General features: G+C 45.2%; 1 long non-coding RNA gene across 2 annotated transcripts; it reads left to right on the top strand.

Annotated features, from left to right (window-relative positions):
• Window positions 1-29,071: 29,071 nt before the first annotated feature.
• On the top strand, window positions 29,072-51,124 carry LOC128627526 (uncharacterized). Of its 2 annotated transcripts, none has more exons than XR_008391750.1 (8): window positions 29,072-29,174; window positions 34,787-34,938; window positions 35,393-35,559; window positions 39,230-39,381; window positions 39,835-40,001; window positions 43,662-43,813; window positions 44,268-44,434; window positions 50,987-51,124. It is a non-coding gene; the product is annotated as an uncharacterized LOC128627526 (long non-coding RNA). The 2 variants fall into 2 exon arrangements; XR_008391749.1 differs by having other exon boundaries at window positions 39,835-40,048.
• The last annotated feature ends 20,555 nt before the right edge of the window (window positions 51,125-71,679 follow it).

Below are 71,679 nucleotides of genomic sequence, written 5' to 3'. Positions count from 1 at the left end.
TAACCCTAATCCTAGCCCTAGCCTTAGCCCTAATTCTATCCTTGCCCTAGCCCTAATTCTAACCATAACCCTAGCCCTAGCCTCAGCCATAGCCCAAATTCTAACACTAACACTAGGTCTAACCCTACCCTGACCCTAAACCTAATCATAACACTGACCCTAACCCTAGTTCTAACTCTAACCCAAAAACTAACACTAACCCTGGCCATGGCCTTGACCCTGACCCAAAACCTAACCATAACCCTAACTTTTGTCCTAGCCTCAGCCCTAGCCCTAGCCCTAGCCCTAGCACTAAGTCTAGCCCTACCCCTACCCCTAACCCTAAGCATCACCCAAAACCTAACCCTAACTGTAACAATGAATCTAGACCTAACTCTACCCCTAATCCAAACCCTAACCATAGCACAATACCCAACCATAACCCTAACCTTAACACTAGCCCTGGCACTTAACCATGACCATAATCCTAAACCAAACCCTAACCCTAACCCTAGTCCTAACCCTTACCCTGACCGAAACCCTAAGGCAAACCCTAATGCTGACCCTAACCCTTGCCCTAATCCTAGCCCTAGCCCTAGCTATAACCAGAACCATAACTATAACCCTAACCCTAACCATAACCTTAACCCTAGCCCTAGCCTAATCCGAGCCCTAGCCCTAGAAGTAAATCTAGCACTACCCCTAAACCTACCCCAAATTCTAACTCTAACCCTAAATCTAACCTTAACCCTAAGCCTCACCCTAACCCTTACTTTGACTCTACAATGAATCTAGACCTTACTCTAACCATAATCCTAACCATAACTGTAGCCCTAGCTCCAGCTATAACCCTAACCTTAACCCTAGTGCTATCCCTAGTCCTAATCCTAACCCTAGCCAATCCCTGGCCCTAGTCTTAACGATATCTCTAACCCAACCTCTAAACCTAACCCTAACCCAAACCATGACCCTAAATCTTGCCCTAACCCTAAACATAGCCCTAGCGCTAACCCTAATTCTAACCATAACCATAGCCTGCTGCCTGCCCCTTAACTCTAACTCAAAAATAGCCCTAGCACTGACCTTGACCCTAAACCTAACCTTAACCCTAGCCCTAGCTCTAGCCCTAACCCTAATTCTAACCATAACCATGGCCCTAGCTCTCGCCCTAGACCTAACCTTAACTCTAACCCTAAAAATAGCCCTAGCACTGACCCTGACCCTAAATCTAACCCTAACCCTCGCCCTAACATAAGCCCTGGCCATAACCCTAAACCTAAACCTAACCCAAACCCTAAACCTAACTAGCCCTAGCCCTAATGATAACCCTAGCCCTACCCCTACCTCTAAACCTATTCTAACCATTACCCTAGCCCTACCCTTAGCTGTAGCACTAATTTAAAAAGTAACCCCAGCTCTAGCCCTATCTTGACCCTAAACCTAACACTAAATCTAACCCTGTTCCTAGTTCTAACTCTAAACCAAACACTAACACTAACCCTGGCCATGGCCCTGACCCTGACCCTGACCCTAAACCTAACCCTAACCCTAATTCCGACCATAACCCCAGCCCTAGGTCTAACCCTAGCCCTAACTCTAACCCTAACCCTGGCCCTAGCCCTGACCCTGACTCTAAACCTAACCCTAACCCTAGCACTAGCCCTAACCCTAAGCCTATCCCTAGACCTAACCCTAGCCCTAGCCCTAGCCCTAATCCTAACCCTAACCCTAGCCCTAGACCTAACCCTAACCCTAAGCATTACCATAACCCTAACCCTAAACCTTGCCCCAGTCTTAGTCATAGCCATAACCCTAAACTTCAACTTAATACTAACCCTAGCCCTAGCCTGAAACCTAACCCTACTTCTAAGCCACACCCTAACACTACCCCAAATTTTAATTCTAACCCTAATTTTTCCCCTAACCCTAAGCTTCACCCTAACCCTAACCCTAACAATAACCATAACTTTGAATCTAACCCTAACTCTAGACCTAGCCTTGACCCTGACCCTAAACTTAACTTTAACCCTAACCCTAGTCCTAACTCTAACCCTATCACTAACCCTAGCCCTACCCCAAAAACTAACCCTAACCCTAACCATAATCCTAACCCTAGCTCTAACCCTAACCCTAAGCCTAACAGAAGCCAATCCCTAGCCCTAGTCCTAATGATAACCCTAACCCTCTCCCTAACAGTAAACCTAGCCCTAAACCTGACCAGATCACTAGCCTTAACCCTAACCCTAATTCTAACCATAACCCTAGTCGTAGCCCTAGCCCTAGGCCTAACCCTAATTCTAACTTTAACCCTAACCGTACCCGCAACTCTAATTCTAACCAGAACCAGAACCAGAACCCTAACCCTAAGCCTAAGCCTTACCCTAACCATAAGAGTAACAATGAATCTAGACCTAGCTCTAACCGTAACCGTAGCCCTAGTAGCATCCATAACGCTAAATCTAACCCAGTTTGACCCTTACCATGACCCTAACCCTAAACCAAACCCTAACCCTACAAATGACCCTATCCCTAACCCTAGTACTAGATCTAGCCCTTATCCTAACCCTAGCCATAACAGTAAACCTAACCCTAATCCTAACACTAAACATGGCACTGACCCTGACCCTAAACCTAACCATAAACATAACCCTAATTCTAACCCTAACCCTAGTCCTAGAACTAACCCTGACCCTAAGCCTAGCCAAGACCTAGCTCTAGCCCTAATGACAACCCTAGCGCTAGCCCTAAACCTACCCCTAACCCTCACCCTAAATCTAACCCTGGCCTTGGCCCTAAACCTAAAAATTACCATAAACCTAACCCCAATTCTAGCCCTAACCCTAGCCTTAGCTCTAACTGCAAACCTAACCATAGCTTTATTCCTAATTTGAACTATTACGGTAACCCTAATCCGAGCGCTAGCCCTAACACTAACCATAACCACAACCATAACCATAACCATAACCACAACAATAACCATAACCACAACCATAACCATAACACAGCCATAACCTTAACCTTAACTCTAGATGCGGCACTTACCATGACCCTAATCCTAAACAAACCTCTAATCCTAACCCTAACCCTAGCCCTAACCCTTACCCTGACCCAAAACCTAAAGTAAACCCTAACCTTATTTGTCATCCTTACCCTAAATCTAATCTTAACCCTCGCCCAAACCCTAAACCTAGCCCTAGTTCTAGCCCTAACCTTAACCCTAACCCTATACTTAAACCTTGCCCTAATCTAACCCTAACCCTAGCACTAAATCTAACCCTAATTCTAACCCTAACCCTACCCCTAGCCCTTGCCCTAGCCCTAAACCTAACTCTAACCATATCCCTACCCTGACCCTAAACCTAATGCTAACCCTAGACCTCATCATAGCCCTAGCCCTATCCCTAACCCTAACCTGAAAACTAATACTAACCCTAACCCTAGCCCTACCCCTAGCTTGAACCCTAACCCCAACCCTACCCCTAACCCTAACAATAACCCTAGCCCTAGCCCTACCCTGACCCTAAACCTAACCATAACCCTAACCCAAACCCTAGTCATAATTCTAACCCCAACACTAACCCTAACCCTGACCTGGGCCACGGCCCTGAACCTGACCATAAACCTATCCATAACCCTAACCCTAGTTCCAACCATAACCCCGCCCCTATGTCTAGTTCTAGCCCTAACCCTAACCCTAGCCCTAGAAATTACCCTAACCCAAAACCTGACACTAAATGTCACCCTAGCCCTAAACCTAGCCCTGCTCTAGTCTTAGCCCTAGCTCTAGCTCTAGCTCTAGTCCCAACCCTCAACCTAATCCAATAGCACGAAACCTAACCCTAGCCCTAAGCCTCACCCTAACCCTAACACACACCAAATTCTAACCCTAATCCTAGCCATTACCCTAAACTTAACCCTAGCCCCAGCCCTAACCCTAAATTTAATCTAGTCCTAAAACGAACCCTAACCCTAGCCCTAACCCTAGCCATAGCCCTAAAACTAAACATAACCCTAACCCTAGCCCTAGCCCTTGACCTATCCAAACCGTAATCCTAAAACTAACCCTAACCCTAACCCTAATTTTAACCATAACCCTAGCCATAGCGCTAATCCTAGGCTTATCCCTAATGCTAACGCTAACGCTAATGCTAACCCTAGCCCTAACCCTAATTCTAACACTAAACCTAAGCCTAGCCCTAAACTTAATTCTAATGCTAAACATAACCATAACCCTAATCCTAATTCTAAGCCTAACCCTACCCATAGCCTGGGCTCTGACCCTGACCCTAAAGGTTACCCTAATCCTCACCCTCATTCTACACATAATACTAGCCTTAGCCCTAGCCCTAGCCATAACCCTAACCCTAAAACTAACCCTAACCCTACATCTAACTCTAATTCAACCCCTAAAACTAACCCTAATCCTTGCCCTAGCCCTAACCCTAACCAAAACTATAACCCTAAATCTAGCCCTAACCCTAGCCCTAGCCTAATCCTAGCCCCACTCCTAGAACTAAGTCTATCTTTAAACCTAACCCTACCCCAAATTCTAACCCTAAACCTAACCCTAACCCTAGCCCTAACACTACCCTTAATCCTAACTCTAACCATAACCCTAAGCCAAACCCTAAATTTAATCCTAGCCCTAGCTTTAACCCTAGCTCTATCCTAGCCCTAGTCCTAGCCCTAATTTTAACCATAACACTAGCCCTAGCCCTAGTCTTAGCCCTAACCATAACCCTAAACCTAACACTAACACTAACCCTACCTCTAGCCCTACCATTACCCAAAACCTAACCCTAACCCTAAACCTAGTCCTACCTCTAACCTTACCTAAACACTAATCCTAAACCTAACCCTGGCCATTGCGCTGACCCTGACCCTAAAACTAACCACAACTTTAGCTCTAATTCCAACCATAAGCCCAGCCCTAGGAATAGCCATAGCCCTAACACTAACCCTAACCCTAGCCCTAGCCCTGACCCTAACCCTAAACCTAAGCTTAACCGTAACCCTAACCTTAACCCTACCCCTTATCCTGAACCTAAACCTAACCCAAAACGTAACCCTAGCCCTAACCCAAGCCCTAATTTTAACCCTAACCCTAGCCCTAATTCTAATACTATCCTAAACCAAGCCCTAGCCCTAAACCTAGCCCTAACCATTACGATTATCCTAACCCTAATCCTACCACTTTCCCTAGCCTTAGCCCTAGCTCTAGCTATAACTCTAGCCCTAACCATTACCCTAAACCTAATCCTAGCCCTACCCCTAATCCTAACACTAGCCCAACCCCTAACCCTAAAACTAACCATAACCTTACCCTAGCCCTAAAGCTCACCCTAACTTTAACCCTACAACAAACTGCAACACTAACCCTAGTTCTTACCCTAGGCCTAAGCCTAGCCCTAGCCTCAGCCCCGGTTCTAGCCATAGTCCTAGCCCTACACCTAACCCTGACCCTAACCCTAAAACTAACACAAGCCCAAAACCTAAACCTGACACTAACACTAAACAAAACCAACCCTATCTCTAAACCTATTTCTAACCCTAACCCTTGACCTCGCCCTACCCCTGACCCTAACCCTAAAACTAACCCTAGCCCTAATCCTAGCCCTAGCCAAAACCCTAACACTAAAACTAACCCTAAACCTCACCCTAACACTAGTTCTTGCACTAACCCTAACCAAAACACTAACCCTAACCTGAACCCTACTTGTAGCCCTAGCCCAAACCCTAACCATAAACCTAATACCAAACCAACTCCTCAACCTAATCTTAACCCTAGCCCTAGCCCTAACCCTGACCTTAACCCTAACACTAACCCTAAACCTAACCCTAACCCTAGACTAAGCTCTAGCCCTAGCCAAAACCCTAAGCTAAACCTAAACCCAACACTACCCCTTGCCCTTTACCTCATCCTAGCCCTAGACCTAATTTTAACCATAACCCAAGCCCTGGCCCTAGCCTTAGCTGTAACCCTAATACTAACCCTAGCCCCAGCCCTAACCCTAACCCTAACCCTAATTCTAACCATAACCCTAGCCTTAGCCCTAGCCCTAACCCTAACTCTAGCCCTAGCCCTGAACCTGACCCTAAACATAACCCTAGTCCTAATTCTAGCCCTAACCATAACCCTAGCCCTAACCCTAATTCTACCCCTACACCTAACCCTAGCCCTAAACTTAATTCTAATGCTAACCATGACCATAACCCTAACCCTAACACTTACCCTAACACAAAATTGAACCCTGGCCAGGTCCCTGACTCAAAAGCTTACCTTAACCCTCACCCTAATTCTAGCCCTAGAACTAGCTCTACCCCTAACACCAACACTAACACTAATCCTAACCCTAACCTTAGCTCTAACCCTAATTCTAACCTTAACCCTACCCTAATACTACCCCTAGCCCAAAACCTAAACATAAAAATAACCCTAACCCTAAGCTAACCATAACCCTAACCCTAGCCCTAGCCTAATCCTAGCCCTAGCCCTAGAACTAACTCTATCATTAACCCTAACCCTACCCCAAATTCCAACCCTAACCCTAAGCCTAACACTAACCGTAGCCCAAATTCTAACCCTAGCCCTAGTCTTAGCCCTAACCCTAACCCTAATTCTAACCATAACCCTAGCCCTAGCCCTGGCCTTAACCATAACCCTAACCCTGAGCCTAATCCTAATTCTAGCCCTAACTGCAGCCCTAGCCCTAACCATAACCCTAATTCTACCTGTAACCTTACCCTAGCCCTAAACATACCCATAACTCTAACTCTAACCCTAACCCTAAACCTTACTCCAACCCTAAAACAAAGCCTTAACCTAACCCTGTTCTTATCTTAACCCTAGACCTAGCCCTAACCCTAACCCTACGCATAACCCTATCCCTAACACTAACTCTACCCCCAATCCTAACAATAGCTTTAGCCATACCCCTAGCCAAAACCCTTACCCTAACACAAACCCAAAACCAAACCCTACCCCTACCCCTAGCTCTAGCCCAATCCCTGACCCTAACGCTAATTCTAACCCTAAACCTAAGCCTAGGTCTAGCCCTAGCCCTATACCTAAACCTAGCTTTAACCCTAACACAGGCCTAACACTAGCCCTAATCCTAACCCCAGCAAAGCCCTAGACCTAGCTTTACTGATAACCCTAGCCCTAGCCCTAACCCTCATTCTAACCATAACCCTAGCCCTAGACTTAGCTCTAACCCTAAACCTAACCCTACCCTAGCACTGAATGTGACCCTAAATCTAACTCTGAACCTAGTCCTAGCCCAAAGCCTAGCCCTAACCCTAACATTAACACTAACCCAAGCCCTAAACCTAATTCTAACCCTAACCCTAGCCCTAGCACCGACCCTGATCCTAAACCTAACCTAACCTAACCTAACCTAACCTAACCTAACCGTAACTGTAATTCTAGCCCTAACCCTAACCCTACACCAAATTATAAGCCTAACCCTTAATCTAACCCTAACCCTAAGCCTCAACCTAACCCTAACGCTATCTGTAACAATGAATCTAGACCTACCTCTAACCCAAATTCAAACCCTAACCCTAACCCTAAATCTAACCGTAGCCCTAGCCCTAGCCCTGACCCTGACCTTAAACCTGACCCTAAACCTGACCCTAACACTAATTCTAGCCCTAACACTAAACCTAAAACTTAACCTAGTCCTAACCCTAACAATAACCCTAGTTCTAAAAGTAACCGTAACCCTAACCTGAGCCCTGGCTTTAACCTTAAACCAAGCCCTAGCCCTAGCCCAAACCCTAACCCTAACACTAGCCAAGCCATAGACCTAGCCCTAATGATACCCCTAGCCCTAGCCTTAGCCCTAGCCTTGCCCTAGCCCAAACACAACTAACCCTCATTCTAAATCTAACTCTAACTCTGATCCTAGCCCTAGCTCTAACCATAACCGTGACTATAACCCTAACCCTAACTATAATCATAGCCCTAAACCTAGCCCTACCTTAGTCCTAGCCCTAGCCCTAGCACTAACTCTAGCCCTAACCCTAAACCTACCCCAAATTATAACCCGAACCCTAAATCTAACCCTAACGCTAAGCGTGACCCTAACATGTAGTTTGACTCTACAACAAATCTAGATCTAGCTCTAACCCTAATCCTAACCCTAACTGTAGCCCTAGGCCCAGCCATAACCCTAACCCTAACCCTAGTCCTATACCTAGCCCTGACCCTAACCCTAGCCAAGCCATAGCCCTAGTCCGAACGATATCTCTAACCCAAGCCCTAACCCTAACCCTAAACATAACCCAAATCCTCACTCTAACCCTAACCCCAACCCTAGACCGAGCCTGAAATGTAACCCTAGCCCTAAGCCTCACTCTAAACCTATACCTACCCCAAATTCAAACCCTAACCCGAATACTTACCCTAACCCTAAGCCTCACCCTAACCCTAACCCTAGCCCTGACCCTAAACCTTACCATAACTCTCACCTTAATTCTACCCCTAACACTAAACCTAGCCCTAGCCCTAATGATAACCCTTATCCTAGGCCTAACACTAAACCTAATTCTAACCACACACTAACCCTAGCCCTAGCCCTAGCCATACCCTGACCCTAAAACTAACCCTAAACCTAACCCTTGTTGTAACTCTAACCCCTAACCCTGACCCAGAACCTAAACCTAACCATAACCCTAACCCTAATTCCAACCATAACTCAAGCCCTAGGTCTAGCCCTAGCCCTAAGCCTAGCCCCAGCTGTAGCCATTACCCTGACAATGAACCTAACCCTCACAGCAACCCTAGCTTGAAACCTAGCCCTTCCTTTAGACTTAGCCCTAGAGCTCTAGCTCTAACTCTAGTCCTAACCCTCACACTAACCCTAACCTTGAACTAGATAAAAATCTAACCCTAGCCCTAAGCCTCACCCTAACCCTAACCCACCCCAAATTCTAACCCTAACCCTAACCTTACCCTAACTCTAAGCCTCACCCTAACTCCAACCCTAACCATAAGGGTAACTCTGAATCTCGACCTAGTTCTAAACCTAACCCTCAATCTAACCCTAACCCTAATCCTAAACCTAACCCTAATACTATCCCTAGCCATAAGCTTCACCCTAAACCTAAAAATATGCCAAATTGTAACCCTAACCCTAATGCTTACCCTAAACCTAAACCTTGCCCTAGCCTTAGCCCTAGCGGTAGCCATAGACCTAGCCCTACACCTAACCCTGAACCTACACCTAACCCTAGCCCTAAACCTAACCCTGACCCTAAACCTAAACCAAACCCTATCCCTATCTCTAACCCTATACCTTAACCTAGCCCTAACCCTAACCCTAACCATAGCCCTTGCCCTAGGCCTAACCATAACCCTGACCCTAACCCTGGCCCTAGCCCTAGCACTACCAGAAACTCTAATTTGAAACCTAACCCTAACCTAATCTCTAGCCCTAAGCCTAAACCTAGAACTAGCCATAGTCGTAGCCCTACCCCTAGGAAATTGTACATGGAAGTCATTCTACTTTAATGGTGACATAGTCTTATGCATACATTGACACTTTTCAGTAAGAAAATGTGATGTTAGAGGCTCTCACCTGCTCCAACTTCCTAATTAAGTGCCATTTTAGGAATACTTGAGCAGAAGTGATAAATGCACTCTGTATGATCAGAAGCATCATTTTCTTCAGCTTTTCTGAAATGAGTCTATTGTCCTGGACTGATGAAAACTGCCAAAGTTGTTTGCTCAGAGCCAGTTGTTTTGAAACAGTGTCTTTCCAGCGGGATTTTGAAGGGTTCAAACAATTCTTTTCTAATTTCTCCAAGGAAAATGAACTGGATGACAGAAAGTCGACTATTTGTTTCACATTCATTTCAATCTTCGCAATACTGTTTTGTCCAAAGCACGTCGTAGAAAGTACTTGCATGTCCTAATTGAGATATGCTTTTCTCTTGGGAAAAAACACACGAGAAAATTCTACCCTAAAAGCTTCCCATCATTCAAATATCACAGTCCTATGCTAGCATGTTCGAATTGGCTAACAAAGAAGAAATTCTGTATCAGATTCTTTCTCACACACTCCACAAAGCTGATTAGGAAGACTCTTAAACTGAGTGCTGAAAAGAGATGGCACTATCTCAGACACTTCTCATTCCATCTTCTACTCAAATGAGAACAATAATACGATGATGAACAGTGTGGATGGCATTTGTGGAAGACCCGCTTCATACAAAATATTGTTCCTCCTTGCGATTTGGAGGACTGAAAGCTCAGCACTACTGTGTAATCAGATGGAATTCCCATGGAGCCCCCAACGTGTACCTTAAGTTTTACATTCACTTAACAGTCACAAAGTTGTGGAGGCCAATTTATGTAGAACAGGAAACTAACATTTCTAAGGGTACGATTTGGTCCTAGAGAAAGTACATTAGAGGATTCTATGTGTGAGAAGATTCCTATCTTTCACCGATTTCATAGACCTCTGCAAGCATTGATATGTTGAAACACAAGTGATTCGGTGGATCTTTTGGTGTCATATTTACCAGGAGAGTGACACTGCAGAAAAACAGTTCAACAGAAGCGCTAGGAAAGTCTATATTATGGTAACAGCGTTGTGTGCCTGTACTGCTGAAATGAGTTCTGTGCCTTACTTTTGGAAACAATTCAAAGAAGTTTGCCTAAAACAGGCATGCTAAGGGACTTGCTCAATCTCAAGTGATTTCGAAGGTTGCCAACAATTTATAATGGTTCCAACAGACAGAAAATCACTTGCTTAAAGAGAGTAGATCTTTTGTCTCCCTTTCATTTTCACATTCACACACTGTTTTGTACAAGTCAGGTATATCACAGTACATGCATGTCTTTGCTTCCTCATTATTTTCTACAAGAAACAATGCTTTGGAGGAAAGTGTACATGGAAGCCATTCTACTTTAAAGGTGGTATAATCTTATGCATCCCTTGACACTTTTCTGAAAGAAAACTAGCCCTACAAATGTAAGTGTCCTGTACTACATAAATTGGACTCTACAGGTTTGTGAGGGTTAAGTGAGGGTAAAACTTAAGGTACAAGTCAGGGGCTCCATAGGCATAGCATCTGATTACACACTAGTGTTGAGTTTTCAGTCCTCCAAATTACAAGGTGGAACAATATTTTGTATGAAGTGGGTTTTCCACAAATGCCATCTACACTGTTCATCATCATATTATTGTTCTTATTTGAGCAGAAGATGAAATGAGAGGTGACTCAGATAATGCCATCTCTTTTCAGCACTCAGTTAGAGAATTTTCCTAAAATATGAGCTTTGTGGAGTGTGTGAGAAAGAATCTGATACAGAATTTCTTCTTTGTTAGCCGATTGGAACATGCTAGCATAGGACTATGTGATATTTGAATGAGAAATATCTTTTAGTGTAAAGTTTTCTTGTGCGTTTTTTTTCCCCAAAAGAAAAGCATACCCCAATTAGGACATGCAAGTACTGTCTACGACATGCTTTGGACAAAACAATATTGTGAAGGTTGAAAAGAATGTGAAAGGAATGGTCAACTTTCTGTCATCCATTTAATTTTTTTTGGAGGAATGAAAATGAATTGTTTGAACCCTTCAAAATCACGCTGGAAAGACACTGTTTCAAAACAACTGGCTCTGAGCAAGCAACTTTGGCCGTGTTTATCAGTCCAGGACAATAGCCTTATGTCAGAAATGCTGAAGAAAATGCTGTTTCTGATCATACAGAGTGCATTTATCTCTTCTGCTCAAGTATTCCTGAAATGGCACTTGATTAGGAAGTTGGAGCATGAAAGAGCAGCTAACAGCACGTTTTCTTACTGAAAAGTGTCAATGTATGCATAAGACTATGTCACCATTAAAGTAGAATGACTTCCATGTACAGTTTCCTAGGGCTAGGGCTAGGGCTAGGGCTAGGGCTAGGGCTAGGGCTAGGGCTAGGGCTAATTCTAAATTTAGGGTTAGGGCTAGAGATTAGGTTAGGGTTAGGTTTCAAATTAGAGTTTCCGCTAGTGCCAGTGCTAGTGCTAGGGCCAGGGTCAGGGTCAGGGTTAAGGTTAGGTGTCGGGCTAAGGTTAGGTTTAGATTTAGGCTTAGAATTTGGGGTAGGCGTAAGGCTAGGGGTACGATTAGGTTTAGGGTTAGTGTTATGGCTAGGGTTAGATCTAGGGTTAAGGTTTGGTGAGGGGAAGGTTTGGTAGTAGGTTTAGGGTTAGGGTTTGGGCTAGGGCTAGGGATAGGGATAGGGTTTGGGTTAGGGTTAGGGTTAGGGTTAGGGTTAGTGTTAAGGTTAGGTTTAGGGTTAGGGCCAGGACTAGGGTTAGGGCTAGGATTAAGTTTAGTTTTAGAGTTAGTGTTTGGTCTAGGACTAGGGTTAGGGTAGTGTGAGGGTTAGGATTATGGTTAGGGCTTGGTTAAGGTTTAGGTTTAGGAATAGGGTTAGAGATAGGGTTAGGGGTTTGTTTAGGGTTTGGGTCAGGGTAAGGTTTAAGGCTAGGGTTAGGTGTAGGTTCAGGGTTAGGTGTAGGGCTAGGTCTATGGCTACAGCTAGGGCTAGGTTTTGGTTTATGGTAAGGATTAGGATTAGGGTTACAATTTGGCATAGTTTATAGGTTCAGGGTGAGGCTTAGGGCCAGGGATAGTATTAGGGTTAGTTATAGGGTTAGGGTTTGGGTAGGGTTAAGGTTAGGTTGAGGGTTAGGTTTAGGGCTAGGTCTAGATTCAGTTACCCTTATGGTTAGGGTTGGAGTTAGGGTGAGGCTTAGGGTTAGAATAAGGATTCAGGTTAGGGTTAGAATTTGGGGTAAGTATAGGTTTAGGGTGAGGCTTAGGGCTAGGGTTACATTTTGAGCTCGGACTAGGGTTGGGGTTAGGGTTAGGGTTAAAGTCTAGGGTTAGGGTTAGGGCTTGGGTTAGAGATATTGTTTGGACTAGGGCTATGGCTTGGCTAGGGTTAGGGTCAGGGCTAGTGATAGGGTTAGGGTTAGGGTTAGGGTTAGGATTGTGGCTGGGCCTAGGGCTACAGTTAGGGTTAGGATCAGGGTTAGAGCTAGGTCTACATTCATTGTAGAGTCAAACTAAGTGTTAGTGTCAGGCTTAGTGTTAGGGTTAGATTTAGGGTTAGTGTTAGAATTTGGGTAGGTTTAGGGTTAGGGCTAGAGTTAGTTGTAGGGCTAGGGCTAGGATTAGGGTAGTGGTAGGTTTAGGGTTATGATTATAGTTAGGGTTAGGGTTATAGTTATGGTTATGATTAGGGCTAGGGCTAGAAAATCGATTAGAGTAAGGGTTAGAATTAGTGTTAGACCAGGGTTAGTGTTATGGTTAGGGTTAGGGCTAGGACAAAAATAGAGCTAGGGCTAAGGCTAGGGCTAGGTCTCAGGTTAGGGTTAGGTTTAGGATTAGGGTTAGGGTTAGGGTGAGGTTTAGGGTTATTGTTAGGGTTAGGGCTCAGCTTAGGTTTATGGCCAGGGCTAGGACTAGGGTTATGGTTAGAATTAGGGTTAGGGTTAGGGCTAGGGATATCATTAGGTCTAGGTCTATAGCTTGGCTAGTGTTAGGGTTAGGGTTTGGGCTAGAGCTAGGGCTAGGTTTAGCGTTAAGGCTAGGGCTCAAGTTAGGGTTACGGTTAGTTTTAGAAGTAGGGTCATTGTTAGGGTTAGGACTAGGGTTAGGTTTAGGGTTAGGGTTAGGGATAGAATTAGTCTTAGTGTCAGGTTTAGGGTTAGGTTTTAGGTCAGGTTCAGGGCTAGGGCTATGGCTACGGTTAGGATTAGGGTGAGTATTTGGGTTAGAGCTAGGTCTAGGTTCATTGTCACAGATAGGGTTAGGGTTAGGTTGAGGCTTAGGGTTAGGGTTAGATTTAGGGTTAGGGTTAAAATTTGGTGTAGGGGTAGGGTTAGGGCTAGAGTTAGGGCTAGAATTACAGTTAGGGTTAGGTTAGGTTTAGGGTCAGGGTTAGTGCTAGGGCTAGTGTTAGGGCTAGGGTTAGGCCTAGTGTTATGGTTAGGGTTCAGGCTAGGGTTAGGATTGGGGTGAGGGTTAAGGATAGTGTTACGGTCTATTAAAGCTAGGTCTAGGGCTTTGCTGGGTTTAGGGTTAGTTCGTGCTAGGGCTAGGGTTATGGTTAGGGCTAGGGTCAGTGTTAGCGTTAGAGTTAGTGCTAGAGGTAGGGTTAGGGTTGGAGCTATGACTAGGTTTAGGGTCACGTTTAGTGCCAGTTTAGGGTTAGGGCTAGGTCTAGGGTTATCATTAAAGCTAGGTCTAGGGCTTCGCTGGGGTTAGTGCTAGTGTTAGGGTTAAGCCTAGGGTTAGGTATAGGGATAGGGCTAGGGCTAGGTTTAGGTTTAGGGTTAGGGGTAGGGTTAGAGTGAGGGTCATGGATTGGGCTAGAGCTAGGGTCAGGGCTAGGGTAAGGTTTTGGGAGTTTTTTAGGGTTAGGGTTTTGGCTAGGGGCATTGCTAAAGGTATTGTTCGGGTTAGGGGTAGAGTTATTGTTAGGGTTAGGGTTATGTGTAGGGTTAGGTTTAGGGCTGGGTCTAGGGTTAAGATAAGATTAGGGTTAGGCTAAGGGTTTGTTTTAGGGTTAGGGTAAGGCTTAGGGTTAGTGTTAGGGTTAGAGTTATGCTTATGGTTATGGTTAGGGCTAGGGCTAGGGCTAGGGTTAGGGTTAGGGTTAGAATTAGTGTTAGGGCTAGGGTTAGGTTTAGGGTTAGGGTCAGGGTTAAAGCTAGGGCTAGGGCTAGGGTTATGGTTAGAATTAGGGTTAGGTTTAGTGATAGGGTTAGGGTTAGGGCTAGGCCTAGTTTTATCCTTAGGTTTAGGGCAAGTGTTAGGGTTAGGGTTAAATTGTGCTTTAGGGTTTGGTTCCAGGTATGGGTTCCGGCTAGGGCTAGGGTTGTTTAGAATTAGGGTTTAGTTTAGGGTTAAATTTATGGTAAGTGTTAGGGCTAGGGCTAGTGTTAGGGCTAAAATTAGGGTGAGAGTTAGGGTAAGGTTTAGGATCAGGGTCAGGGCCAGGGCTAGGGTTAGGGTTCAGTTTATGGTTAGGTTAGCATTAGAATTAGGTTTACGTATAGAGTTAGGTTTAGGGCTAGGGTTAGGTTTAGGTTTAGGGTTAGGTTTAGGGTCAGGGTCAGGGTCAGGGCTAAGGATAGAGATAGGTTTATGGTTAGGATTAGGTATAGGGTTAGGGCTATGGCTAGGGTTATCATTAGTGGTAGGTCTGTGAATTGGCTAGGGTTAGGGTTAGGTTAGTGCTAGGCCTAGGGTTAGGGCTAGGGTTTGTTTTTGAGTTAGGGGTAGTGTTAGGGCTAGGGCTAGTGCTAGGGTTAGGTTTAGGGCTAGGGTTACAGTTTTGTTTGGATTTATAGTTAGAGTTTGGGCTGGGGGTAGGGCTAGGGTTTCATTTAGAATTAGGGCTTGGGCTAGCATAGAGCTAGGGCTAAAGCTAGGGCTAGGGTTAGAATTAGGGCTAGGGTTAGGCTTAGGGTTAGGGTTATCCTTAGGGTTAGGGTTAGAGTTTGGGGTAGGGTTAGGGTTAAAGATAGATTTAGTTCTAGGGCTAGGGCTAGGATTTGGGCTAGGGCTAGGGTTAGTGTTATGGTTAACATTAGGGTTAGGGTTTAGTTATATTTAGGGTAGGGCTAGGGATAGTATTAGGGTAGGGTTAAGGTTAGAATTAGGGTTAGAGCTAGGGTTAGGGTTAGGGGTAGAGCTAGTTTTAGGACTAGAATTAGGGTGAAGGTTAAGGTAAACTTTAGGGCCAGGGACCCAGCCAGGGCTTAAGTTAGAGTTAGGGTAAGTGTCAGGTTTAGGGTTATGGTTATGGTTAGCGTTAGAATTAAGGTTAGGGCTAGGGTTAGGTTTAGGATTAGAATTAGGGTTAGGGCTAGGGTTAGCATTAGGGTTAGGGTTAGGGCTATGGCTAGTTTTATGGTTAGAGTTAAGGTTGGGGTTAGTTTTAGGATTAGGGTTTTGTCTAGGTCAAGGGCTAGTGGTAGGGTTAGGGTTAGGATTATGGGTATGGCTAGAGCTAGGTCTAGGGTTAGGTTTAGGAATAGGGTTAGCGTTATGGTTAGGTTTTCCTTTAGGGTCAGGTTTAGGGTTAGGGTTATGGTTAGAATTAGTGTTAGGGTTAGGAGGAGGGCTAGGGCTAGGTTTGTCATTAGCACTAGGGTCACCGGCTTGGCTAGGGTTAGAGTTAGGGTTAGGGTTAGGGTTAGAGCTGGGGCTAGGGTTAGTGTTAGGGTTACAGCTAAGGCTAGGGCCAGGGCTTGCATTACGGTTAAAATTAGGTCTAGGGGTAGGGTTAGGTAAAGGGCGGGGGATAGGGTTGGGGTTTCGTTTTGCTTAGGGTTTTGGCTAGGGCTAGAGCTAAGTCTAGGGTTAGGGGTAGGGATAGGGTTAGGATTAGGGTTTAGGTCAGGGTTAAGGCTAAGGTGAGGGTTAAGATTAGGTTGAGGGGTTGGTTTGGTGTTAGGTTTATGGTTAGGGTTTGGGCTAGGGCTATGGGTAGGGTTCGGGTTAGGGTTACTGTTTTGGTTAGGGTTAGTGCACGGACTAGTGTTAGGGCAAGGTTTAGGGGTAGTTTTAGTGTTAGGGTTTTGGCTAGGTCTAGGGTTAGGGCTAGGGTTAGTTTTAGGGTTAGGGTTATGGGTAGGGCTAGGTCAAGGGTTAGGTTTAGAAATAGGTTTAGAGATAGGGTTGGTTCAGTTTAGTGTTAGTTTCAGGTTTAGGTTTAGGGCTAGGGTCAGTTTTAGGGTTAGGGTCAGGGTTAGGTCTAGGGCTAGGACTATGGCTAGACCAAGGGCTAAGGCCAGGGCTAGGGTTAGGGTTGGTGTTATGGTTTCTTGTAGGGTTAAAGTTAGGGTTAGGTTTATGGCTAGGGTAGGGTTATGGTTAGTTTTAGGGTTAGGGGTTGGGCTAGTGTTAGGATTAGGGATAGGGCTAGGATTAGGATTAGGTTTAGGGTAATGGTTAGGGCTAGAGTTATAGCTAGAACTAGGGCTAAGGCTAGGGGAAGGGGTAGGATTAGGGTTAGGGTAATTGTAATGGTTAGGGCTAGGGCTAGGTTTAGGATAGTATTAGGATTAGGGCTAGGGCTAGGGTTAGGGTTAGGGCTAGGGTTAAGGTTTGGGTTAGGTTTAGGGTCAGGATAAGGGCTAGGACTAAGGTCAGGGTTAGGTTAAGGGGTAGGGCTAGATCTAGGGCTGGGGTTAGGGATGGAATTAGCGTTATGATTATGGTTAGTTTCAGGGTCAGGTTCAGGACCCTGGCAAGGATAAGCAATGCGGTTAGGGTTGGTATAGAGTTAGGACTAGGGTTAGGGTTAGGTTTAGGGTGAGGGTGGGCTAGGAAAAGTGTTACTGTTAGGGTTAGGGCTACATCTAGGGCTAGGGATGGGGTTCTGTTTAGAATTAGGTTTAGGGTTAGGGCTAGGGCTGGGGTTAGGTCTAGGTTTAGTGTTACGATTATGGTTAGGGTTAGTTTTAGGGCTAGGGTTACTGTTAGGCTTACGGCTAAGGCTAGGGCTAGGTGTAGGGTTATGGTTAGAATTAGGTCTTTGCCTAGGCTAGAGCTAGGGCTAAGGCTAGGGCTAGGGTTAGGGTTAGGGTTAGAATTTGGGTAGGGTAAAGGTTAAGTGTGTGGCTTAAGTTTGTTCTAGGGCTAGGGCTAGGATTAGGCTAGGGATCAGCTTAGGGTTAGTGTTAGGGTTGGGGCTATACTTATGGTTAGGGTTAGTGCTAGGGCTAGGATTAGCGTTAGGGTTAGGTTTAGAATGAATGTTAGAGCTAGGGTTAGGGTTAGAGTAAAGGCTAGGTCTAGTGACAGGGCAAGAATTAGGGTGAGGGTTAGGGTAACCTTTAGGGTCAGGGTCAGGGCTAGGGCAAGAGTAGGGGTTATGCTTATGGCTAGTGTTAGAATTAAGGTTAGCACTAGGGTTAGGTTTAGTGTTAGAATTAGGGTTAGGGCTAGGGTTAGAGGTAGGGTTAGGGTTAGGGCTAGTGCTATGGCTTGGATTATGGTTAGAAGTAGGGTTAGGGTTAGTTTTAGGGTTAGGGTTTTGGCTAGGTCAAGGGGTAGAGTTAGGTTTAGGGCGAGGAATAGGGTTGGGGTTAGATTTAGCTTAGGGTTTGGGCTAGGGCTAGAGCTAAGTCTATTGTTTGGGGTGGGATAAGTGTTAGGGGTAGGGTTAGGCTGAGGGTCAGGGTTAGGGCTGGGGCTAGTATTATGTGTAGAATTAGAGTGAGGGTTAGGGTAAGCTTTAGGGTCAGGGTCAAAGCCAAGGCTATGGGTAAGGTTAGGGTTAGAATTAGGGTTAGGGTTATGGTTATGGTTATGTTTAGCATTAGAATTAAGTTTAGGGCTAGGGTTAGGTTTAGTGTTAGAGTTAGGATTAGGGCGAAGGTTAGCATTAGAGTTAGCGTTAGGGATAAGGCTAGGGCTAGGGCTATGGCTAGGGTTATGGTTAGAATTAGGGTTATGGGTAGGCTTAGTTTTAGGATTATGGTTTGGGTAGGTCAAGGGCTAGGGCTAGGGTTAGGGTTAAGGTTAGTGTTAGGGCTAGGGCTAGAGTTAGGGTTAGAATTTGTTTTAGGACTAAATTAAAGTTAGGGTTAGGTCTAGGGCTAGGGTTAAATTTAGGGTAACGACTAGGGTTAGGGTTAGAATTTGGTGTGTGTTAGGGTTAGGGTGAGGCTTAGGGCTAGGGTTAGGTTTTGTGCTATGGCTAGGGTTTGGGTTAGGTTGAGGGTTTGGAGTAGAGCTAGAGCTAGGGCTAAGGCTAGGGCGAGGGCTAGATTTAGGGCTAGGGTTACTTTTAGTGTTAGGTTTAGGGTCAGGGTAATTGCTAGGGCTAGGGTTATGGTTATGGTTAGGGCTAGGACTAGACATAGGGGTGGGGTTATTGTTGGAACTAGGGTTAGGGTTATGGTTAGGTTTAGGGTCAGGGTCAGGGCCATGGCCCGGGTTAGGGTTTGGGTTGGGGTTAGAGTTATGACTAGGGTTAGGGTTATTGTTAGCTTTAGGGTCAGGGTAGGGCTAGGGTTATTGTTAGAGTTAGGGGTAGGGTTGGAGTTAGGTTTAGGGTTAGGGTTCAGGCTAGGGGTAAGGCTAGGGTTAGAGTTAGTATTAGTTTTAGGGTAAGGGTTAGGGTTAAGGTCAGGGATAGGGCTAGGGCTATGATGAGGTCTAGGGTTAGGATTAGGTTTAGGGTCAGGGTAGGGTTATAGTTAGCGTTAGGTTTAGTGCTAGGGCTAGGGTTAGATTAGGGCAAGGTTTAAGTTTAGGGTTAGGGTTAAGGTTAGGGCTAGGACTAGGGGTAGATTTAGGGTTTGGGCTAGTGTTAAGATTGGATTTAGGGTAAGGATTACAAATAGGGTTAGGTTTTACTTTAGGTTTTGGGTCAGGGTAAGGGTTAGGGCTAGGGTTAAGGTTAGGGTCAGGGTTTTGTTTAAGATTAGGGTCATGGTAGGTGCTGAATCTTGGGTTAAGGTTAGGGCTATGGCTGTGTTGGGATTATGGTTATGGTTATGCTTATGCTTCTGCTTCTGCTTATGCTTATGGTTAAAGCTAGCGCTCTGATTAGGGTTACCATAATGGTTCGAATTAGGGATAGGGCAGTGGTTAGGGTTGGTGTTAGAGCCAGGGTGACGGTTAGGGCTAGAATTAGGGTTATGCTTGTGGTTAGATTTAGTGTCAGGGTCAGGGTCAGAGTCAGTGCCATGGTTAGTGTGAGGGTTAGGGTTAGGTTTATTGTTATGGTTAGGGTTAGAATTAAGGCTAGAGCTAGGGCTACAGTTAGGGTTAGGGTTATGGATGGGGCTAGGGTTAGGGTTAGGGTTAGGGTTATGGTTAGTGTCAGGTTTATGGCTAGGGCTAGAACTAGGGTTAGGTTTAAGTCTTGGGTTAGTGTTAGGGTTCCTTTTAGGGTTAGGATTTGGGATAGGGCTAGGGTTAGGGTAAGTGTCGGGGTTAGGGTTATGGGTAGGGCTAGGTCTAGTACTAGGGTTAGGTTTAGGGATAGGGTTATTTGTAGGGTTGTAGTTTGGTTTAGGGTTAGGGTTATGGTAATGGTTAAACTATGGTTAGGTTTAGGGTTGTGGATGCTACTAGGGCTACGGTTAGGGTTAGAGCTAGTTCTAGATTCATTGTTACACTTATGGTTAGGGTCAGGGTCAGGGCCAGGGCTAGGGTTAGGGTTCTGCTTATGGTTAGGGTTAGAATTAGAGTTACGGGTACGGTTAGGGTTAAAGTTAGAATTAGGGTTAGGCCTAGGGCTAGGGCTATGACTAGGGTTATGGTTAGAATTAGGGTTAGGGTTAAGGCTAGTGTTCTGGTCAGGTTTAGGGCTAGGTTTACTGTTAGGGCTAGGGCTAGCGTTAGGGTTAGGGCTTGGGCTTGGGTTAGGAGTATGGTTAGGGTTAGTGTTTGAGGTAGGGCTAGGATTAGTGTTAGGGTAGGAGTTAGGACTGGGGTTAGGGTTAAAGTTAAGTTTAGGGTCAGGGGCAGGGCTAGGTCTAGGGTTCTGGTTAGGGCTAGGGCTAGGGTTATCACTAGGGCTAGGTCTGTGGCTTGGCTAGGGTTAGTGTTAGAATTAGGGCTAGGGCTAGGGCTATGGTTAGGGTTAGGGCTAGGACTAGGGTTAGGGTCATGTTTAGTTTTAGGGCTAGTGTTAAAGTTGGGGTTAGGCCTAGGCCTCAGTTTAGGGTTAGACTTATTGTTATGGTTAGTCTCAGTGTTAGGATAGGGCTAGGTCTAGGGCTAGGGTTATGGTTAGTTCTAGGGTTAGGGTTATTGTTTGGGTTAGTGTTAGTGTTTGAGTTAGTGTTAGGGTTAGGGTTATATGTAGGGCTAGGGGTAAGTATAGGGTTAGGGGTAGGTATAGGGTTAGGGTTAGAATTAGGATTAGGGTTATAATCAAGGTTTTGGCTGGGGCTAGGGTCAGGGCTAGGGTTAGGGTTATTTTTAGGGTTAGGTCTAGTACTAGGGTTATGGTTAGTGTTAGAGTTATTGTTATTGTTATGGTTTGGTTTAGGGCTAGGTTCATGGTAAGGGTTAGGGCTAGGGTTTGGGATAGGGTTTTGGCTAGAGTTAGGGTTGGGGTTAGGTTTAGGGTCAGGGCTAGGGTTGGTGTTAAAGATAGAGCTAGGGCTAGAGCTAGGGCTAGGGCTTAGGTTAGAATTAGGGTTAGGGTTAGGGCTAGGGATAGGGTAATTACTAGGGCTAGGTCTGTGGCTTGGCTAGGGTTAGTGTTAGGGTTAGGGTTAGGGTTAGGGCTAGGGCTTGGGCTAGCTAGGGTTAGGGTGATTTGTAGGTTTAGGGTAAGGGCTAGGGTAGGGTTAGGGTTATGTTTAGGTTTAGGACTACAGTTAGGGTTTGAGCTAGACCTAGGATTAGATTTAGGGTTAGGGCTAAGGTTAGCATTCGGGTCAGGGTTAGGGCTAGGGCTAGGGTTAACATTAAGGCTACAGTTAGGTTTAGGGTTAGTTTAAGTGCTAGGGTTTGGGCTAGGGCTAGGTTTAAGGTCAGGGGTAGGGTTAGTGTTAGGTTAGGGTTATGGTTAGGGCTAGGTCCAGGTCTAGGGTTAGGGTTAGAAATAGGGTTAGGGTTGGGTTTAGGGTAAGGGTTAGTTTTAGGGTTAGTGTTTGGGCTAGGACTAGAGCTAAAACTAGGGTATGTTTAAGTTTAATGTTAGGTTCAGGGTTAGGGTTAGAATTTGGCCTAGGGCTAGCGCTAGCGTTAGGGTTAAGGTTAGGGTTAGGGTTAGCATTATGGGTAGGGCTTGGGCTAAATCTAGGCTTAGGATTAGGAGTAGGGTTTGAGGTAGGGTTAGGATATGGTGTAGGATTAGGGTCAGGGTAAGGGTTAGGGCTAGGGTTAGGCTTAGGGATAAGTCTAGATTAAGGGTTAGGGTTAGGTTTAGGGTTATGGTTATGGTTAGGGCTAGGGCTAGGGTTAGGGTTAGGGTTAGGTTTGGGGTCTGGGTCAGGGCTAGTGCTAGGGTTAGGGCTAGGGCAAGGGCAAGGGCTAGGGTTATCATTATGCTTATGGTTAGAATTAGGGTTAGGGCTAGGGTAAGGGTTAGGGCAAGTATTTGAGCTGGGGTTCGAGTTAGGGTTAGGACTCAGGTTAGAGATATCATTTGGTCTAGGGCTAGCACTTGCCTTTGGTTAGGATTAGGGTTAGAGGTAGGTCTAGATTCATTGTTACAGTTATGGTTAGGGTTAGGGTGAGGTTTAGGCTTAGGGTTAGATTTAGTGTTAGGGTTAGAATTTGGGGACGGTTAGGATTAGGGTTATGGTTAGAGTTAGTCCTAGGCTACGGCTAGGGCTAAGGCTATGGGTAGGGTAAGGTTTAGGGCTAGGATTAGGGTTACGGTTAGGATTAGAATTACAGTTAGGGCTAGGGTTAGATCTAGGATTAGGGCTGGGGTTTTCATTAGGGCGAGGGCTAAAGATTGGATAAGTTTAGGTTTGGGGTTAGGGTTAGGTTTAGGATTAGTGCCAGAACAGGGATTAGGGCTAGGGCTAGGGCCAGAGGCTAGGGTTAGGGTTAGGGTTATGGCTAGGGCTAGGGCTATGGTTAGGTTCATGTTTAGTGTTAGGTTTAGGGTTAGGGTTAGGATTAGGTTTTGGGTTAGGGTGAGAGTTAAAGCTAGGGCTGGGGTAAGGGTTAGGGCTAGACCTAGGGGAAGGGTTAGGGTTAGGTTTAGGCCTAGGTTTAGGGTTAGTGTTTATGGTTAGTGTTAGGATAGGATTAGGGTTAGAGTTAAAGTTATGTTTAGGTTCAGGGCTATGGTTAGATATAGGGTTAGGGCTAGGGTTAGGGCTAGGGCTAGGTTTAGACTTAGGGTTAGGGTTAGTGTTAGGGCAAGGGCGGCGGTTAATGCTGGGCATAGGGCTAGGTCTAAGGATTGGTTTACAGTTAAGTTTAGGGTGAGGGTGAAGGCTAGAGACAGGTCTACAGCTGAGTTAGGTTTAGGTCTAAGGCTAGGATTAGAGTTAGTTTTAGGGTTAGGATGAGGGTTAGAGTTAGGGGTAGGGCAAGGGCTAGGGTTAGGGTCAGTGTTAGGGTTAGGTTTAGCATTATGTGTTAGGTTTAGGGTTAGGGTTAGTGTTTATGGTAGGGTTAGAGTTCAGGTTAGGATTATGTTTAGAGTTACTGTGAGGTTTATTTTTCGGGCTAGGGTTCAATTTAGGGTTAAGGTTAGGGTTAGGTTTTGGGGTAGGGGTAGGTTTATGGTTAGGGTTAGGACTAGGGCTAGGGCTAGGGGAAGGGTGAGGTTTATGGTTTGAGTTTAGGGTTCATTTTAAAATGAGGGTTAGGGCTAGGGCTAGGTCTAGGGCTAGGGTAAGGGTTAGGGTTAAGTCTATGTCTACGGTAAGGGTTAGGTTAGGTTTAGGGTCAGTATGACCGTTAGGTCTAGAGATAGGGCTCAGGCTAGGTTTAGGGTTAAGGTTAGGTTAAGTGCTAGGGCTAGGGCTAGGGTTAGGTTTATGTTTAGGGCACGGTTAGGTCTACGTCTAGGGTTAGGGTTAGAGTTAGGGGAGGGCCGAGGTTAGGGCTAGGGTTAGTTTTAGTATTAGGGTTAAAGTTTGGTTTTAGTGTTACAGTTAGGATGAGTGTCAGGTCTAGGTCTAGGCCTTGGCTAGGTTTTGGGTTTGGGTTACATTTAGTGTTAGTGTTTACGGTTAGTGTGTACCATGTCACCTTTAAAGTAGAATACCTTCCAGGTACAGTTTTCTCCAAAGCATTCTTTCTTGCAGAAAATAATGAGAAAGCAAAGGCATTCATGTGCTGTGCAGTACCTGACTTGGACAAATCAGTTTGTGAATGTCAAAATGAAAAGAAGATGAACGGTCCCCCTTTTTTAAGGGAGTGAATTTCTCTCTGTTGGAACCATTATGAATTGTTGGAAACCTTCAAAATCACATGAGAATGAGCAAGTCCATTACAAAGCCTGTTCTAGGCAAACTCTGAATTGTTTCCAGAAGTAAAGCAAGGAACTCATTTCTGTAGTACACAAACATGTGTAACATAGCCTGAGTGCCCATGTTCTCAGGTAGAAGTGCTTCTTGGCTCTAATCCACTTAAGTCTGAAAACCTGATGGGAAGACCTGGATCTCCTTCCCTTGTTAGAGCGAATCCGAGGACAAATATGGCATCACAAAGAATTCAGTAAATAAACCTGTGAAAACTGCTCTGCTAAGAGTGCTTTCATTCATATGTTAAGGGTCCAAGCAGGAAACCCTAAAGTTTCTGCAAACTTTCTTCCTGACATACACTGACTCAGACTAAGCCCTCAGATTTCTTTGAAGTGTTATCTACAGCTTGATCCTTGCCGCGCCCTGTATTCCTGTGTATTACAACCCAATAAAAGCCCCTGGAGGAAGGGGCTCAAGGCTTTTTACCTCAGAGAGAGTGGCCACCTCTAGGCGTTTTTCCTCTGAGAAACTGGCCACCCCTCCTCCCCAAGTCCATCATGTCCTAGTAGTGTTTATTTTCATCCTTGGAGGACGCCGGGGGGGGGGCTTGCAGGAGAAGTCCACCCCACAAGTGGCGCCCTGGACAGGGTCCCTACAGATTAGGGACCTTCTTCATCTACCAGAGACTTTGAGCCACAATGCCACGGATGCACACCTAAGAGAGATGTAATTCAATACGCCATCCCCAGAGGGATCAGGGGTTACTCTGGTTAGGGCCCGCAGGTGTATCAGAGATAAGAAGAAAGGTTATTTTTACCACCCCTTGAGCGTTTTTCTCTCCCTTGCACTCCCCCTCCCCTTTTCGTTTGAGGTATTTTATGAGTGTTTCAGCGAAATACTGAAGAAAAGAGGCACTTCCTTCCTCCGACTCAAGATATAGGGCATCCCTACATGAGTGGGGATCCAGTGGAGGTATCTGGGGTCCAATCTCTAAGACATGAAGGGGCCTCATAGGATATTCCATCTCATGTTAATCTTGGGTCTCCGTTGGTTTTTATATTAAGTGCTAATATGGACTGGTCATCCAGTGCTCTGAGCCCTTTCAGCTGTCTAGGCAGCTGGGAAGTGAACCCGAATCCCATAAGTGGGGGTCAGGAGTGCCCAAAATTCGGTGCTTCTTTTCCTGGTGGTATTTGCACCAACAGGACATCTAGGGCACACTACACTGTGTTCCCTAGCAAGAAATAAGATCTGGAAGTGCGGGAAGAAAGAACGACTGGATTCACCGCTTTTTTGCGGTAAAAGAGATTTTAGAAAAAAAGGTTTTCTTTGGGAAAGCACAGGCACCCAGGATGGTTTCCAGAAAGATCGAGTCCATCTTCCCTCCCTCCAAGCCCTCCAAGGTACCCCTAGAAGGATCTCAAGGCAGAGAAGCAATTGCAGTTTCAGGCTCCCTCCTCTTTCCCTGGACCCGCACTGAGAGGCGGGGCCAAGCCCAGCTGGCTCAGAGCGCGCGGACACCTGGGAGGCCCAGCACCACCTGGGTGCAGGGAGGATCCTGGTGGGCGCTAGAGCGCAGCGACCCCTGTGCAAGACCCTGCCAGCGGTTGGGCCATTCTGAGGCAGCTGCCTTACAGCCTGGTTTGTGACTGGCAGAGCGAAGCCACGCCCAGGGGCGCGACCTTAATGGCGGCAGCCGAGCATAACTGGCGCACCGTTTGCTAGCAAGATATTTGGAGTGCTGAAACTGGCTTACTATGCACAGCGTCTTAAAGCCTATGCTACTAGCTTGGGCTCCTCTGGCCACTAAAACCAGCTGCTGCTTCAGTGGCCCCGCATGAGCATGCACACGCTGGCGGGAAGCATGGTGGGGGCCGGCTCTCTCTCCCGAGATGGCAGCAGCCTGAGGTGGAGATTGGTTTCCCCCGCCTAATTTTCTCTCTGGTTGGCGCTCGGAGGAGAACTCTCTGGGCTCTCTGAGCCGAGTGTCGTCTGGGACACGCAGGTGCAGTTCTCACAGCCAGAGGCGGTGGAGGCGGTAGGGTGTGCGCCAGGCGTGGTGGCGCGGGCTTGTAGTCCCACTTACTGGGTGGGCTGAATCAAGAGGTAAAGATATTTGCCAATAGACAAAAAAACTGTTTCTAAAAGTTATAAATGTCATTTGCACTCTCTGGGAGCACTGGTGGCAGTAAGGGAAGCTGTATTCAGGTTTGGGGAAGAAGCAAACCCCTAGGCTCTGTAAGCCGAGCCTGCTTGCATGTTTGGGATCTGACAGCAAGCCAGGTGGGTGCGACCCACACTTTTCCTCCCCTGGTGAAACCCCTTCTCCCTGCAGGTGGAGGGTGGCTCTGGAGTCCTGCCACTGGCAGCACCTGCAGGCTGAACTGGAATTGCGGTGTGGACATTTGGGGTAAGATAGAGGGTGAGCCACCTGTGTGCCCCAGGAAGCAGGACCGGTCATTCAGGGTCGTGGACATCTTAGAGGACCCAGTGTGCTTGGGCGTCACCATCTTGTCCACTCCAGCATTCTAGGGAGTTGCCATTCTGGACATGCAGGTGTGCATGGGTGTCACCATCTTAGATGACCAAGAGACCAGGGCGTCGCCATCTTGGACTGCACTGCTTGCTTGGGTGCCGCCATCTTGGAGCTGGGGAAGGGGGTGGGCTGAGGGTTCTCTTCAGATTATGGGCTCTGTGCTGCTGCTGTGTGGGCACAGACAGCATCAGTCAGGTTCTCTGTGTAACTGGTTCTGATAGAATTGGCTCTGCTTCTCAAAGTCACGCACTGGGGTCCAAGGGTGAGAATCTGATTTATAGGGTGTCTGCAAGGTCTAAGATTCAGAAAGCTGTAATGTGCCTGTGAACCTGGGGACTTGGAGTAAAAGTTACCTGTAGTGCTAGGGGCTTTGTGCTGCCATATAAAGAGTTTAAGTACTGAATTAAATTATAGTCCCTCCCATGTGGGAAAGAAACCAGGATGTAGTAAAAGTAAAGGATGGTTAAATCTGGGTGGGTAAACTTATGTATTAAGAGGAGAAAGTTTTAAACCCGGAGTAAAGGAAATCTCAACTACATGTTTTCTGGTTTTGTGAGGAAAAAAAAGCCAATTTCTCACGTTGGTTTTGTTTCTGATCAAAAACCCTCTACCGAGTTCAGGAGAATGCCCTTGCCACTCAGGACCCAGGAAGGGTCATTAGGGGTGATGAGACCTTCAAGCTGAGGCAAAGCAGCAAGTCTCTGCCATTGGTTCTGTTTCTAATCAGAACCCCTGTTTATCTGAAGACCTAGGAAAGGTGGCCTGTAACCAATTGGGGAGAATGCCCTTGCCACTGAGGACCCAGGAGAGGTCATTTGGACTGAGGAGAGTTTCAGGCCGAGGCAAAGCAGCATGTCTCTGCCAGGAGACAGGGCCAGAACAAGCATAACTCTGCACGGCCCAAGTGGGTGCCTTTGTGGGAGAGAATGCCTGTAGTTGTCTAATGTTCTGGAACTCCGTGCTTTAGATTTTTGGGTGTCTGTTCTGAAAAGGAACCTGAGGATTCCAAGGAAGGTTGAATTTCCATTCAGCATTGAAAAGTGGACAAAAAAAAAGATTTTTCTTCATGCTTTGTCTTCTTTCTTCCTGATTCTTATAAAATTTGGCATTTTGAAGGAGTGAGTGAAGGCCTAACGTTTCTTTGCATAAATTCAAAAAGACCAGTGGATACTGGTTTAGTAACCGAGAGTTTGACTGGAATGTCACATCCCAGGAGGCATGTATGGATTCTGGTTGTTAGCAGAACTGGGATTGCCTTCCAAAGCTAGAGAAAGACCATAACAGAACCCTGGTATTTTGGCTGGTTATATGGCTCCTGGCCGTCTTTGCCGGGAAGGAGCGAAGGTTGCTTTTCTGAAAGATGGGTAAAAGGAAACCTATAGGCACCATGGAAGTCTCAAGGATTATTATTTTTTAAATATTTTATTTATTTATCTGTACAGGGGAAGGGAAGGAGAGAGGAAGAGAAACATCAATGTATGGTTGCCTTCACGCATCACCTGCTGGGAACTGGCCTGCAGGGAACCAGCCTACAACCCAGTATGTGCCCTGACTGGGATTCGAACCACAATTGTCTGGCTCGCAGGCCCGCGCTCAATCCACTGAGCTACACCAGCCAGGACAGTCTCAAGGATTTGAGTGCAACAAGTGGTCCAGGAGAAGCCAGATGGCAAATGCGTGACCCTGCTTCTGTGCCCCTAGGGGCGGACTGAGAAGTCAGTGTGAAGTTTCCCTGTGTGAGTTCCAGCAAAGGAGACTAAAAGATCCTAGGTGATCCAGGCTGCCCTTGGTGTGTCCAAGCCAACGAACAGTCAAATTTCAAAGCGGATCCAAATTAGTCCCCTGAATAATCACCCCATGGAGGGTGATCTGAAGGAGAAAAATGGCAGTTGAAGGACAATCCAAATGCTCAATATTGGACCTCAGAGTGGCTCGTGTACCTGTGTTGAAAGTTTGCTTTCATTTGAAGGTTGAAACCGGGATCGTAATATCACCAGAGATGGACCATGGACAGGTGCAAAGGACCTGCCAAATGGCTATTGTTAAGTGTCATTGAGAGGAGGGCCTTGAAACTGCATGTTTTTTTTCAAGAGAAAGGCCCACAGGCCCAGAGACTGTGTCGGGGATGGTTGTGTGAATTGACCTGTGTGTCCTTCATTTTTCATAGGGTGTATACCGATGACCTGATGCCCTGAGTGATTGGTTGCAATCGAGGCCTCAGGTGAGGAGCCCGTCTGGGTCATGGCGCCCCTGAGACTCAGTGGTGTGTGGGAACTAAGAGGTTGGGTTGGGGAAGGGTTCGGGAGGTCCGTGGGCTTCACGTTCAAACTGATTTGCCCTTCTCTGTCTGGATGGTTTGGACAGAAAGGGCGCAGATATCGGAAAGGAGGGAAACCCTAATGTATTGTCCTCAGCCTGAGTGAAGTAGAGTGGGACACAAGGGTTTTGCCTAGGCGTAGCCTGCCTCATACTCCTTCTTCCAGACGACACAATCTTAAACTAAGTCCCCGGCTTCTTCTTTCAGTGGTTATGATTGCATGGTGTTTGCAGCTCTCTTTCCAAATGTGTCACCTGCAGAATAGGACAAGGATGCCAGCTGCCCAGTACAGCCAGCCCATGGACACCAAGCCCTAGACTTCCTGGAGACAGCCACCTGACCAGGATTCTGTAAGGTCCTTTTCCTGACAGGAAGGACTTCGTGTGTGCTTAATGGCACCTGCTTTGAGGGCACCTCGGTCCCAAGGGTAGGTAGGACGATGTCCATGTCCGGCCTGAGGCAGTTAGAAGAAGAATGAGTACTTCATTATTGACCCTTGATATGATTATAAAGTGGTTGCATATCTGAAGGGAGGGATTGCTACCTGGTGTAGCCATAGGGGACTCCAAATAGGGATTTGGAATGGGGCCCTGGACTCAGGGTGTCCAGAAGATATCAGAAATGCAGATGAGATGTGCTCACCCCTCCCTTCTCAGTCAGGTGTGCCTTGAGGAAAGAGACACATGGAGCAGGAACATACAGAGCTGTTTAGTACAGCCACAGCTTCTCAGCTATCCAGGGCACTTTCACCAAACCCATCTAGAACCTTTCTCTTGGTGCACAGATATGTGAAATAGCTGTGACCATTGCCCAAGCAAAGGGGCTGGCAAGAGACTTCTCCCTGAGATGTAACTGGGGGCAGGTCCCCTACGTGACAGGGTCTGGGTGAGAGGTAAGACAAGATTGGCTTCGTGATGTGGGGCCACACCTGTCCACACTCACGATGGCAACCAGGAAACTCGGAGTAATACGTGGATGCTGGCAGGTGTCACGGATTGCAGGTTGTGTTTGAAAAGGAGGCACAGAAGAAGACTGGCAGGGGGATTTGAACCCACACCCGGCAGCCATTGAGGGAGACCCACGTGGCTGTGGCTGTGGCAGTGCAGGGAGAGAGCCACACACTTTTGAGTAGAGTGGGGACCCACGCAGCTGTGATGGAGAGAGGTACCATGAGGTTATATCAGAGTGGGGATATCTGCAGCCTGAGGATAAAAGCACCTGGTGGCTTTGGGGTGCTCCCTCTGGCCATGGGGCCTGGGGGCCAGGAGACACTTCACCTGGATGGAGCGTGAAAGAACCCTTGGCAGTAGGCCATGAGATAATGCTGTAGGATTTTGTTTTTCTTTGTGCGTGTGTGTTTGTGTGTTTTGGGGATTTTTCTCATTTCTATCTTTATCAATTTTTTTAATTTTAATATTAATTGTAATTTTTTATTTTTTATTGATTAGGCCATTACACTTGTTCTGTTTTCCCCCATCCTACCCCCCGTTTCCACCATTACTCCCCCTTTAGTTTATGACCATGTGCTTCATGTTCTTTGGATTCTATATTTTCCATACTATTCTCCCCCATCTATTTTCTATCTACCATCTATGCTACTTATTTTCTGTACCTTCTCCCCCCTTCTTTTTCTCCTACTCCTCTGTTGCAAACCCTTCTTGAGATCTTATTTTCTATGTTTCCACTCCTGATCTAGGTGTCCTTTGAGTTTCCTTTTGTTTTTAGGTGTGTTTGTTACTAACTCTGAGTTTGCTGTCCTTTCACTGTTCATCTTTTTTTTAACTTCTTTTTCTTAGATAAGTCCCTTTAACATTTCATATAATAAGGGCTTGGTGATGATGAACTCCTTGAATTTGATCTTATCTGAGAAGCACTTTATCTGTCCTTTCATTCTAAATGAAAATTTGCTGGATAGAGTAATCTTGGTTGTAGGTCTTTGGATTTCATGACTTGGAATACCGCTTTCCAGCCCCTTGCCTGTAGGGTCTCTTTTGAGAAATCCACTGACAGTCTGATGGGAACTCCTTTGTAGGTGACTGTCCCCTTAATTTTTGCTGTTTCTAGGATTCTCTCCTTCATTTTAATCTCGGCTAATGGGATTATGATGTGCCTTGGTGTGTTTCTTCTTGGGCCCAAATTCTTTGGTACTCTCTGAGGTTCCTGGATTTCCTGGAAGTCTATTTCCTTTGCCAGATTGGGGAAATTCTCCTTTATTATTTGTTCAAATAAGTTTTCCACTGGTGGGTGTTTTTTTCCTCCTTCTGGTAATCCTGAAATTCGGACGTAGGAGCGTTTAAAGATGTCCTGGAGGTTCCTAAGACTGTCCTCATTTTTTTGAATTCTTGCTTCTTCACTCTTTTCTGTTTGGCCATTATTTGCTTTCTTCTGGTCCACTCCATTGATCTGAGTCCCAGTTTCCTTTCCATTACTATTGGTTTCCTGTTCAATTCTATTTATTTCGATTAGTTTTGCCTTCATATGTTTCTCTAATTTGTGGCTATAATCAAGCAGATCTGTGAGCATCCTGATCACCAGTGTTTTAAACTGTGCGTCTGAGAGTTTTGCTATTTCTTCATCGCTTAGATTTATATGCTCTGGGGTTTTGAGATCTTCTTGAGCCATTTTTGGTCTCTTCATACCTGTTAAGTATGAGGAGCAGAGTCTGGGACTCCCAGGTCACTGGGTTGTGAGGCTGTATGTGGGGGCGTGGTCAGAGCGGGGAAATGCTGGCACCCTCTGCTGTTTTGCACCGCTGGGTGAGGAGCAGAGTCCTAGGTGGTTCGCCAGAGCAGAGACACTCAGGTCACTGGGTTATGACTCTGTATGTGGAGGCGGGGTCAAAGCTGGAAAATGGCGGCGCCTTCTGCTGCTGCTTGCTTGCACCTGGGGCCTGCTGGGTCCCATCTAACTGCCCACTCCCTCGCTGGTCTATATGCACAGGAATGCGCGACCACAGCCAAATCTCCGCCCTGCTTTCTCACTGGTTCCCCGTGGTCGCTCACTGGGTTGCTCACTAGGTCCACCTGTTGACACTCTGCGCCTGGGTGCCATGCCTGAGTCTCTCTGACCAAGTTTTCCTGTGCAACCTCGCACAGGCAGCTGCTGGTTTTGCCCCGCTTACCAGACAAGCTGAAGAATTTGTTGTTATCATACTTCCAAAAAGTACAATTTTTCTGTGTTCTGGCTGTATTTTCTGATGCTAATATTTAGTTGACTCTAAATTTGGTTGTGTGAGAAAGCAAGGCATCTCCACCTATGCAGTTGGCCATCTTAGAGAATGCCCTAGGACTTTGGGTTCATTGGAGACCCTTCCTTGACTGGGGCACAGCTGATGGTGTCAGTGGCCTGAAACACCAATGGGTGCTTCTTTGCCAGAGATATGGTACCCTGAATGAGTACAGGGCGTTAAGGCAGCACAGTGGGGTTCTGTGGGGATCCACAAATCTGTCAAATATCAATGAAGGTGTTCGGTCACTACTTTAAGTCTGTATATTAGTTAATAGACTTTATTTTTCCTAAGGACAAATCTCTGCCATTAAGGGTGGTCTTTCCTTTCTGGCGGCAGACAGTGTAGCCCAGAAAAGGTTTTTCATGTAACATTCTAGGGCTCCCCCCCCCGGCCCTGTATGCGTGCTCTTTTCACTGTAACCTTTGTGGGAAACTCTCGTGGGACAATAATTGTCTGTGAAAGGATGAACCTCTCAGTTGCGATTGTGTGAGCCTGCTGACTTTTCCCAGTCTCCAGTACTGATCTGCAGTCCCGAGGGCATGGGTCACCTAATCACGCTAGGAAAGGCAAGCAGGAGAGGAAAAGGGGAGGGAGCAGAGACGTGAGGGAATTTTGGTTGAACACTTGGTTCCTCGGCACCATTTTGCAATAATGGAGTTTTGGATCATGGTTTTTCACCATGCTGCTCCCAAGTAGGTCCTGTCTGCTCACTTGCAGTCTGGCTGATTCCAGGTGGCAGTAAAGGAAGCTGTATTGAGGTTTGGGGAGAAAGGGAAGCCTTAGGATCTGTAACCCTGAGCCGGCATGTATGTTGGGGATTGGACAGCAAGTCAGGGGCTTGGGACCTGCACTTTTCCTCTGCCAGTGGAACCCAACTTTCTGCACATAGAGGGCGCCTCAAGTCTCGTGTCACTTTCTGTATACCGGGGGTGTTAAACCAGAGTCGAGGTCAGGCCATTTTGGGTCAGGTGGAGGGTGAGCCATGTGAATGCCTGTTTATGGAGGGGAATCAAGCATGGGCATGGCCCTCTCTTGTGACCTATTTGGTTTGGGCATCAGCGTCTTCCACACCCCAGGGTATTTTTGGTGTTGCCATCTTGGGCGACCTGGTGTGCTTGGGCGTCTCTATATGGAAATCAGGCAAGGTGGTTGACTAAGGGTTCTCTTCAGAGAGCAGGCCGCAGCTGCTGCAGTGTGGGCACCGCATCAGTCATGTTCTCTGTGATACTGTGTCTGACAGGAATTGCTGTGGTTCTCAAAGTCACACATTCGTGTCCCAATGTGAGCATCTGATTCATAGGGTGTTTGCCAGCTGTAAGATTCAGAAAGCTGCAGGCTGTCCCTCTGAATCTCGAAACTTGCTGTGAAAGGTAGTTGTACTACTAAGGGCTTTTTGCTGCCACACACTGTGGCTCAGTACATAGTTAAAATATAGTCCTTCCTATGGTGGATAGAAACCAGGATTAAAAGTGAAGGATGGTTAAATGTGGGTGTGTAACGTTGTGTATAAGAGATGTGACCGTTTCAACCTGGAGTAGAGAAACCATCAAGTCCTTGTTTTCTGATTCCTTGTGAAAAGAGCCAATTTCTGACGTTGGTGTTCTGTCTGATCAAAACCTTCTGTATTGTGACTCCTAAGGAAGGCCCCTTGACGACCTAGGAGAGGTAGGCTGGAAGTGGTAGGGTAGCATGTCTTTGCCACTGGTGACCCAGGCAGGCTCCTTAGGGGTGATGAGACTTTCAAGCTGAGGCAAAGCAGCAACCAATCTGTTTCTAATCAGAACCCCTGCTTATGTGAAGACCTAGGAAAGGAGGCCTGTAACCAGTGGGGAGAGTGCCCTTGCCACTTAGGCCCAGGAGGGGTCATTTGGGACTGAGGAGTGTTTCAGGCCGAGGCAAAGCAGCATGTCTCTGCCAGGAGACAGGGCCTGAAGGAGCATGACTCTGCTGGGCCACGGTGGGCGCCTTTGTGCAAGAGAAGGCCTCTACCTGTCTAATGTTCTGGACTCCCGTGCTTTAGATTTTTGTGTGTCGGTTCTGAAAAGGAAGCTGAGGATTCCACAGAATGATGAAGTTCCATTCTGCATTGGAAAGTGCACGAGCAGAAAAAGCATGAACATTATGGCTCTTCATGCTTTGTCTTCTTCTCTCTTCGTGATCCCTTTACAATTTGGCATTGCGAAGGAGTGAGTGATGACCTAAGGTTTCTTTGCATAAACCCAAGGAGACCAGTGTTTGATAGTGGCTTGGTAAGTGAGATTTGGACTGGAATGTCACACCCGAAGGAGGCATGTATGGATTCTGGTTTTCAGCTTAGTGGGATTGGCTTGCCAAGCTAGCAAAAGACCACAAGAGAAGCGTGGTACTTTGGTTGGTGATGCGGCTCCAGGCCGTCTTTGCCGGGAAGGAGCAAAGGTTGCTTTTCTGAAAGATGGGTAAAAGGAAAGCTATAGGCATCATGGAAGTCTCAAGGATTTCAGTGCAACAAGTGGTCCAGGAGCAGCCAGATGGCAGATGCGTGGCCCTCCTTCTGTGCCCCTAGGGGCGGACTGAGAAGTCAGTGTGAATTTTCCCTCTGTGAGTTCCAGCAAAGGAGACTAAAAGATCCTAGGTGATCCAGGCTGCCCTTGGTGTGTCCAAGCCTAGGAACAGTCAAATATCAAAGCGGATGCAAATTAGTCCCCTGATTAATCACCCCATGGAGGGTGATCTGAAGGAGAGAAATGGCAGTTGAAGGACAATCCAAATGCTCAATATTGGACCTCAGAGTGGCTCGTGTACCTGTGTTGAAAGTTTGCTTTCATCTGCAGGTTGAAACCGGGATGGTAATATCACCAGAGATGGACCATGGACACGTGCAAAGGACCTGCCAAATGGCTACTGTTAAGTGTCATTGAGAGGAGGGCCTTGAAACTGCATGTGTTTTCAAGAGAAAGCGCCACAGGCCCAGAGATTGTTTCGGGTATGGTTGTGTGAATAGACCTGTGTGTCCTTCATTTTTCATAAGGTGTATACCGATGACCTGATGCCCTGAGTGATTGGTTGCAATTGAGGCCTCAGGTGAGCAGCCCGTCTCGGTCATGGCCCTCCTGAGACTCAGTGGTGTGTGGGAACTAAGGGGTTGGGTTGGGGAAGGGTTCGGGAGGTCCGTGGGCTTCACGTTCAAACTGATTTGCCCTTCTCTGTCTGGATGGTTTGTACAGAAAGGGCGCAGATATCAGAAGGGAGGGAAACCCTAATGTATTGTCCTCAGCCTGAGTGAAGTAGAGTGGGACACAAGGGTTTTGCCTAGGCGTAGCCTGCCTCATACTTCTTCCTCCAGACGAGACAATCTTAAACTAAGTCCCCGGCTTCTTCTTTCAGTGGTTATGATTGCATGGTGTCTGCAGCTCTCTTTCCAATTGTGTCACCTGCAGAATAGGACAAGGATGCCAGCTGCCCAGTACAGCCAGCGCTTGGACACCAAGCCCTAGACTTCCTGGAGACAGCCACGTGACCAGGATTCTGAAAGGTCCTTTTCCTGACAGGAAGGACTTCGTGTGTGCTTAATGGCACCTGCTTTGAGGGCACCTCGGTCCCAAGGGTAGGTAGGACGATGTCCATGTCCGGCCTGAGGCAGTTAGAAGAAGAGTGAGTACTTCATTACTTCCCCTTGATATGATTATAAAGTGGTTGCATATCTGAAGGGAGGGATTGCTACCTGGTGTAGCCATAGGGTACTGCAAATAGGTATTTGGAATGGGGCCCTGGACTCAGGGTGTGCAGAAGATATCAGAAATGCAGATGAGCTGTGCTCACCCCTTCCTTCTCACTCAGGTGTGCCTTGAGGAAAGGGACACCTGCAGCAGGACATACAGAGCTGTTTAGTACAGCCACAGCTTTGCAGCTAAACCACAGCATGGTTACCAAACACATGTAGAACCTTTCTCTTGCTGCACAGATAGGTGAAATAGCTGTGGTCATCGCCCAGGCAAGGGGGCTGGCAAGGGACTTGTCCCTGAGATGTAACTGGGGGCAGGTAGCCTAGGTGACAGCGCCTGGGTAAGAGAGAGGTGAGAGTAGATTGGCTCCGTAATGTGGGAAAACACCTGTGCACACCCAGGATGGCAACCATTAAACTGGGAGTAACACGTGGATGCTGGCAGGTGTCACGGATTGCAGGTTGTGTTCGAAAAGGAGGCACAGAAGAAGACTGGCAGGGGGATTTGAACCCACACCCGGCAGCCATTGAGGGAGACCCACGTGGCTGTGGCTGTGGCTGTGGCAGTGCAGGGAGAGAGCCACACACTTTTGAGTAGAGTGGGGACCCACGCAGCTGTGATGGAGAGAGGTACCATGAGGTTATATCAGAGTGGGGATATCTGCAGCCTGAGGATAAAAGCACCTGGTGGCTTTGGGGTGCTCCCTCTGGCCATGGGGCCTGGGGGCCAGGAGACACTTCACCTGGATGGAGCTTGAAAGAACCCTTGGCAGTTGGCCATGAGAGAATGCCCTAGGACTTTGGGTTCATTGGAGACCCTTCCTTGACTGGGGCACAGCTGATGGTGTCAGTGGCCTGAAACACCAATGGGTGCTTCTTTGCCAGAGATATGGTACCCTGAATGAGTACAGGGCGTTAAGGCAGCACAGTGGGGTTCTGTGGGGATCCACAAATCTGTCAAATATCAATGAAGGTGTTCGGTCACTACTTTAAGTCTGTATATTAGTTAATAGACTTTATTTTTCCTAAGGACAAATCTCTGCCATTAAGGGTGGTCTTTCCTTTCTGGCGGCAGACAGTGTAGCCCAGAAAAGGTTTTTCATGTAACATTCTAGGGCTCCCCCCCCCGGCCCTGTATGCGTGCTCTTTTCACTGTAACCTTTGTGGGAAACTCTCGTGGGACAATAATTGTCTGTGAAAGGATGAACCTCTCAGTTGCGATTGTGTGAGCCTGCTGACTTTTCCCAGTCTCCAGTAGATCTCTGCAGTCCCGAGGGCATGGGTCACCTAATCACGCTAGGAAAGGCAAGCAGGAGAGGAAAAGGGGAGGGAGCAGAGACGTGAGGGAATTTTGGTTGAACACTTGGTTCCTCGGCACCATTTTGCAATAATGGAGTTTTGGATCATGGTTTTTTCACCATGCTGCTCCCAAGTAGGTCCTGTCTGCTCACTTGCAGTCTGGCTGATTCCAGGTGGCAGTAAAGGAAGCTGTATTGAGGTTTGGGGAGAAAGGGAAGCCTTAGGATCTGTAACCCCGAGCCTGCATGTATGTTGGGGATTGGACAGCAAGTCAGGGGCTTGGGACCTGCACTTTTCCTCTGCCAGTGGAACCCAACTTTCTGCACATAGAGGGCGCCTCAAGTCTCGTGTCACTTTCTGTATACCGGGGGTGTTAAACCAGAGTCGAGGTCAGGCCATTTTGGGTCAGGTGGAGGGTGAGCCATGTGAATGCCTGTTTATGGAGGGGAATCAAGCATGGGCATGGCCCTCTCTTGTGACCTATTTGGTTTGGGCATCAGCGTCTTCCACACCCCAGGGTATTTTTGGTGTTGCCATCTTGGGCGACCTGGTGTGCTTGGGCGTCTCTATATGGAAATCAGGCAAGGTGGTTGACTAAGGGTTCTCTTCAGAGAGCAGGCCGCAGCTGCTGCAGTGTGGGCACCGCATCAGTCATGTTCTCTGTGATACTGTGTCTGACAGGAATTGCTGTGGTTCTCAAAGTCACACATTCGTGTCCCAATGTGAGCATCTGATTCATAGGGTGTTTGCCAGCTGTAAGATTCAGAAAGCTGCAGGCTGTCCCTCTGAATCTCGAAACTTGCTGTGAAAGGTAGTTGTACTACTAAGGGCTTTTTGCTGCCACACACTGTGGCTCAGTACATAGTTAAAATATAGTCCTTCCTATGGTGGATAGAAACCAGGATTAAAAGTGAAGGATGGTTAAATGTGGGTGTGTAACGTTGTGTATAAGAGATGTGACAGTTTCAACCTGGAGTAGAGAAACCATCAAGTCCTTGTTTTCTGATTCCTTGTGAAAAGAGCCAATTTCTGACGTGGGTGTTCTGTCTGATCAAAACCTTCTGTATTGTGACTCCTAAGGAAGGCCCCTTGACGACCTAGGAGAGGTAGGTTGGAAGTGGTAGGGTAGCATGTCTTTGCCACTGGTGACCCAGGCAGGCTCCTTAGGGGTGATGAGACTTTCAAGCTGAGGCAAAGCAGCAACCAATCTGTTTCTAATCAGAACCCCTGCTTATGTGAAGACCTGGGAAAGGAGGCCTGTAACCAGTGGGGAGAGTGCCCTTGCCACTTAGGCCCAGGAGGGGTCATTTGGGACTGAGGAGTGTTTCAGGCCGAGGCAAAGCAGCATGTCTCTGCCAGGAGACAGGGCCTGAAGGAGCATGACTCTGCTGGGCCACAGTGGGCGCCTTTGTGCAAGAGAAGGCCTCTACCTGTCTAATGTTCTGGACTCCCTGCTTTAGATTTTTGTGTGTCGGTTCTGAAAAGGAAGCTGAGGATTCCACAGAAGGATGAAGTTCCATTCTGCATTGGAAAGTGCACGAGCAGAAAAGAGCCATGAACATTATGGCTCTTCATGCTTTGTCTTCTTCTCTCTTCGTGATCCCTTTACAATTTGGCATTGCGAAGGAGTGAGTGATGACCTAAGGTTTCTTTGCATAAACCCAAGGAGACCAGTGTTTGATAGTGGCTTGGTAAGTGAGATTTGGACTGGAATGTCACACCCGAAGGAGCCATGTATGGATTCTGGTTTTCAGCTTAGTGGGATTGGCGCTTGCCAAGCTAGCAAAAGACCACAAGAGAAGCGTGGTACTTTGGTTGGTGATGCGGCTCCAGGCCGTCTTTGCCGGGAAGGAGCAAAGGTTGCTTTTCTGAAAGATGGGTAAAAGGAAAGCTATAGGCATCATGGAAGTCTCAAGGATTTCAGTGCAACAAGTGGTCCAGGAGCAGCCAGATGGCAGATGCGTGGCCCTCCTTCTGTGCCCCTAGGGGCGGACTGAGAAGTCAGTGTGAATTTTCCCTCTGTGAGTTCCAGCAAAGGAGACTAAAAGATCCTAGGTGATCCAGGCTGCCCTTGGTGTGTCCAAGCCTAGGAACAGTCAAATATCAAAGCGGATGCAAATTAGTCCCCTGATTAATCACCCCATGGAGGGTGATCTGAAGGAGAGAAATGGCAGTTGAAGGACAATCCAAATGCTCAATATTGGACCTCAGAGTGGCTCGTGTACCTGTGTTGAAAGTTTGCTTTCATCTGCAGGTTGAAAGCGGGATGGTAATATCACCAGAGATGGACCATGGACAGGTGCAGAGGACCTGCCAAGTGGCTACTGTTAAGTGTCATTGAGAGGAGGGCCTTGAAACTGCACGTGTTTTCAAGAGAAAGCGCCACAGGCCCAGAGATTGTTTCGGGTATGGTTGTGTGAATAGACCTGTGTGTCCTTCATTTTTCATAAGGTGTATACCGATGACCTGATGCCCTGAGTGATTGGTTGCAATTGAGGCCTCAGGTGAGCAGCCCGTCTCGGTCATGGCCCCCCTGAGACTCAGTGGTGTGTGGGAACTAAGGGGTTGGGTTGGGGAAGGGTTCGGGAGGTCCGTGGGCTTCACGTTCAAACTGATTTGCCCTTCTCTGTCTGGATGGTTTGGACAGAAAGGGCGCAGATATCAGAGGGAAGGAAACCCTAATGTATTGTCCTCAGCCTGAGTGAAGTAGAGTGGGACACAAGGGTTTTGCCTAGGCGTAGCCTGCCTCATACTTCTTCCTCCAGACGAGACAATCTTAAACTAAGTCCCCGGCTTCTTCTTTCAGTGGTTATGATTGCATGGTGTCTGCAGCTCTCTTTCCAATTGTGTCACCTGCAGAATAGGACAAGGATGCCAGCTGCCCAGTACAGCCAGCGCTTGGACACCAAGCCCTAGACTTCCTGGAGACAGCCACGTGACCAGGATTCTGAAAGGTCCTTTTCCTGACAGGAAGGACTTCGTGTGTGCTTAATGGCACCTGCTTTGAGGGCACCTCGGTCCCAAGGGTAGGTAGGACGATGTCCATGTCCGGCCTGAGGCAGTTAGAAGAAGAGTGAGTACTTCATTACTTCCCCTTGATATGATTATAAAGTGGTTGCATATCTGAAGGGAGGGATTGCTACCTGGTGTAGCCATAGGGTACTGCAAATAGGTATTTGGAATGGGGCCCTGGACTCAGGGTGTGCAGAAGATATCAGAAATGCAGATGAGCTGTGCTCACACCTTCCTTCTCACTCAGGTGTGCCTTGAGGAAAGGGACACCTGCAGCAGGACATACAGAGCTGTTTAGTACAGCCACAGCTTTGCAGCTAAACCACAGCATGGTTACCAAACACATGTAGAACCTTTCTCTTGCTGCACAGATAGGTGAAATAGCTGTGGTCATCGCCCAGGCAAGGGGGCTGGCAAGGGACTTGTCCCTGAGATGTAACTGGGGGCAGGTAGCCTAGGTGACAGCGCCTGGGTAAGAGAGAGGTGAGAGTAGATTGGCTCCGTAATGTGGGAAAACACCTGTGCACACCCAGGATGGCAACCATTAAACTGGGAGTAACACGTGGATGCTGGCAGGTGTCACGGATTGCAGGTTGTGTTCGAAAAGGAGGCACAGAAGAAGACTGGCAGGGGATTTCAACCCACACCAGGCAGCCATTGAGGGAGACCCACGTGGCTGTGGCTGTGGCAGTGCAGGGAGAGAGCCACACACTTTTGAGTAGAGTGGGGACCCACGCAGCTGTGATGGAGAGAGGTACCATGAGGTTATATCAGAGTGGGGATATCTGCAGCCTGAGGATAAAAGCACCTGGTGGCTTTGGGGTGCTCCCTCTGGCCATGGGGCCTGGGGGCCAGGAGACACTTCACCTGGATGGAGCTTGAAAGAACCCTTGGCAGTTGGCCATGAGAGAATGCCCTAGGACTTTGGGTTCATTGGAGACCCTTCCTTGACTGGGGCACAGCTGATGGTGTCAGTGGCCTGAAACACCAATGGGTGCTTCTTTGCCAGAGATATGGTACCCTGAATGAGTACAGGGCGTTAAGGCAGCACAGTGGGGTTCTGTGGGGATCCACAAATCTGTCAAATATCAATGAAGGTGTTCGGTCACTACTTTAAGTCTGTATATTAGTTAATAGACTTTATTTTTCCTAAGGACAAATCTCTGCCATTAAGGGTGGTCTTTCCTTTCTGGCGGCAGACAGTGTAGCCCAGAAAAGGTTTTTCATGTAACATTCTAGGGCTCCCCCCCCCGGCCCTGTATGCGTGCTCTTTTCACTGTAACCTTTGTGGGAAACTCTCGTGGGACAATAATTGTCTGTGAAAGGATGAACCTCTCAGTTGCGATTGTGTGAGCCTGCTGACTTTTCCCAGTCTCCAGTAGATCTCTGCAGTCCCGAGGGCATGGGTCACCTAATCACGCTAGGAAAGGCAAGCAGGAGAGGAAAAGGGGAGGGAGCAGAGACGTGAGGGAATTTTGGTTGAACACTTGGTTCCTCGGCACCATTTTGCAATAATGGAGTTTTGGATCATGGTTTTTCACCATGCTGCTCCCAAGTAGGTCCTGTCTGCTCACTTGCAGTCTGGCTGATTCCAGGTGGCAGTAAAGGAAGCTGTATTGAGGTTTGGGGAGAAAGGGAAGCCTTAGGATCTGTAACCCTGAGCCGGCATGTATGTTGGGGATTGGACAGCAAGTCAGGGGCTTGGGACCTGCACTTTTCCTCTGCCAGTGGAACCCAACTTTCTGCACATAGAGGGCGCCTCAAGTCTCGTGTCACTTTCTGTATACCGGGGGTGTTAAACCAGAGTCGAGGTCAGGCCATTTTGGGTCAGGTGGAGGGTGAGCCATGTGAATGCCTGTTTATGGAGGGGAATCAAGCATGGGCATGGCCCTCTCTTGTGACCTATTTGGTTTGGGCATCAGCGTCTTCCACACCCCAGGGTATTTTTGGTGTTGCCATCTTGGGCGACCTGGTGTGCTTGGGCGTCTCTATATGGAAATCAGGCAAGGTGGTTGACTAAGGGTTCTCTTCAGAGAGCAGGCCGCAGCTGCTGCAGTGTGGGCACCGCATCAGTCATGTTCTCTGTGATACTGTGTCTGACAGGAATTGCTGTGGTTCTCAAAGTCACACATTCGTGTCCCAATGTGAGCATCTGATTCATAGGGTGTTTGCCAGCTGTAAGATTCAGAAAGCTGCAGGCTGTCCCTCTGAATCTCGAAACTTGCTGTGAAAGGTAGTTGTACTACTAAGGGCTTTTTGCTGCCACACACTGTGGCTCAGTACATAGTTAAAATATAGTCCTTCCTATGGTGGATAGAAACCAGGATTAAAAGTGAAGGATGGTTAAATGTGGGTGTGTAACGTTGTGTATAAGAGATGTGACAGTTTCAACCTGGAGTAGAGAAACCATCAAGTCCTTGTTTTCTGATTCCTTGTGAAAAGAGCCAATTTCTGACGTGGGTGTTCTGTCTGATCAAAACCTTCTGTATTGTGACTCCTAAGGAAGGCCCCTTGACGACCTAGGAGAGGTAGGCTGGAAGTGGTAGGGTAGCATGTCTTTGCCACTGGTGACCCAGGCTGGCTCCTTAGGGGTGATGAGACTTTCAAGCTGAGGCAAAGCAGCAAACAATCTGTTTCTAATCAGAACCCCTGCTTATGTGAAGACCTGGGAAAGGAGGCCTGTAACCAGTGGGGAGAGTGCCCTTGCCACTTAGGCCCAGGAGGGGTCATTTGGGACTGAGGAGTGTTTCAGGCCGAGGCAAAGCAGCATGTCTCTGCCAGGAGACAGGGCCTGAAGGAGCATGACTCTGCTGGGCCACAGTGGGCGCCTTTGTGCAAGAGAAGGCCTCTACCTGTCTAATGTTCTGGACTCCCTGCTTTAGATTTTTGTGTGTCGGTTCTGAAAAGGAAGCTGAGGATTCCACAGAAGGATGAAGTTCCATTCTGCATTGGAAAGTGCACGAGCAGAAAAGAGCCATGAACATTATGGCTCTTCATGCTTTGTCTTCTTCTCTCTTCGTGATCCCTTTACAATTTGGCATTGCGAAGGAGTGAGTGATGACCTAAGGTTTCTTTGCATAAACCCAAGGAGACCAGTGTTTGATAGTGGCTTGGTAAGTGAGATTTGGACTGGAATGTCACACCCGAAGGAGCCATGTATGGATTCTGGTTTTCAGCTTAGTGGGATTGGCTTGCCAAGCTAGCAAAAGACCACAAGAGAAGCGTGGTACTTTGGTTGGTGATGCGGCTCCAGGCCGTCTTTGCCGGGAAGGAGCAAAGGTTGCTTTTCTGAAAGATGGGTAAAAGGAAAGCTATAGGCATCATGGAAGTCTCAAGGATTTCAGTGCAACAAGTGGTCCAGGAGCAGCCAGATGGCAGATGCGTGGCCCTCCTTCTGTGCCCCTAGGGGCGGACTGAGAAGTCAGTGTGAATTTTCCCTCTGTGAGTTCCAGCAAAGGAGACTAAAAGATCCTAGGTGATCCAGGCTGCCCTTGGTGTGTCCAAGCCTAGGAACAGTCAAATATCAAAGCGGATGCAAATTAGTCCCCTGATTAATCACCCCATGGAGGGTGATCTGAAGGAGAGAAATGGCAGTTGAAGGACAATCCAAATGCTCAATATTGGACCTCAGAGTGGCTCGTGTACCTGTGTTGAAAGTTTGCTTTCATCTGCAGGTTGAAAGCGGGATGGTAATATCACCAGAGATGGACCATGGACAGGTGCAGAGGACCTGCCAAGTGGCTACTGTTAAGTGTCATTGAGAGGAGGGCCTTGAAACTGCATGTGTTTTCAAGAGAAAGCGCCACAGGCCCAGAGATTGTTTCGGGTATGGTTGTGTGAATAGACCTGTGTGTCCTTCATTTTTCATAAGGTGTATACCGATGACCTGATGCCCTGAGTGATTGGTTGCAATTGAGGCCTCAGGTGAGCAGCCCGTCTCGGTCATGGCCCTCCTGAGACTCAGTGGTGTGTGGGAACTAAGGGGTTGGGTTGGGGAAGGGTTCGGGAGGTCCGTGGGCTTCACGTTCAAACTGATTTGCCCTTCTCTGTCTGGATGGTTTGTACAGAAAGGGCGCAGATATCAGAAGGGAAGGAAACCCTAATGTATTGTCCTCAGCCTGAGTGAAGTAGAGTGGGACACAAGGGTTTTGCCTAGGCGTAGCCTGCCTCATACTTCTTCCTCCAGACGAGACAATCTTAAACTAAGTCCCCGGCTTCTTCTTTCAGTGGTTATGATTGCATGGTGTCTGCAGCTCTCTTTCCAATTGTGTCACCTGCAGAATAGGACAAGGATGCCAGCTGCCCAGTACAGCCAGCGCTTGGACACCAAGCCCTAGACTTCCTGGAGACAGCCACGTGACCAGGATTCTGAAAGGTCCTTTTCCTGACAGGAAGGACTTCGTGTGTGCTTAATGGCACCTGCTTTGAGGGCACCTCGGTCCCAAGGGTAGGTAGGACGATGTCCATGTCCGGCCTGAGGCAGTTAGAAGAAGAGTGAGTACTTCATTACTTCCCTTGATATGATTATAAAGTGGTTGCATATCTGAAGGGAGGGATTGCTACCTGGTGTAGCCATAGGGTACTGCAAATAGGTATTTGGAATGGGGCCCTGGACTCAGGGTGTGCAGAAGATATCAGAAATGCAGATGAGCTGTGCTCACACCTTCCTTCTCACTCAGGTGTGCCTTGAGGAAAGGGACACCTGCAGCAGGACATACAGAGCTGTTTAGTACAGCCACAGCTTTGCAGCTAAACCACAGCATGGTTACCAAACACATGTAGAACCTTTCTCTTGCTGCACAGATAGGTGAAATAGCTGTGGTCATCGCCCAGGCAAGGGGGCTGGCAAGGGACTTGTCCCTGAGATGTAACTGGGGGCAGGTAGCCTAGGTGACAGCGCCTGGGTAAGAGAGAGGTGAGAGTAGATTGGCTCCGTGATGTGGGAAAACACCTGTGCACACCCAGGATGGCAACCATTAAACTGGGAGTAACACGTGGATGCTGGCAGGTGTCACGGATTGCAGGTTGTGTTCGAAAAGGAGGCACAGAAGAAGACTGGCAGGGGGATTTGAACCCACACCCGGCAGCCATTGAGGGAGACCCACGTGGCTGTGGCTGTGGCTGTGGCAGTGCAGGGAGAGAGCCACACACTTTTGAGTAGAGTGGGGACCCACGCAGCTGTGATGGAGAGAGGTACCATGAGGTTATATCAGAGTGGGGATATCTGCAGCCTGAGGATAAAAGCACCTGGTGGCTTTGGGGTGCTCCCTCTGGCCATGGGGCCTGGGGGCCAGGAGACACTTCACCTGGATGGAGCTTGAAAGAACCCTTGGCAGTTGGCCATGAGAGAATGCCCTAGGACTTTGGGTTCATTGGAGACCCTTCCTTGACTGGGGCACAGCTGATGGTGTCAGTGGCCTGAAACACCAATGGGTGCTTCTTTGCCAGAGATATGGTACCCTGAATGAGTACAGGGCGTTAAGGCAGCACAGTGGGGTTCTGTGGGGATCCACAAATCTGTCAAATATCAATGAAGGTGTTCGGTCACTACTTTAAGTCTGTATATTAGTTAATAGACTTTATTTTCTTTTTTTTAAATTTTTTTTTATTATGCTGTTACAGTTGTTCTATTCCCCCTTTCATTCCCCTCCAGCCTACACCCCATCTTCACCATTACCCCCCCTTTGGTTTATGACCATGTGTCTCAATTCCTTTAGATTCTATATTTCCCATGCTATTCTTGCCCCCCCTTCTATTTTCTATCTACTGTCTATGCTACTTATTTTCTATACCTTCTCCCCTCTTCTCCTCCTCCCACTGCCCTTTTGCTAACCCTCCTTGAGATCTTCATTTCTATGTTTCCATTCCTGATTTAGTTGTCCTTTCATTTTGCTTTCGGTTTAGGTGTGGTTGTTAATAACTGTGAGTTTGTTGTCCTTTCACTGTTCATGTTTCTTTAACTTCTTTTTCTTAGATAAGTGCCTTTAACATTTCATAGAATAAGGGCTTGGTGATGATGAACTCCTTGAATTTAATCTTATCTGAGAAGCACTTTATCTGTCCTTCCATTCTAAATGAAAGTTTTGCTGGATAGAGCAATCTTGGTTGTAGGTCTTTGGATTTCCTGACTTGGAATACCTCTTTCCAGCCCCTTCTTGCCTGTAAGGTCTCTTTTGAGAAATCTGCTGACAGTCTGATGGGGACTCCTTTGTAGGTGAATGTCCCCTTAGCTCTTGCTGCTTCTAGGATTCTCTCCTTCATTTTAATCTCGGCTGATGGAATTATGATGTGCCTTGGTGTGTTCCCTCTTGGGTCCAACTTCTTTGGTACTCTCTGAGCTTCCTGGATTTCCTGGAAGTCTATTTCCTTTGCCAGATTGGGGAAATTCTCCTTTATTATTTGTTCAAATAAGTTTTCCACTGGTGGCTGTTCCTTTCCCCCTTCTGGTACCCCTATAATTCGGATGTTGGAGCGTTTAAAGATGTCCTGGAGGTTCCTAAGACTCTCCTCACTTCTTTGAATTCTTGCTTCTTGACTCTTTTCTGTTTGGCCATTATTTGCTTTCTTCTGGTCCACTCCATTGATTTGAGTCCCAGTTTCCTTTTCATTGCGATTGGTGTCCTGTGCAATTCCATTCATTTCAATTAGTTTCGCCTTCATATATTTGTCTAATTTGTGGCTATAATCAACCAGTTCTGTGAGGATCCTGATGACCAGTGTTTTAAACTGTGCGTCTGAGAGTTTTGCTATTTATTCATTGCTTAGATCTATAGGTTCTGGGGCTTTGAGATCTTGCGCCAAATTTGGTCTGTTCGTGCCCTTTAAGTGTGAAAAGGGGCGCCTTGGACTCCCAGGTCGCTGGGTTGTGATTCTGTATGTGGGGGCATGGTCAGAGCAGGGAAATGAAGACCCCCTCTGTTGTTTCTGACATCTGGGTGAGAAGCAGCACCTTAGGTGGTTCCCCTGGGCCAGGCCACTCAGAGTCGCTGGGTTATGATGCTGTATGTGGAGGCGGGGTCAGAGCAGAGAAATGGTGGCGCCCTCCACTGCCCTTAGCAGCAGGACCCGCCAGGCCTCGGTCCGACCTCCCACTCCCTTGCCTGTCCACCCATGCACAAATGCGTGACCACAGTCAATATGCAGCACCGCTCCTCCGCTGTCTCCCCCGAGGTCGCTCATCTGGTCGCTCGCTCAGTCGCTCACTAGGTCCAGCCCTGCACCTGGATTCCATGCATCTGGATTCCTTGCGCCTGAGTCTGTCTGTCTGACCGAGTCCTCCTGTGCAACCCCGCTTGACCAGCTGCTGGTTTCGCCCCTTACCGGTCAGGCTGAAGAATTTGTTGTTAACGGACTTCCAACAAGTTCAATTTTCCGTGTTCTGGCTGTGTTTTCTGTTGCTAATATTTAGTTGTCTCTAAACTTGGTTGTGTGAGAAGGCACGGCACATCCACCTATGCCTCCATCTTGGCGGAAGTGCCAACCTTACCTTTTCTATGGACAAATCTCTGCCATTGAGAATTGTCTTTCCTCTCTGGCAGCATACAGTGCAGCCCATGGATGGTTTTTCATGGAACAGTCTAGGGCTACCCTCCTTTGCCCTTTATGTGTGCTCTTTTCACTGTAACCTTTTTGGGAAATTCTCTTGGGACAGTAATTGTATGTGAAAAGATGAACACCTCAGTTGCTATTGTGTGTGCTTTCTGACTTTTTCCAGTCTCTAGTAGTTCTCTGCATTCCTGAGGGCATCGGTAACCTAATCACGCTACGAAAGGCAAGAAGTGGGGAGGGAGCAGAGAAGTGAAGGAATTTTGGTTGAACACTTGGTTCTTTGGCACCATTTTGCAATAATGGAGTTTTGGATCATGTTTTTTTCACCATACTACTTCCACGTAGGACCTATTTGCTCACTTGCAGTTTTGGTGATTCCAGGTAGCAGTAAGGGAAGCTGTATTCAGGTTTGGGTGGAAAGGGAAACCTTAGGCTCTGTAACCCAAGCCTATAAGTATGTTGGTGATGGACCAGCAAGTCACGGGCTGCGACCTTCACTTTTCCTCTGCCAGTGGAACCCAACTTTCTGCATATGGAGTTTGACTCAAGTCTCATGTCACTTTCCGTACAGGGGGGCTGAAGCATTTTGGGTCAAATGGAGGTTGAGCCATGTGAATGCCTGTTTATGGAGGGGAATCAAGTATGGGCATGGCCCTTACTTGTGACCTATTTTGTTAGTTCATCAGCATCTTCCACACCCCAGGGTACTTTGGTGTTGTCATCTTAGACGACCTGGCGTGCTTTTGTGCCTGTATTTGAAATCAGGAAAGCGGGTTGGCTAAGGGTTCTCTTCAGAGAGCAGGCTTCAGCTGCTGCAGTGTGGGCACCACATCACTCATGTTCTCTGTGAAACTGGTTCTGATAGGAATTGCTGCGGTTCTGAAAGTCACAAATTTGGGTCCAAAAGTGAGCATCTGATTCATAGGGTGTTTGCAAGCTGTAAGCTTCAGAAAGCTGCAGGATGTCCCTGTGAATCTCGAAACTTCTTGTGAAAGGTAGCTGTACTTCTAAGGGATTTTTACTGGCACATACTGTGGCTTAGTACTTAGTTAAAATATAGTCCTTTCTATGTGGGAAAGAAACGAGGATTAAGAGTGAACGATGGTTAAAACTTGGTGTGTATTATTGTATGTAAGAGATGTGACATTTTTAAACCTGAAGTAGAGAAAATGTGAACTGTTTGTTTTCTGTTTTCTTGGAAAAAGACCAAATTTTCACGTTTGTTTTGTTTCTGATCAGAAATCTTTTGTAATGTGACCCCTAAGAAAAGTGGGATCACATTCTGACCTAGGAGAGGTCGCTTTTATGTTGTTTGCTAGCATGTTTTTGCCACTGCGGACCCAGGAAGGCTCATTAGGTTTGATTATACCTTCAACCTGTGGGAAAGCAGGATGTCTCTTCCATTTGTTCTGTTTCTAGTCAGGTCCCGTGTGTATGTGGAAACCTAGGAAAGCTCACATCTGACCAGATAGTGAGAACGCGTTTGTCATTCAGGACCCAGGAATGGTCATTTGCGTCGGAGTGTTGTTTCAGGGCGAGGAAAAGCAGCATGTCTCTGCCAGGAGACATGGCTGGAAGAATCATATTTCTGCAGGGCTCTAATGAGTGCCTTTGTGTAAGAGAATGTCTCTTCCTGTCTATTGTTCTAGAACTTTTTGTTTTAAAATTTTCTTTGTTTCTGCACTGAAAAGGAAGCTAAGGATTCCAAGGAAGGTTGAATTTCCATTCTTCATTTGAAAGTGAACAAGGAAAAAGATTTTTCTTCATACTTCATCTTTTTGTTTCTTTCTGATACCTTTAGAATTTGGCATTGTGAGGGAGTGAATGATGACATAAGGTGTTTTTGCATAAATGCAACAAGACCAGTTGTTGATATTGGCTTTGTAATCGAGATTTTGACTGCAATGTCACACCCGAAGAAGACATGTATGGATTCTAGTTGTTACTTGAACTGGAATTGACTTGCAAAAGTAATGAAAGCCCACAAGAGAATCCTGGTACTTTTGTTGGTTATGAGGCTCCTGGCACTCTTTGCAGGGATGGAAGAAAATTTGCTTTTCTGAAAGATGGTTAAAAAGAAACCTATAGGCATCATGAGAGCCTCAAGGATTTGAGTGAAACAACTGCTACAGGAGCAATCAGATAGCAGATCAGTGTTCTTGCTTCTGTGCCCCTTAGATCCAACTGAGAAATCCATCTGAATGTCCCTGTGTGAGTTCCAGCAAAACAGACCTAAAGATGAATCTTTTCCAGGCTGCTTTACATATATGCATACTTCATTAAGCTTTTGTTCATCCACAGCCTCATTTCAGGTTTAATTGTTTGAGATAATGTCTTGTATGACAGGAATCTTCCTATTAACAAGCATCGTTTATATGATTTCATGAGTTCTGACTTTTATGGTACAACACATAACAACACATTGCAGACCTGTTTTTCTGAAAGTGAGCACTGGTCATTTCCTTGGCTCAAGGTGACTCTGCCAACATCTAGTTTGTGTCATGGGAGTGTCTTCATATTTTTATAAGGCACAGTTTGCATGTCTAAAAAATGGATGGTGAAAAATAAACCTTGTTTTTAAGGGTAAAAGGGGGAGGGATTTGGAGGAACAAATAGAAAGGACACAGTAACGAGAACTAAGGGGGTGGAAGGGGGGGGGGGGGGGGGCGGGATGGGTGCTGTATTGAAAAATACTTTTTTTAAACCTTGTTTAATTTTAGATGACTTAAATAGATAAGTCATGGCAGATTTTTTCTTGTGCATTTTCTGCCAAATATGCAGTTAGCCTAACTGAGGTTGTTGTATTTCATAATTTCAAGTTTTTATAAATTACTTTTCTTTATGCTTATTTACCTGTGGCCATTATGAGTTTCAAGAAGAACATGAAAAGCTACTTTATAGAAACTTGTCTTGCCATTTTAGGGGTCCTGGTTGATGTTTTGCAGTAGCCAGGTAAGGCATTTGCACAAACAGCCAAATTTCCAAGCACCACTCAGATTTTTCATATGATTTTGAATATGCTTCACTTTGGAAGCCATATGTTATATACCTGCTAATGCAAACACATTCTAAGACAACTTGGAACACTATCAAAGAGGGCATAATAAAATCTTTACCTCAGTTTCAGTAGAAGACTCAGGAAATTGTAAGATTCATTATTTGAAATCCCTTGTCGTAAGTCTTTTATGGTATTTTCCTAGTGGGTGTTTTTTTTATTTTTTTGCATCTGGTGACATTTTTTGAATGGTGACTAGTGGGATCGATCAGGATGGGACACAGGACCATATAAAAAGGGAGTGACTTTTGTATCCAGAAGAAAAACCTCATGTTTCTACAGAGTATAGGTTTAATTGGAGAATATTAGTTTGTGAGTGAGTAAGGCATGGCAGAATCCTAGATTTGCTCCAAGTCAATCTTAATTTGTGTCTTCTTCTATTTGTTCTCATTTCAGGTGCTGGCTCCACTGTGGTGTCCATCACCAGTATCTTCACCATCAGTGGTTTGTGCCATAAAAGGACATGTGACTAGACCCCGCACAGTCAAGTTCCACATAGTCACTTGCATAAAACCTGATTAGAAACACTGGTCAGATAGCTCATTTCTTTTTCAGGTTTAGCCAAAGCCTCCTTGAGTTTATTTGTACTTTCACAGAGGATATTTAGAGATGAAAGTGTATATACTTCAACGTCTAAAATTTTAGAAGTGCCCAAACTAGGTGGTCATTTTAATGTCTAAAACTTGCATTTTGTGATTTTTTATCTGAAATACTGAGATTAAAATAGACTTGACTCAAAATGTGTTTGGAATAATAAATTTGAAATTGCATTTTTAAAAAGTAGTAATTTTCATTTATGATACTATGTATGAATAAATTAACTGTGAATAATGTTCTTAAATGCCACCTCAAACTTATGACATCATAAATAATTAATAAAGGATTTTCTTGTCCTAGCTGGTGTCACTCAACATAGTGAGCTTTACCCTGTGAACCTGAAGTTCGCTGGCACATACCTGGGATGCATGTTACGTCCCATTTGGGGAGCACTTGAGAGGCAACAGATGAATGATTCTCTCACACATTAATGTTATTATCCTTTTTTTTCTCTCTCAATTCTCCTCTTTCTAGAAGTAAATAAACACAATTTTTTAAAGAAAAGGCTTTGGTTGATAATTTACTATGCAAGTCACTGTGTAAGTTTGGTTGCATCAAGAGGAAACACCTCTAAACACAAGGCATTTGACCATTAATATGAGTTTTTAAATTGCATTTTTCTAATGATTATTGATATTGAGAATACTTTCACATGTCTATTGACCTGTTATGCCCCCTTTGCAGAAGTGTCTATTCATGCTCTTTTCCATTTTTCAAAATTTGATAGTTTCTGTTTTGGTGTTAATTTTCTACATTCTATAAATTTTGGATGTCAAATCCTTATTAGATGTAGTGGCAAATTCCATTTTCCTAATTCCAGCCACATTGATGTGATTATGGGCCAATCTGCACATTTAACCTTATGGACATGCAGCCTCTCAGGAAATAGAGCGTAAAGTGTTAGGGATGACAAAAGGTGGTGATATTCCTACCTCTCCCACAGGCGTCACATTTTCTGAGAGACTAAATGATTTCTCTTCAATGCCTCTGTTGCTCTTTTACATATCCACCTGTTCCCATTTTTCTAGTGGATTCTTTGCCAGACAGGATGAGAATAACGTCAAATTGCCATCTGGCTATTAACTGGGTCTACACCCACATGCCATGCAAGGAAGCGACCCCAGGAGACAGACAAAATGTATTAGGTTGGGGATGAAAGCACAGTGGAAGGGAAGATTTATGGAAGGATTCCCCCAAGATGAGGCCCTAATACCTTCTCACTACTTTACACATGAAGTCACTGTGGCAAAGGACTCACACACTCTCTCCACTGTGTATCTCTTTCTTTAAAAAAAAATAGTTTGGAGACAATATGTACTAATTGTTATTTAAATATTTGGCAGAGTTCACCTAATAAGCCATCTGGTCCTGGGCTTTTGTTTTTTGGGACTTTTGATTATGGCTTCACTTTCACTGTTGGGAGTTGCTCTGTAGACCTTTGCTGTTTCTTTCTGGATGAGTTTTGGGGAGCTCTATGTTATTGACAAACCTCCATTTTATCTAAATCATCAAATGTGTTAGTATGTAATTGTTCATACTGTTTTCTTTTTCATGAATTTTAAAACCTGTGGCATCTTTGAGAATTTCCTTCTCATTTTCTTATATCTGCCTTTTATTGATTATGCCATTACAGCTGTCACTTTTTTTTTGTCTCTATTATTCCTCTCCTTCCTGTACTCCACCTTCCACCAGCATTTCCCCACCTTAGTTCATGTACATGGGTTATACATAAGTCCTTTGGCTTCTTCATTTCCTGTACTATTCTTAAGCTCTCCCCGTGTATTTTTTACCTAACATATATGCTTCTTATTCCCTGTACCTTTAATTGCATGCTGCTCCCTGCTACTGATATCCTTCATTATGAGCTTCATTTCTGTGAATGCATTCTTGTTCTAGCTGTTCCCTTAGTTTGTTATTTTAGTTTTTCAGGTGCCATTGTTGAGAGTTGTAAGTTTATTATTTTACTGTACAGATTTTTTATCTTCTTTTTATTAAGTTAGTCACTTTAACATTTGATATAATGAGGGCTTAGTGTTGATGAACTGCTTTAACTTGATCTTATCTGGGAAGTGCTTTCTCTGCCCTGCCATTCTAAATGATAGCTTTGCTGGGTAGAGTAATCTAGCTTGTAGGTCCCTTACTTTCATGATTTTGAATGCTTCTTTCCAGTCTCTTCTTGTCTCTGAATTTTTAGAGAAATCAGCTAATATTTTTATGCAAACTCCCTCAGAGGTAACTGCCTCCTTTTCTCTTGTTTTTAAGAATCTCTCCTTATCCTTAATCTTGGTTAATGTAATTATGATGTGTTTTGGTGTGTGCTTTCTTGGGTCCAAATTGCTTGGGAGTCTCTAACCTTCATGGTCTTCCTGGAAATCTGTTTCCTGTTCTAGATTATGGAAGTTCTTTTTCATCTCTGTTTTCAGATAAGTGTTCAATTTCTTGCTCTTCCTCTTTCTCTGGCACCCTTATGATTCAGATGTTGAAATGTTGAAAATTCTCCCAGATGTGCCCAAGGCTCTTCTCGTGTTCTTGAATTCTCGTTTCTTTACTGTGTTGTGGTGGAAGGTTTATTTCTCCCTTTTGTTCCAAATTATTGATTTTTGTCCAGGTTTCCTTCCTGCCACTGTTGGTTCCCTGTACATTTTCATTTATTTTGCTTTGCATAACCTTCATTTCTTCCTCCATTTTATGACCATACTCAACCACTTGTGTGAGCATTCTGATTACTAGTATTTTGAACTGTGCATCTGATAGGTTAGCTGTCTTTTCATCACTTACTTGTACTTTTTCTGGAGCTCTGATATCTTCTTTCATTCAGGTAGTAATTTGTTTTTCTCAGAGCACCAGTTATGTAGTGAGGTGTGGAGCCTCTGTTCTTTGCCAGGGCAGGGACAATCCACATCTCTTTGTGGTGGGGCTGTATGTTGGGGAGGGGTTTGAGAGGAACCAAAGCTTCTTGCCCAACTCTAGGCTGCTTTCAGTCACTTATTCTAATACCCACCAGAAAATTAAATCCTTCCCTTGTGGATTCCTGCTTGGGTGGTTTTGTTCCAGAACCCGTGGGTCACTCAAATGGACCCTCCTGTGTGTCTGGGAATTTCTGCCAACACCTCTACCCCACAGGTATTTGCAATGAATGGTTTTGAGGCTTATTTTCTCACACTAGAACCATAGTTTGCATGGTCTCTCTCCCTCCTAAGAAGTTCCTCCTAGTTTATCCACACAAAAATGTGGGATCACTAGTTCTACTACCCGCTGCTTCACGTGGTCCACCTGCCATTACCTCTCCTGCCCATTAATGCAGCTAATGCCTTGCAAGCCAAAACTTTCCAATGTGTCAGCCCATCTCTGCCCCTTCTCCCTGTCTGGGAGGAGCTAGAGAGGGAAAATGAAGGTGACCTTCTGGGGTCTAGCTCACTCTCCAAGAAACTTTCCTTTGAGATTCAGAGTTTCTTCCACCAAGGCAACCCCCAACATACTTCACAGTCAAGTCTGATTCTCAGTATCCTGTTCATCCAGTTCCACCCACACAGTCCATTACTACACCACTTTCTCTAGGCATGCCCTGCCCATGCATTGCAAAGCAGCAGTATGGGTTCTGTCCTTCTGCCTCTCTTACTGGTAGGCTTGGTCTGGTTTACTGTGTCTTTAATTACTTGATTGTCAGAGCTCCATGCAGTTTGGTTTTGTGGCACTTCTGGTTGTTTATTGATTTTAGTTGGGTTGTTATTCTCCTTTTGGTTGTGTGAGGAGTGAAGGGTTTATTCCTATGCCTGCATCTCAGATGGAACATGCATCTTGTCCTGAGTTGTTTCTTTAAAGTTTTATTTTTTGTTTTTATATTGTTGTTGGGGGCAAATTTTTCCACAAGTCCTCCCACCCACCACGGATGAAAGAAAACTCTACCAAGACATGATCTGCTTGGGGAGCAGAGGTGGCCAGTTTCTCAGAGGATAAAGACCTTAAGCCCCATCCTCCAGGGGTTTATATTGGGTCGTAACACACAGGAATACAGGACAATAAGGTTCAAACAGTAGATAACATTTCAAAAAAAAATTCAAGACTTAGTTTGAGTGTCTTTCAGGAGAGGGGGTTTTCAGAAGCTTTAAGAGATATACTCATTTCCTGCTTGAATCCTTAACATATGAATGAAAGCACTCTTAGCAGAGCAGGTTTCCCAGGATTTTTAGGAATTTTTCTTATGCCAGATATTCCCGGATCTGCTCTAGCAAGGCAAGGAGCTGCACCACTCCCCATCAGGTTTCATGCTTGAGTGAATAAAAAGCCAGGAAGTGCTTCTCCCAGAGGACATGGGGACTCCGGCTATGTCACATAGCTAGGGGGGAAAGGGTCTACTGCTCGCACTTTTTTGCAGCCCCCCCAAGTCCTTCCATGATGGCCCCCCAAGTGATCGAATATGGCTTAGGTTTCCCATCTCTCTGTGAGGGGTCTTACCTGTCATTGACTTCTGACCATGCTTTGGGGGCAGGATGAGGAAACTGAAGCAGCATTCGCTACCAGAGACAAGCCTTGTTTCCTGTGGCTTGGCATTCCTGAGGTTATTCACTCATCCTTAGCCATGGGGGTATTTACAATTCCTGAAACCAGGCAGAACTGTTCCCAACTTATTGTAAAGAAGGGAGAAAGAGACAGAGAGAAACTTCAATGTGTGCTTGTCCTTCACACACTCCCTAGTGGGGACCTGACCTACAAGGCAGGCATAATTATTCTTGTAGTTTTGAACCTAGCTGTTGTCAGGGTTCTCATGTCCACTCAGTGCTTTTTCATAGTTCCTTGTTTTGTTAATACTATGAGGATTTATCAGATGTGCATTTGCCACATAAAGGCTTGTCTATTTATGTGTTTTTGACTCCAGTTCTTTCCCTATAGTCGATTATCTAGCCAACTGAATTGCCCAATTACCCCATTTCTAAATCTAAAATGTTTGTAATGAGGGCATGAAAATGTAATTTACTGTAAAGGCAAAACCATCAACATCCTCTCTTGAGATTTTAAAAGTTATTATAATGTATCTTTTTTGTTTGCACAGTGTCTCCAGATTGGAAATGGATGACATTTTGCCGATCATTTTTTTTTTTATGTCAGGGGAAGATCAAGCCTCAGTAGCTAAGTGGAAATGTGAAGAGATGTGTTTTAGAGGATTGTCAGTTCTGACCTGAAGGAGCTTGAGCAGCCATTCAAGTCTATAAGCCTCTGTATTCTAGTCTCTATACTAAGGGTGTTTCTTGCACACTCACTGGGAGAAGGCTCTTAAGACAGACTTCTTACAGGAAGATCTGTTGTTCCTCACCTACCAAAATGCCCTGAAGAAAATAATTGTATGTATTTTTCGAACAAGTAAACAAAAATTGTACATTTTTGCTCAGGATATTTTATTTTTATGTTGAAAATCTCCATTCTTAGACCCAAGTTTATAAGGAACTCAGAGTTTCTGGGTGATGCTCACACCACAATCCTGTTGGCGGTTCCTAGGGATGTTGCCTGCATTATGTCTCTTTTCTGATTACTTGGTGTGAAGATAACACCAGCCTATTTGAGAATGAAACTTGCACCTTGAGGGCTAACCAGGAGGCGTTAGAAAACAATATGCCGTGCATTTGTAGAACATCCATGTACATGACTACTTAGCTATTAAACTGAATGGCATTTAATACTACACAGTGTACTGTGAACCAGCTTTCACTAGGTGATTACTGGCTTCTCCACAGCACAAGATGACCCTGTTGACCTTTAGCTACTATGTGAGAATATTGATCATTCCTTCCAGCCTCAATTTGCCTCTATGAATGTGGGTAGTTAAATAAATGTTTTCTAAGATTTAGTAGGATTAATTTTATCAGCCATGGCCAGTGTATACCTGGGGCTTTGCTATGCATAGTATCCGATGGAAATACTGTGATTCTTCATATTTATAATATTCTAATTTGTGAAGAGAAGTTCTCTGCCTTTTTCCTAAATGGCCTGTGGCCAACCACACTTTTGAAAAGCACCTGGATAAAAACCTATTAAAAACGTACATATGCTAATTTCCTGGTCACAGATTTTCTTCATGTTGAAGCCAGATTAAAATATCTGAGAGCTACAGTGAAGCCCCAGGGAAAATCAAGAATTTGGTTCACTATGCACCACAATGTTCATAGTAGCACAATTTACAATAGCCAAGAGTTGGAAGCAACCTAGGTGCCCATCAGTAAATTAATGGATCCAAAAATTGTGGTACATATACACAATGGAAATCTATGCAGCAGAGAGAAAGAAGGAGCTACTACCCTTTGCAACAACATGGATGGAACTGGAAAGCATTATGCTGAGTGAAATAGGCCAGGAATTGAAGGACAAATACCATATGATCTCACATTTGACAGGAAGCTAAACAATAAAACAAACAAGCAAACAGAATAAAAACAAATACACTGAAATAGAGAACAAGTGGGCAGTGAACAGAGGGGAGAGGGAAGGGAATTTAAAGTGAAAAATGGGGAGGGATTTTGAGGAACAAGTATGAAAGACACAGGGATGAGGACTGGGGGGGAAATGGAAGGGAGGTGGGGAGACGAGGCAGGGGGGGCTGGGATGGGAGAAATAGACAAAAAATGTACTTGAAAAATAATTAAATAAAAATTTTAAAAAAAGAAAATGATAAAAAAAAGAATTTGGTTCAATGTTGCATGGAGTATATTTACTTAATTACATATATGACCTTCAATTGGGAAGGGCACAAACAATTCATTTCAATTTTATCCAAAAAAATGCAATAGGTGACAGAGAGTAAACCATTTTGTCCTTATTCACTTCAGCAGTCACAAAAATGATTTGTACAAAGCCCATTGGAGGCTTGACTTGCACGTGTTAAGTGGTATATGCATTTTTGCTTGAAATAAAAAGCACGAGGACACTTTACGTCTGAAGCTTCTTCTCACTCAAGTATCATCTAGTCCTATGCTACCTTTCACTCATTGTCCAATGAAAAAGTTCAGTAGGTTATTCTCTCTCACACACTCCATGAAGCTGATAGTTCAGGATGATATTTCAACAGCATGCTGAACAGAAGGCACTTTCTGACCTTCCATGTCATCTTTTTACTAAAAAAAAAAACAAATAAAACCACTAAGAGCCTGTTTGAAAAAATAGATGGGATTTGTCAAAAACAAATTCCCAGTTTATAGGAAATATTTTCTTCCCTAGTGATTTGAAGGACTGCAGGACTCTGTAATCAATAAGCTCTGCATAACTTTGTATTCATATAGAATGCACGTGAAACCCCCAATGTGTATTTTTAGTTTTACATTTACTTAATACTCACAAATTGATAGAGTACAATTTATGTAGTAAAACATACTTAACATTTCTTAGCTGTGCTAAAATGTTCCTCTAGATAAAATGCATTGAAGTAAACTATGGGTTAGAAGTTTCCTCAATTTCACAGACACCATAGTCCTATGACCTCATTCATATGTTGGGACACAAGTGATTTGGTAGGTCTTTTACTGTATTATTTATTTACCAAAAAAGTGATGCTGGAAACAAAGACTTCAACAGAAGCACTAGGAAAGTCTATTTACTGAAAATAGCACTGAGTTTGTGTTCCACTGTAATGAGTTCCTTGCACTAACTGTGAAAATATATCAGACACAGTTTGCCTAAAAGAGGCTTTGTAACAAACTTGATCATTCCCAGGTGATTTAGAAAGTTTCCAACCATTCATAAAGTTCCAAAGTAGAGAAAAAAGCATGGTTAAAGAAAGTAGATGGTTCCACCCCTTTTCATTTTGACACTCAGAAACTGATTTTTCTAAGTCAGGTACTGCACAGTACATGCATGTTTAGGTTTCTCATTATTTTATACAAGAAAGAATGGTTTAGAGAAAATTGTATGTGGAAGTTATTCACAATACCGTTTTGACCAAAGGTCATCATAGACTGCACTTGCATGTCTTACTCGACTTTCTGTCACCCAGTTTAGTGAAGGTCGAAATGAATGTGAAATAAATGGTCGATTCTCTGTCTTCCAGTTCATTTTCCTGAAAGAAAATAGAAAAGAATTGTTTGAGCCCTTTAAAATCATGCTGGAAAGACACTGTTTCAAAACAACTGGCTCTGAGCAAACAACTTTGGCAGTGGTTATCAGTCTAGGACAATACACTCATTTCAGAAAAGCTGAAGGGAAGGATGTTTCTGATAAGAGTTCATTTTTCACTTCTGCTGAACTTTACTGCAATGTCACTTTCTCAGTAAGTTGGAGAGTAAAAGAGAAGCTGGTATCACGTTTTCTTTCTGAAATGTGTAAAAAGATGCATAAGGCCATGACACCTTTAAAGTAAAATACCTTCCACGTACAATTTCCAGGTAGCATTGTGCCTTGTAAAATATAAAGAGGAAGCTAACACATGCTTGTACTGCACAGCACAGGTGGTGAACAAATCACTTTGTGCATGTCAAAATGAAAGACAGACAAATGCTCTACTTTCTCTAAGCAACTGAACTTCTCACTGCTGGAACTATTATGAATAGTTTGAAACCTTCAAAATCACTGGAGATTGAGCAAGTCCATTAGCAAGCCTGTTTTAGGCAAACTTGACTGAATTGTTTCCAAAGGTATGATACGAAACTCATTTCAGTAGCACAGACATATAACTCTGTTGCTGTAATATAGACTTTCTAGTGCTTCTGTTGAAGGGTTTCTCTGCAGTGTCACTCTCCTGGTAAATATTACTCCAAAAGATCCACAAAATCACATGTGTTCCAGCATATCAGTGCTTGCATAGGACTATGCTATCGGTAAATCTAGGAATCTTCTCACCCATACAATCCTCCAATGAACTTTCTCTAAGACAAAATCATAGGCTTAGAAATGTAAGTACTACATAAATTGGCCTCCATAAGTTTGTGACTGATAAGTGAATGTAAAATGATAGGTACACGGTTGGGACTCCATCCATACTCCATCTCATTGCACAGTAGTGCTGAGATTTCAGTCCCTCAAATTAAAGGAGAAAGAATATATTCTATGAGCTGGGTTTTTCACAAATACCATCTACACGGTTCATCATCATATTATTGTTTTCATTTGAGTAGAAGATGCAATGAGAGGTGACTCAGATAGTGCCATCTCTTTTCATCACTCAGTTTAAGAATCTTCCTAAAATATCAGCTTTGTGGAGTATGTGACAAAGAATAAGCTAAAGAATTTTTTCTTTGTAAGCACATTGGAACGCGAGCATAGGAAAATGTAATATGTGAATGACAAGAAGCTTTTAGGGTAGAGTTTTCTCGTGTGATTTTTATCCAAGAGAAAAGCATATCCCAATGAAGACATGCAAGTAGAGTCTATGACATGCTTTGACAAAACAGTATTGTGAAGTATGAAATGAATGTAAAATAAATGGTTAACTTTATGTCATCCAGTTCATTTTCCATCAAGAAATTAGAAAAGAACTTTTTGAACCCTTGGAAATTATGCTGGAAAGACACTGTTTTAGAACAACTGGCTCTGAGCAAACGACTTTGGCAGTGTTTATCAGTCCAGGAAAATAGACTCATTTTGAAAAAGCTGAAGGGAACGATGTTTCTGATCACATAGAGTGCACTTATCACTTCTGCTCAAGTATTCCTGGAATGGAACATTATTAGTAAGTTGGAGCATGAAAGAGCAGCTAACATCACATTTTCTTACTGAAAAGTGTCAACAGATGCATAATATGTCACCTTTAAAGTAGAATGGCTTCCACGTACAGTTTCCCCCAAAGCATGGTGTCCTGTAGAAAACAACAAGGAAAAAATGATATACATGTACTGTGCAGTACCTGACGTGGACAAAACAGTTTATGAATATGAAGATGAAAGGGAGACAAAAGGTCTCCTTCCTTTAAGCAAGTGAACGTTTGCTTTGTTTGAACCATTGTACATTATAGAAAACCTTCGATATCACTTGACATTGAGTAAGTCCCTTAGAAAGCCTGTTTTAGGCAATCTTGTCTGAATTGTTTCCAAAGGTAAAGCGAAGAACTCATTTCAGTAGTACAGACACCAAACATTTCTCCCACAATATAAACTTTTCTAGACCTTCTGTTGAAATGTTTTTCTGCAGTGTCACTCTCTATGTAAATATTAAACCAAAAGATTCACGAAATCACTTTTTTCCAATATATCTATCAATGCTTGCATAGGTCTATGAAATCGGTGAAAGATGAGAATCTTCTCACGCATCGAGTCCTCCAATGTACTTTCCCTAATAGAAAACTGTACCCTTAGAAACATAAGTTTCCTGTACTGCATAAATGGGACTTCACAAGTTTGTGACTGTTAAGTGAATGTAAAAAAATACGTACACGTTTAGGACTCCATTGGTATTCCATTTGATTACACAGTAGTGCTGAGCTTTCAGTACTCCAAATCACAAGGACAAACTGTAATTTGTGTGAAGTGGGTTTTCCACAAATGCCATCTAGAGCGTACATAATCATATTATTGTTCTCCTTAGAGCAGAATATGAAATTGGAGATGACTCAGATATGGCTGTCACTTTTCAGCACTAGGTTTAAGAATCTTCCTAAAATATCAGCTCTGTGGCGTGTTTGAGAAAGAATCAGCTACAGAATTTATTCCTTGTTAGCCAATTAAAAAACGCTAGCATAAGACTATGTGATATCTGAAAAACAAGAAGCTTTTAGGGAATAGTTTACTACTTTGTTTTCTTTCCAGGGGACATGCACATTCCAAAGAAGATATGCAAGTACAGTATATGATGTGCCTTGGACAAAACAGTATTTTGATGGTACAAATGAAAGCATAAAGAATGTTTGACTTTCTGCCATCTAGTTTATTTCCTTGGAGAAATTAGAAAAAAAAAAGTTTGAACCCTTCAAAATAAAGCTGAAAAAACATTCTTTCAAAACAACTAGCTCCACGCACTAAATCGTCCAAAGTATTTTCTATAGGACAAAATTGTACACTTACAAATATAAGATTCCTGTACTACAAAAATTAACCTTCACAGGATTGTGACCATTAAGCGAATGTAAAATGAATGGTACAGGTTTGGGGCTCCATCGGTATCTCATATGATTACACAGCAGTGATGAGCTTTCAGTCCTCCAAATCACAAGGAAGAACAGTAATTTGTATGAAGCGGGTTTTCCACAAATGCCATCTAGACTTTCCTTCGTCATATTTTGTTATCATTTGAGGAGAAGATGAAATAGGAGTTGTGTGAGGTAGTGCCTTCTCTTTTCAGCACTTGGTTTTAGAATCTTTTTAAAATATCAGCTTTGTGGAGCATGAGAAATAGAATCATCTACTGAATTTATTCTTTGTTACCGAAATGAAACATGATAGCATAGGACGATTTGATATTTGAATGACAAAGACCTTTAGGGTAGAGTTTACTCCTGTGTTTTTTGCCAAGAGAAAAGAATATCACAATTAGGATATGCAAGTACTGACAATCTCGTGCTTTGGAAAAAAACACTATTCCAATTGTGATTACAAATTCAGCATTACAGTTCATTTTCCCTGGGGAAATTAGAAAAGAATTGTTTGAAACCTTCAGAATCACCCTGCATAAACACTCTTTCAAAATTACTGTTTTGGAGAAAACAACTTGGGAAGTGCTAATCAGCCTAAGACACTAGACTCATCTCAGAAAAGCTGAAGGCAATGATGTTTCTGAACATTCAGAGTGCGGTTCACACCTCTTTTCAGGTAATTTTGAAAGAGTTCTTTCTCAGTAAAAGGGAGCCTGTAAGAGCCACTAACGTCACGTTTTCTTCCTTCAAAGTGTCAATGGATGCATAAGGCTGTGAATCCTTGAAAGTAGAAAGGGTTCCCTTGGACAGTCTGGTCCAAAGCATGGTGTCTTGTGAGAAATAACGAGGAAGCAAAGGTATGCATATACCGCGCCGTAGCTCATTTGGATAAAACAGTTCGTGAATGTAAAAATGAATGTGAAAGGAGAGCTGGAATCCTTGAAACAAGTGAATGTCTCTGTGTCCTAAGCATTGGGAATAGTTCAAAATCACAGAAATTCCTTGAGATTGAGCAAGTTCCTGGCAAGCCTGTTTGGAAGCACTTCTCTGCATTGTTTCCAATAGCAAGGCAAGGGAGCTCATTTCAGTAGTACAGACACACAGCGCTTTTCCTGTAAGATAAACGTGTCTAGCGCTTCTGTTGAAGTGTTTCTGTCCAGTGTCCCACTAATGGTAAATATTACACAAGGAGATCTGCCAAATCCCTTAGGTTCCAATATGGCATGGCTTGCAGTGGTCAATGAAATCAGTGTAATATAAAAATTTCCTAACGCATTCAATCCTCCAGTGTATTTTCCCCAGGAGAAAACTCGCACACTTCCGAATGTAAGGCTCCTGTACTACATAAGTTTGCCTCCACAAGATTGTGACCATTAAGTGAATGTAAAATGAAGGGGACACGTTTGGGGCTCCCTTTGTATCTCCTCTGATTACACGGTAGTGCTGAGCTTTCAGTCCTCCAAAGCACAGGGAGGACCAGTAATTCGTACAAAGCGGGTTTTCCACCAATGCCATCTGCTTTTCTCTTCATCACATGATGGTTCTCATTTGAGTGGAAGATGAAATAGGAGTCGTGTGAGGTAGTGCCTTCTCTTTTCAGCACTCGGTTTGAGAATCTTCTTCAAATATCACCTTTGCAGAGCGTGGCAGATAGAATCATCTACTGAATTTCTTCTATGTTAGCCAATGGGAAAACAAGTGCATAGGACTATGTGATGTTTGAATGACAAGAAGCCCTTAGGGTAGAGTTTATTCCTGTGTTTTCTTTCCCAGGAGATAAGCATATGCCAATTAGGATATGCAGGTACTGTCCACCTCGTGCTTTGCACAAAACAGTATTGTGAATGTTAACAGGACTGTGAAAAGAATGGTCAAGTTTAAGCATTGCAGTTCATTTTCCTTGGGGAAGCTGGAAGAGAAGTGTGTGAAACCTTCAGAATCACCCTGGACAAGCACTCCTTCAAAAGTGCTGGTTTTGAAGAAACCAGCTAAGGAATATTTTTCAGTCTAGGACAGTAGCCCCATCTCAGGAAAGCCGAAGGGAATGATGTTTCTGAACATTCAGAGTGCAGTTCACACCTCTTTTCAGGTACTTTTGAAAGGGCACTTTCTCAGTAAATGGGAGCCTGAAAGAGCCGCTAACGTCACGTTTCTTCCTTCATAGTGTCAACGGATGCATAAGGCTGTGAAAGCTTGAAAGTACAATGGCTTCCATTGGACAGTCTGGTCCAAAGCATGCTGTCTTGTGAGAAATAACAAGGAAGCAAAGGTATGCCTGTTCTGCGCCATAGCTCACTTGAATAAAACAGTTCGTGAATGTAAAAATGTATGTGAAAGAACAGCTGGATTACTTGAAACAAGTGAATGTCTCTGTGTCCTAAGCATTGGGGATAGTTCAAAATCGCGGAAATTCCTTGAGATTCAGCAAGTTCCTCTGCAAGCCTGTTTTGGAAGCACTTCTCTGCATTGTTTCCAATAGTAAGGCAAGGGAGCTCATTTCAGTAGTACAGACACACAGCGCTTTTCTTGTAAGATAAATGTGTCTAGCGCTTCTGTTGAAGAGTTTCTGTCCAGTGTCCCACTAATGGTAAATATTACACAAGGAGATCTGCCGAATCCCTTGTGTTCCAATATGGCATGGCTTGCAGTGGTCAATGAAATCAGTGAAAGATAAGAATTTCCTAACGCATCTAACCCTATGTAAAATTCTAGCCAGAACCCTAATCCTTATCCTCAGCCTAACCCTAGCCCTAGCCTTAGCCCTAGCTGTAGCCATAGCCCTAGCTCTTGACCTAACCCTGACCCTAACTTTAAACCTAACTATAACCCTAAACCTAACCCTGACCCTAACACTACACTAAACCCTAACCCTATATCTAACCCTATTCCTAACCCTAAATCAAGACTTAGTTCTACCCATAACCCTAACCCTAACACTATTCCAACCCTAAACCTAAAACTAGCCCGAGCCCTAGCCCATACCATACCACTAAACCTAACCCCAACCCTATCCCTTGCCATAACCCTAACCCTACTCCTAAACCTATTCCTACCCCTATCCTAGACTTAGCTATAGCCCTACCCCAAACCATAAGCTAAACCTAACTCCAACCCTACTGCTCGCCCTAAACTTAACCCTAGCCCTAAACCTAACCCTGACCCTAACCCTAAACCTAACCCTAGTTCTGCCCCTAACCCTAATTTTAACCATAACCCTAGCCCTAGCCTGAATCCTAAGCCTAACCGTGACTCTAAGCCTAACCCTAATTCTAGCCCTAACCCTCATTCTTACACTAACCCTAAACCTAGTCCTTACTCTAGCCCTAACCCTAACCATAATCATAACCATAAACATGAACATAAACATGAACATAAACCTAACCCTGACCCTAAACCTAACCCTACCTTCAGCATTAGACCTAGCCCTAGCAATAGCTCTTGCCCGAATCCTAACCCTAACCCAACCCCAAATTCTAACCATAACCCTAAATGTAACCCTAACCTTAAGCCTCAACCTAACCATAACCCTAAGTGTAACAATAAATCTAGACCTATCTCTAATCTTATTCCGAAATCTATTTGTAGCCATAGCCACAGACCTAACCCTAACCCTAACTTTGGCCCTAACCCATACCATGACCGTAACACTAAACCAAAACCTACCACTAACCCTAAGCCTAGCCCTAACCTTTACCCTTACCCAAAGCCTAAAGCACAACCTAACCCTATCCTTGCCTTAAGCCTAAGGCTAACTCTAGACCTAACCATAACCCTAGGTCTAGCTATAGCCCTAACCCTAACCTGAACCCTTTCAAAACACTAACCCTGACCCAAACAATATCCCTAACCAAAAACCTAATTCTAACCTACGGTTAGGGTAACCTACCGTAACGCTAATCCTAAACCTTGTCCTAACCCTATCCATATCCCTACCCATAACCTTAAACCTAACCCTAATTCTAAACATAACCCTTGCCTTAGCCCTTGCCATATCCTAACCCTAACTTTAAACCTAGCCCTAGCCCTGACCCTGACCAAAACCCTACCACTAACCCTAACCCTAACCCTAGCCCAAACCCTAACCTTAAAACTATCCCTAACCCTAACCCTAAACCTAACCCTAGTCCTAGCCCTAACCCTAACACTAAAACTAACCCTAGCCCCAAGCATAAACCGAACCCAAACCCTAACCCTAAACTAACCCTAAATCTATCCTAATTCTAACCATAAGCCTAGTCATAGCCCTAGCCCTAGCCCAAACCCTAACCATAACCCAAACCCTAACCTTAACTTTTAACCTTAACCTAATCCAAACAGTAACTCTAGCCCTAACCCTAGCCCTAACCATAACCCTAACCCTAACACTAGCTCTAAAACAAATCCTAACCCTAACCCTTGCCCTTGCCCTAACCCTAAACCTACACCTTGCCCTAGCTCTAGCTCTAGCCCTAACCCTCACCCTAATTCTAACTTTAGCCCTAGCCCAAATCCTAAACCAAGCCTTAAGCCTCACCCTAACCCTAACGCACCGCAAATTTTAAGCCTAACCCTAATCCTTACCTTACCCCAAAGCCTCAGGCCTAACCCTAACCCTAAATGTAACTCTGAACCTAGACCTAGCCCTAACATTAATTCTAACCTAACCCTACCCCTAACCCTAGCCCAAACCCTAATCCTTACTCTAAGTCCATCCTAGCCCTAGCCTTAGCCCCACCTCTAGCCATATTCCTAGCCCTAGACCTAAATCTTACCCTAACCCTAAACCTAACCCTAGCCCTAAACCTTAAACTGACCCTAACCCTAAACCATACCCTAAACCTAACATTAACCCTAACCCTAGCCCTAATCTTAGTCCTGGCCCTAACCCTAACCCTAACACTAACCCTAAACCACTCCCTAACCTTTACCATATGTGTAGCCTTAACTCTAAAAAGATACCTATCCCTAAGACTAACCTTAATTCTATCTCTAAACCTAACCGTAGACGTAACCCTAATTCTAATGCTAACCATCACCGTAACCCTAACCCTAAACCTAAACCTAACCCTAATCCTAGCCCAGGCTCTGACGCTGACCATAAACCTTACCCTAACCCTCACCCTAATTCTAGCCCTAGCCGCAACTGTACCCCTAACCCTAATCCTAGATCTAACCTTAGTTCTAACCCTAACCCTAACCCTGATCCTAGCCCTAGCCCTAACCCTAATCATAAGTATAACCCTAACTATAACCAGAACCAGAACCATATCCCTAAACCTAGCCCTAGCCTAATTCTAGCCCTAGCCATAGAACTACCTCTACTCCTAACCCTAAACTTAAACTTACCCCAAATTCTAACACTAAATCTAAATCTAACCTTAACCCTAAGCCTCACCCTAACCCTAACCCTGAGTTTAACAATGAATCTAGACCTAGCTTTAACCATAATTCTAAACCTAGCTGTAGCTTTAGCCCCAGCCATAACCCTAACCCTAACCCTAATTCTAACTATAACCCTGGCCCAAGCTCTTGCCCTAGCCCTAACCCGTACACTAACCCTAGCTCTAGCTCTGACCCTAACCTAAAACCTAACTCTAATGCTAAACGTGACCCTAGCCCTAACACTAGCCCTAAGCCTAACCCTAATCATAAACCTAACTCTAACCCTAGCCCTAGTCTTAACCCTAGCTCTAGGCCTAAATCTAACAATAACCCTAGCTCTAGCCCTAGCCCTAGCCCTAGGCCTAAGTCCAACCCAGCCCTAAGATTAAACCTAACCCTGACTTTACCTCAAATTCTAAACCTAACCCTAATTTTTACCCTAACCCAAAGCCTCACTCTAACCCTAACTGTAACCCTGAATCTAGACCTAGCCCTAAACCTAACCCTTAACCTTACCCTGACCCTAACCCTAACCTTAACCCTGTCCCTAACCCTAACCCTAGACCAAACCCTAACGCTAACACAACCCTAGCCCTAACCCTTACCCTTACCCAAACACTAAAGCACACCCTAACTCTAACCCTAACCCTAATCATACTGTAGGCCTCATTCTAACGCTAATCCTTTTCCTAACCCTAACGCTACACCTACCCCTAGCCCTACCTACAACCTCAACCCTAACACTAACCCTAACCCTAATCCTAACCCTAAACCTAAATCTTACCCTAACCTTAACCCTAACTGTAACCCTGAATCTAGGCCTAACTCTAAACCTAACCCTAACCCTAGACCTAAACCTTACCCTGAACCAAACCCTAACCCTGTCTCTAACCCTAACCCTAGCCCTATCCCTAGCCCTAATCCTTGCCCAAGCTGTAATCCTAACCCTAGTTCTAGCCCTAACAAAAACCCTAACCCTAACTCGAACCCTAACCCTAGCCCTAGCCCTCGCTCTAAAGCTAACCCTAATCCTAACCCTAGACCTACCTTAAACCCTAAACAAGGCCCTAGCCCTAACCCTAAACCTAACCCTAGCCTGACACCTAAACCTAACTTTAACCCTAACACTAACCCTAATCCTAATACTAAAACTAACCATAAACCCTAGCCTTAGACCTAACTGTAATCCTAATTTAGCCCTAGCCCTAACCCTCATCCTAACACTACCTTTAAACCAAACCCTAAACCTAACACTTACTTTAAACCTCACCCTAACCCTTGCCCTAGTCCTAGCCCTAACCCTAACCCTAAACCTAGCCCTAGCTCTAGCCCTAACACTAACCCTAATCCTAACCCTAACACTAAACTTCAACCTAATTTTAAACCTTGCCCTAGCCCTAGTCCTAAGATTAAACACTAACTCTTGCCCTAGCCACAAACCTAACCATAGCCCTACCCCTAAAACGACCCTAACCCTAACCCTAACACTTGCCCTAAACCTAAACCTAACCCTAATCCTAACCCTAACATGAACCCTGAACCTAACCCTAATCCTAACCCCAGCCCTATCCATAACCCTAACCCTCAACCTAGCCATAGCCCTAGCGCCTATCCTTGCCCTAGCCCTTATCCAAACCCTAGCACTTGCCCTAAATCAATCCCTATCCCAAACCCTAACCCTAAACTAACCCAAATTGTAACCTTAACACCAACCCTAAATCTCACTATTGCCCCAGCACTAACCCTAACCCTAACCTCTAAACCTAGCTCTAGCCCTAGCCCATCTTTAGACCTAATCCTTGTACTAGCCCTAATTCTAAACCTAGCTCTAGCCCTAACAGTAACCCTCTCTCTAATCCTAACCCTAACACTAACCCTGATCCTAAACCTAACCCTAGCCCTAGCCCTAACCCAAACCCTAAACCTAGCCCTAGCCCTACACCTATCCCTAGCCCTAATCTTTTTCCTAGCCCTAATTCTAACAATAGCCCTAGCCCTAACACTAACCCTAACGCTAAACGTAAACATAACACTAACCTTAACCCTAACCCTAACCCTAAACCTTACTCTAACGCTAGCCCTAGAACTAGCCCTAATGCTAACCCTAAACCTGACACCTAACCCTAAATCTATAACTAACCTTAACTTGAATTCTAGCCCTAAAACTAACCCTACCCCTAACCCTAACCCTAGCCCTAAACCTAACCCTAACCTTAACCATAATTTAACCCTAATGCAAACAGTAACACCCTTACCCCTAACCCTAGCCCTAGACGTAACCCTAACCTTACTCCTAACCCTAGCCCTAGCCCTAACACTAAACCTAAACCTACCCTAAACCTTACCTTAACCCTAAACCTAACCATAAACCTAAAGGTAACCTTCACCCTAAACCTAACCCTAGCCTTAGACCTAACCATTACCCTAAACATAGCCCTAGCCCTAACCCTCATCCTAACACTACCCTTACACAAAACCCTTACCCATTGAGCTTGGGAAGATGGTGGTGGAGTAGGACAAAGGATTTCACTTGCCCCCACATGCCAGAGAAAAACCAGGCTTATCTGGGTTTCACTTGCCCCCACATGTGAGAGAAAAACCAGGCTTCTGCGCTGAGTAGCGCAGTGGACACCCAACAGGGACCCAGCATATAGGAAGGATTCCAGAAATTGGAGCAGACTCTGAATGACCAGATGGTGAGGAGAGACAGCTGCAGGTCAATAAGGTCCAGGGGAATGGCCCAGAGGCTGCAGGCTCTCTGCTGGCTCACACCAGGACTCAGGTCGCACCAGGGCCCTGGCTGCTCCTCCTCAGTCTCTGGGAGTGCCTCAGTCTCTGGGAGCTGAGGGCTTGCAGCAAGGACCTTGGGAGAGAGCCAGTCACCAGCTCCCTCTCTACCCAGCTGGGTGCAGTTTGAAAAACGCAGAGATCTCTTTGCTTGGAGTATCAGGGAGAGGAGTGGGTATAAAGAAGCAAAACAGAGAGCTTTGATCACAAGTGGAGTCTGTGGTTGCTGGCTTGGGAGAATTGAGAGTCACCCTTGTGTTCCCACATAGCACTGGGAAAGGTTCGCGCCCAAGCAGGCGGGACCAGAGAAGCCTGGCCAGCAACACACGTCCATACCCCAGGCCAGGACTGTGAATCCTGAGGAAAGTCTGCTCTCAGTGGGGTGCTGAGGAGAGGATCTTGGGAGAGCAATCCTGAGACCTGCTGAGTTCACCAAGAAGGGAGAAAGGCAGCACTAATCGACCCTCGGACTGCTGCAGCTAGTGTGACCAGAAGAAAAGGCTTGACCAGCTGGAAACTAACAAGAGGTGTCTTTTTTTAAAATAATCTTTTATCATTTAACTTCATCATTGTTTTATCTTTCGATACTTTTACCTTCTCTCTTCTTGTTTCTTGTTTTATTTCTTCTTCCTTTCTTTCCAAACTTACCACTTTTTCCTCCCTTCTGCTGCCTTTTTTCTTTCTTTCTTTTCAACCCCCTCAAGTGAGACAAAAGAGTTGAAATGGCGAAAAGACCAGAGTTGGACTCAAAGAGGGGGCATCCCAACAGTACACACAGAGAGACAAAATTCACTTTGCTACAACAGAAAAAATACAAGTACTGCATATTTGTATTTTTTCATTATTCTTACATCTTTTATTTTAGTAGTATCTCTGTATTCCTCCTCTTTCTGTATAGTCTTCTTTACCTTGGCTGGATATATTGTATCACTTGACAGGTTTCTCCTGTCCCCTCAATCATAGTGTATTGCTATTTAACTGCCCTTTACTTCCCCATGCCCAGTTAGCAAACTATTGAAAGTCCAGTGCTCCCTAATCTTGGTATATCATAGATTCTGTCGTATGATTGTTGCTCTAATATTATTGTAAAGAATAGTTGTTGCATGTTGTTGTAAATACTACACAACACCCCACCCCAAGATCTTAGCCCACTACATTGTTGCCTGAACTATAATACTGCCGTGGTTGACTCTGTTCTCTCTCACACTACACCTATTTAACATCCCTTATTCTCACCTTACTTCAGAATCTGACCTCTCTGAACCTCACTCCTTTCTGGATCCAAATCACACGCCTTCCC

The sequence above is a fragment of the Artibeus jamaicensis genome, unplaced genomic scaffold, assembly GCF_021234435.1.
Source record: "Artibeus jamaicensis isolate MK-2021 breed Jamaican fruit bat unplaced genomic scaffold, CSHL_Jam_final contig_432, whole genome shotgun sequence".
NCBI classification, from domain to species: Eukaryota; Metazoa; Chordata; class Mammalia; order Chiroptera; family Phyllostomidae; genus Artibeus; species Artibeus jamaicensis.
The sequence above is the reverse complement of the archived record's forward strand: the minus strand, read 5'-3'. Positions and strand labels throughout refer to the sequence as shown.